Raw genomic sequence first — 71,821 nt, forward strand, 5'->3', positions numbered from 1 at the left:
TAGCTGTCTCTGGTTGGAGCTTGTTTCTCCTGTGATTGTGTTAGCCTCTGTCAGCACTCCTAGGAGTCCAACTCTCTCCTGAGTCCCAGTGGTCAGACCTCTTTGTGCAGGCAAACTCTCCTCTTGCAGGGAAGGTCCACAGAAGTCTGGAGCACAGATCCACCTCCTGTGTCCTGGGGTCAGAGCCCTCCTTGGAGGCCTACTCTCCTCTGTCAAAGAAGGTACCCAAGGGTCTGGGTGTTAGCTCTTCCTCCTGGCTGAAGATGAAGGCCTGAAGGGACCCTATCCAAGAAGCTATGTTGCTTCTGTCGCCCAAGTGCTCTCCTGAGTAGACTGATCTCAGTGATCCCAAGATCCTGGGTGTGCTAGGGCGCCTGCAGCATGGACAGTCCTCTGGGGACCTTGGGACCCTCCAGTGGGTTCGTGCCGAAGACATCGCTGGGCTGGCCCCAACCGAAATGAATCCCAGCCTCTGGTCAGGCATGGTTCCTTTGTCCCTGTTTCCACTGGCACAAGAACCTCCTGGATTTTTTGAAACTGATGTTGCATTCCACTCACCAGTGATCCCAAGATCCTGAGTGTGCTAGAGGCCTGCGGTGTGGAGAGTCCTCTGGGGACCTTGGGACCCTCTGCCAGGGTCCCACCAACGATTGACTTATACATTTCCAAATCACTCATGAAAATCAATGAGAAGACAACACAGCCAGCATCTAGTCACAGGCTGACCATACACCTTACATGAGCTCCCTGGAAACTTTGTACCAACACAGATCATCTCTGACACCTTCTGCTCTGTTGAATATTAAGGGAAACATGAAATAGTTTCTGAGAAGTTCATGGGCTGAAATATGGTCCAGAGGCTCAGCCTAACCACCATCTTCTTTACATCCATAGCTAGCCACAAAGTCCCTCTAACAGACTGCCTGGGTTAGAATCTAGGCTGTACCTCTAGCCAGTGAGGTGATCCTGTTAAAACAAATAATTTATTATATGTAGTATTTTGCAAGGAAGTATGTGAAACTTTTTATTCAGTATTTGATCCTGTAATTTACTTATTCAATAAATGCTCAGTCTGACCACATCATGGGATTAACTGGAAGTTGTTTTTTAATTTTCTTTTTATCATCTTTTTGATAATTTTATACATGAGTACTGTACTTATATCATTTCCATACCTCCTGCTCTCTATTCAAATCCTCCCATTTCTACTCTCCCAGGCTCTGTCAAATTCAAGATATTCTTTCATTATATATTTGATATGTAGATTCATTTAGGGCTGATGACTTGACCTACCAAGGGTATCATCTTTGGATAAAACTAATTTTCCCCTTCCCATTTGTTGCCTAAGGCTCTTTACCAAGGGATGAAGTCTTGTGACATTTTCTCCATCATTGTTTGCATAGTAACTGATTAAGCAGGTCTTATTTAGGTAACTACATTGTTGAGATTTCATAGCTACAACTCCCCTGCCATGTCTAAAAGACTTTCTGGCCACAGGATTCATGGTCTTCTGACTCTTACAATCTTTTCACCACCACATCTATGACGGTCCCTAAGCCTCAGGTAAACTTGTGTTGCAGATGCACTAACTGTCACTGAGCACCCTGAGCTCACTTATTCTCTGCACTTTGACCAGAGCATCTGCCTGCTGTGAGGAGCTAGAGGTGGAGGAAGAAGAGGAGGAGGAAGAGAAAGAAGTTGTTTCTTTAATGGGGGATGGGAGTGACATTTGTCAGTGGGTATAAGATTAACTATTTAGAATACAGTTAGAAATTATATGGGTTTAGGAAAATGGAAGTAATAAGTTCTCTCCAAAGATGCCACCAAATGGCTTGCTAACATGGAAGGAGGAAAACTCATAAGGACATGCATAGGCATACAGGAAGCTAAGGAATACTGAGAGCAGGGGAAATGGTTTCTCCAGGGAAGAATACATTTGATTATCCAATAACAGATAGTAAACTCCCCAAAAATACAAGTAACATTATATAAATTGAAAATGTTGTATTTCTGTATTAGGCACACACATACACACACAACACACACACACAGTTAAAAAGCACAGATTAAAAAAAAGAAACCATGAGCTTGAAAGAAAGTAAGAGAACTTTTGGGAAGGAGGAAAGGAAAGGGGGAAAGTGTAAATTATAATTTCAAAAAATAAAAATAGACTCTGTATATTAGCAAAAAGTTCTAAAAAGAACAAATAAAAAGAACAAGAAAATACTGTCAAAGTGTTCAACATTGCTAATTTTGAGACATCCTCTTACGCCAGACAGAATAACTAAAATCAAGGAAACAACTGTCAACAAATTCTAGTAAGTAAAGAAAAGGGTCAACCCCTGGCAAGTTGACTATGTTCCAGTGAATGGCCACACACACAGGAGTACATGTATTGCACAAACTGGACTTGATTGGTTTAGGGTCACAAGAAGAAGACAATGAATTCAGTCTATAGGGAAATGGAGTAGAGATCAAGGAGGTATGGTGAGGGCATGAATATAACCAAAACATGCTGTATAACATTTTCAAAGATTCTTAACAGTAACTGACAAACAGATTTAAATTCCAAAATTCTTTACAATATGTTCCTTCATTTTAGGGGTGAAAAAATGAGTTCTTGGGTAAAGAAGGAAAAGGCCACAGACTAAAAATCCTAGGTCAGAGGAGAAGAGTACAATGTGCATTAAAAAAGTAGTCATGAAACTACGGTAAAGTTCAGTGAGATGGAGTGGAAGTTATTCCATTCCCCTTTGCTCTAGTTTTTGACAGAGCATATGATTTGGGAGAAAAAGAAAAGACCTTTGGCCCTAGGAGTTGAGAAATAAATCCCTTGTTATTAGAAAAACATAGGAGAAACCTTTGAGGGCATGTCAGCAGATTCTGGGGGAGGCAGCCTTCTAGTCCAATAGGGAAGGTTACCAATACCGCCATGGACTCTCAATGATTGTTTTCCTTTGAACAATATCACTTGCACTCTCTGTTATCAGTTTCTTATCACTGAAATAAGGGCAAGGCTACACACAATCATAGTGTTTGAAGGTAGTAACAATATTTACACAGAACCCAGAGACCAGAATGTTTTTGTAAAGGGGGAAATGGAGGACATAACATCTACTGTTAAAGTTCCCCAAATGAGATCAAGCTGTAGGAAATGCTTATGTCTTGGTTTTCCAGCAGTTCCTGTTTGAACCACAAGCACCTAAAATATTTGACCTTAGAGAAGCACAGGCCCAGTTTGCCAGGTAATCTTATCCCTGCAGCATTAACTCAGGCCACCACTCAAGCTTCTCCTGCACAACACTGTCTTGAGGTCCACCCTTACCCCAGCATCCCATGATGTATCCTGCCAGCACCAATAAACCTCCTAAGTTTTCACAAAGCATAAATGCAGCTCTGAGCATCTCAGCTTGCCAAGGCCCTAGGAAACAGCTGAGAGACCATTCCCCCAATCAGAAGCTCTCAGGGTAATTGGGAAGCCTACCCTGATCAATTTAGTGAGTGAAGTCCCCATGAAGATTGTGTGCAGCCAATGAACAGTATCCAGTCGCCTACCTGAGACTACTATGTATACCTCAGTCCAGGCATGATGCTGAGACTATGATGAGGAGTAGCGAAACCCTGGGACTCTTGAGTGAATGTGTGCTGTTGACACGGATGTGACCTTATCAAGGACCCTACATTCAAACCCATGGGAAAATGGTGCAGCTTTACTACCTGGTGTGATGGCGATAGGGATAGCAAAGCTTTATGCAGATGTTGATAGTGTGTGCAGAAAGTGTCCACCATAGCCTTCTCCACCTGGAGAGCCTGAAGAACTCTCCCCTATAGAAACTGCACCTACAGTGGTTAACTAACCCTACCCCCTTGATTCATGTGTGCAAAAACCCCTCCTCTCTGTGAGCCTGGGGAGAAGAGTTTCAGCATCTCCATCAAAGACCTCAGTCCACTCAATCCCAGCTCTTTCTGTATGTCTGTTTCTTTGTATGTATGTGTTTGTTGTTTCCTCATTCCCTTGCCACTCCAGTCAGGTCTGTAATGTACAAAGACTGAGTAGAAACTAAGGTTACCAAATTCCTGGGGCCAGGCTGATCAGAACTTCCAGAGGCCCGGCAGTGGTGGCACATGCCTTTACTCCCAGCTTTCATGGGACAGAGGCAGGAAAGTCTATATGAGTTTGAGCTGAGCCTGGTATAGAAAGCATTTCAAAGAGGAGGAGAAGGAAATGAGGAGGAGAAGGAGAAGAAGAAAAGGAAAGAAGAGGAGGAGGAGGTCCTTCCTCTGCAGCTTCCTCCCTGGTGGGCCTCCGAAACTGACTAGCACCCTTTCCTGCTTGGATTGTGTAAGGCATGCATTGCTTTCCTGGGTCCCTCAGATCAGCCCTACGTAGTGAAAGCAATAGAGACTAAAATTTGGCCTCCTTATCCTCATACAGAACAGCATGCATTGTGCTCAGTGGTACAAAAAGACTAGCTTCCTGAGGAGAGTCTCAGCAATAGCCCATAAATACCTGAGGACCAGGCCACTGAAACACACACACAGGTAACTGATGCTGCATAGGAACCACAAAACTGGAATTAAGATCACTGTAACCACACTACCAACACCCTGCCACAACCCCAGGACAAGGTACCTTGCTGGGGAAAAAGCTATCCTATAAAAGCAGCAAAGGCAAGTGACATGGATCCGAATAAAGGCACAGCTAACATAATAAAAATGTATTTCTAGTAAGTGCACGGAAGAAAAAATATCAAGAGGTTGCCATCAAGAAAAGCAAAGCTCAACATAATGATTTTAAGGAAACCTGACAAGATGCGGAAGAATACACACTTTGTTAAAAACAAAACAAACGAAAAGTATCACTTGAACGAGAAACTCAGAAAAAGAAATACAGATCATAAAAGAGAAACCACAGAGGATTTAATAAATCAACTAAAGACACAGTTGAGTGGCACTAACAGATTATAGAACACACAGAAGGAAGAATCCTGAGTTTGAAGACAGGCTTTTGAGATAACCCAGATACACAAAAAAGAAAAAAAAAGAAAAAAGAAAAGAAAGAAATAGGGAAAAGGCAAAAACTAAAGTCTATAAGACCAACAAGATATGATTAAGTGAAAAATGATGACATTATAGGAGTTACCAAATGAAAAGAAACCTGTTTCATGAGGGTTGATGGCTGGGTGGTTAGAGGCGCTTGCTACCGAGTTTCATCTGGACCAAGACCTGATTTCCTTCTCTGGAACTTACATATTAGGAAAAAACTGAGTCCTGTAAGTTGTCCTCTGACCACCACACATATGCCATTCATGTGGCACATTCATACATAGGTATGCCATTCATGTGGCACATTCATACATAGGTAAAAACATAATCAAATAAAGCTGTAGTCGTTTGAATATGCTTGGCCCAGGGAATGGCACTATTTGGAGGTGTGGCCTTGTTGCAAGAACTGTGCCACTGTGGGCATGGTCTTTATGACCCTCATCCTACCTTCCTAGAAGCCAGTGTTCTCCTATTTGCCTTCAGAACAAGATGTTGAACTCTCAGCTCCTCCTGTACCATGCCTGCCCAGATGCTGCCATGTTCCCTCCTTGATGATAATGGACTGAACCTATTAAATTTTGTTCTTTTACAAGTTGCCTTGGTCATGGTATTTGTTCACAGCAGTAAAACCCTAAATAAGAAAAGCTATTTAGCTGAATAATAGCTGAAAGCTTTCTAGTAGTTATTGAGAAATACATGGGCACCCAAGTACAGTAAATTAAAGGGCCCCATTTAGATTCAATTGATTTGGTCCTGTTGAAGACACACTATATAAAAGCTCTCACAAGTCCAAGACAATAATTCTAAAACCAAGAGAAGTATGCCAAGTCCTATATAAGCAAGGCCTTGGTAGACTAACAGTAGATTCTACAGCAGAAACTTTTCAAACATGGATTAAACTCTCCAAGTAAAAGAGTTAAATTGGCTGAATAGATTTTTTTAATGAAATTCAACTGTAGGCTTCTACAGAAAAAAAAAAACCCACAAGAAGGTGCCGAGGAATGGAAAGAAACCCATTAGCTCCCCCAAAGCAAAACAAGCACAAGAACCTTTGGCACCCCCAGGCATGGACTGCCCATGAGACTGGCCTACCTAGATGGATAAGAGCAGCAGTGCCTAGATGTTCTCCAGTCTGAATCGGCAACCACTCACCATCCATTTGGCATGGACAATTCAAAAAAAACTATTAGATACTGGATCTGCCATGGAAACCCAAGTAACTCACAAAAACAACAAATAAAGCTATGGGGCTTGAGAAAGAGCCAGTTTGTGAGGATCCCCATATCACACAGGACTTCAACAAGATATTTATTTTTATATGACAACCTTGTTTGATGTTTAATAATTTAATAAAACTTTGCAAGAAAAGATTAAAAATAAGTGGATGAATATTTAAGGAGATTATAATTGTTCTGCTTAATTTATGCGTGCAGTACCCAGGTGTTGAAATATCACACTACATCGATAAGTGTAGACAGCGAATACAATGAAAAGGAAAATAAAAGGGAAACAACTCAATGTTCTTGACTCGCACAACGAAAGGAAAGTGGGCAGAGGTAGGCACTGGCAGCTGGAAAAAAAAATGTTGTCACTGATTTTCAAGGTTAATGATTCCTGTTATTTATATTTAACCAACTGAACTATGAGATCAAGATTGGTCAGCCTCACCCTTCTCCCTCCCACAGGTAGGCGGGCAATCCTTACAGGATTTAGGCAGGAGGTAGAAAGGATTAGTGAGAGTGAGGACAGCAACAGAAGAGTGGATGAACTATGAGTGTCTCTGCTCTAAGCCCGACCCGATTTGCAGACAGCCTCTCTGGCTTCCTCCAAGTGGCCTCTGTGCTCGGTCTGCTCCTGCTGCTGGTGAAAGCTGTCCAGTTCTACCTGCACAGGAAATGGCTACTCAAGGCTCTCCAGCAGTTCCCATCACCTCCTTTTCACTGGTTCTTTGGGCATGAGGTATGAAGGAAAGGGAAGGATGGGTGGGAGAGCAGGGAAGTTGGGTGTCTCAGACCAGCCATCAAATTCACAGGGCAAAGCCTGATATATAAAGAGTCCAAGTGCCTCATAAGATGCCCAGCTCAGGCTGAGACATGTCATCCTAACAATAGCGTTACTGTCTGGCTGTTGCTCAACTCTATACTGATAGTCTTGCACTTTGAAAGCTTTGGTTGGTCCTACCTAGTCTCCTCCTCCTCTTCTGGTTGAGTACCTTTAATATCTCTACTGTTCTCAAACAACTTTTATGTAGTTCCTTGACAAGTTACTTATGGCTATTCTCTCCCAAGCTCTGGGCTTGCCTGGGAAAGCAGGCATCAGAGAAATGGAAACCTTGCCTCCAGGAGTGCTTGGTGTAACAATGGTGCACATCTTAGTAATTATCAGGCACAGGAAGTATTCACACTGCTGGGAGGATTGAGAGCCTACCCAGACTAGAAATTTTAGGATGGGTGAATTACAAATTGAAATCCCACAGTCATGGCACATTAAAGGGAAAGGGTGGGTTTGGACCCTCATACGAAAACACTAATATTAGCATTTCCACAGGGCCATTTAGCTCTTCTTCCTCTTTCCACACACCCTGCAATATAAGCTACTTGGATTTAAGCACAGCATCACTTTCTTGCCCACATGGTTCAGCTGGCACAGGTATATGAAATTACCCAGAAAGGCAACTGGGAAGGGACAGTACTGACCCATTGCACTATCCCAGGAAATAAAGTACAGAGCCAAATATGAGGATACATGGAAATGTCCACAACAAAGGATTGTGCAATAGAAAGACATAGGTATGCCGTGTTCTGTGCAGATCTGAGGATCTGAAACTGTGATTCATCTGAGGAACACAGCTCCATCCAATAGGACTCTCAAATCCAGCTCAGGACCCGTACCCATATAGCAAAGCTATGAGTGATAGCACACATACTTCATCGAACTGCCCCACCTTCCTGGCAACTTCAGAGAAAAACAGAGCTATGTTCCTGTTCTTGCTCTAATCTTGTCTCCAGTCCAAAAAATAAACAAGAGTCCTACTACATTACCATTCCTTCAACAGCAGTTCAAAGGCGAACAAGAACTAAAGGAAGTTGTGTCATGTATAGAGCACTTCCCAAGTGCTTTTCCTTGCTGGTTCTGGGGGAGCAACGCCTACTTAACTGTCTATGACCCTGACTACATGAAAGTGATTCTGGGGCGATCAGGTGAGCATAACTTGCTGTTGTGACGAGATAAGCACCTTCTTCTTTGGTACTTACCCTGTCAAATTCTGGAAGAGTGTAACCCTACACATTCTACCATTCTCTCAGGCTACAACCTAGGATGTGGCCAACAACACTCAGTACTGAAAACCAAATCCCTTAGCCTAATGTCTTTAACTTTCTTTGTTATTTAATCAAATTAAGATGTTAAGTCTTGTTAATTGTTCCAGGTTTGAAATCTCTAATTGTTTCCTGCCAGGACTCATAGGATAACTAAGCCACCACACACACACACACACACACACACACACACACACACACACACACACACACACAAATCCTACCTTCCTAAGCCTGACTGTTAGGACAGAGCTTGAGGGGGTTATGAGAAAATGGACAGTGACATTAGACAGTTTACCAATGGACAGTTTCTATGGGTATCATAGAAGCCCATGGCTTCAACCACAGTTACCTTGAGGCTGCCTTATTTATCCCTTTTCTTGTTAAGTCATTGTTTCCCTTTCAGATCCAAAGGCTAATGGTATCTACAGATTGCTAGCTCCTTGGATTGGTATGTATGTCTAAATTTGGAATGCGGTCTACTTCTAATTAGATTTTCCAAGTGTTGTGTCTCTGGTTCATGGAGAATGAAATGTGACAGACTACCACTGTCATGGTCTACCCCCAAAGATCTACTTCTGACCCTTTACTTCTCTAAACAGTCCTATGTGAACATCAGTTTGATCAACCTTCCTCTTTGGCAATTTTTATGCCACAGCTGTCATAATCACAGCATGTGACACTAGCTGGGAAATTCACCTTCTGGGCTGTACTGTTCTTCAGAGTTGTCTCTAACAGTTCCACTTCGTAGCTCCTTGACCCTCTTGCGCGAGCCCAACTCGCCAGCAAGAACGACGCTGCAACAGGATCCTTCTGCAAACGTTTATTCAGTCCTGTTTCTTCTTTCTCTATATATCTCCCTTGTTTTTATATCTCCCTTGTTTTTATATCTCCCTTGTTTTTATATCTCCCTTGTTTTTATATCTCCCTCGTTTATATCTCCCCCGAACCCTGGGCCTCTCACTCTTTTATACTCTCAGTTCCCATCCACGCACAGCAGGCCACGCCACCTCACCAGGCAAGCAGCTTCAGCTAATCAGGGCAGCAGGGGCAAATCTCCACCAAATTGGATTCACCTGTATCCTGGTACACCTGCGCAGCACTCAAGATGTTTGTGTCTTATATGAGGAAGTCAGGTGCAAGTCATATGACTTAGCTGCAGTCCCTGGCGCCTTTGGGACTGCCGCCACACCCGCTCCCCACAATTCCCCCTTTTTTCTTTTTTGGCAGAGAGAATGTCTGTAGATAGCCCCTCGCAACCATGCCCCTTACCTGTCTTTGGGAGACAAACAGCATTGGTTTGATCCCTGTCTTAGGTTGGTGACATGCCCAGGGAGTCTTATCACTGACTACCTCTCAATCATGCCAAGCCACTCCTGGGGAGATTGTGTTTTGCTTGCGGCAGGTGCATCAAAAGGCCAGGATGTTAATTAACCTATGGCCAGATCTTAATTGCTGCAAGCAAGCCTCATGGGTGAAGGTAGAGGTCTGATCCCCAGTGTGCAAGCATAGGGGCCCTACACAAAACCATCCCTTAGGCTCATCACCCAGAGAGGTCTTGGCCAGCTCCCGTGTCGTTTTTCCTGGGGGAAGGGAACTAGGACACTGAACCTTCATGCAATCAGACGTGCCTTCCACAGGATGCCAACAGCAAGCTATCCTCTGTGCAGTGCTTAGCCTCGCACCCCACGGCATAACGCAGCATAATTTCTTTTAGAGCGGCAAACCGAATCTGAGGAGATTGTCCTGCCTCCACTGCAGCAAAAGCCTACGCTACCATGGCGAAAGTGCGGGCCGCACACTCTGCACCTAACACATGTGCCAAACACAAAACACACACACACACTATAACAAGCATACATCCCAGGGCTCTCATCCCCGCTCATCTTCCCTGAAGCAAGGGATAGATGGCCAGCGGGGCTATCTCTTTAAGGGGAATTCAGGGATCAAAAAGCGTGGAAAAATTTGAATGTCATGTCGAGCTGGTATCGGCTTCTGGAACACTGAAAGGATCTCCCATCTTGGCTCCATCGTTTGTGCTTGTGGGATCATCCACCACATCCACAGGGGCAACTGGATCAGGAGCCTCATTCTTGCAGCGTCTCACCAATCTCTCCAGCACCCAAAGAGGTTCCGTCTGGTCCTGTGGAAACACACAAACAGACCCTCTCGCCCACGTCAACACCTGATCCTGTCGATCCCCAGGGGAGATGGACACAATACCTCGTGGTAATGAGACCATAACCTCAATCACCTGTGTGTTCATCTGGGGAGTCAATATGAGAGTCAAGTTTTCACTAGCTTCCCCTCTGTTAGGCAATGATTTCCACGCCCTTATAGCAATCTGATTCACCTGCTCAAACACCTGCACTGGATATCCTGTCTGTTGTTGTGCAAATCTACCTTGATCAAGCAGCATATCTCTATCCCATGCAAATTCAGCTTGATCAGTGAAAATAGGACATCCCAGCAAAGAGAATCTATCCTCTTTCCAGACCTCCGGACAGAAGGTCTGCCCATAGATGGCTGACGAGGAGGCATAGGGAGGGGGAGCAAAAGCTAATTCGCCTTCCTCCTCTGCCTCAACTCTTTTATTTTGTCCTTTCTGTTCACCTGATAACACTGTGTCTCCTTTCTTTTTCCTTTTTCTTTTTAAGCCCTTTTCCTCTTCTGACATACTTTCTTGTTGCTCTATAAGGATTTTCTGACCTGTCTTGACTGCCTCTACACACAGTTTCAAACAGTAACAGAGTCCATATATCAGAACAAACAAGACCAAAACTATCAGACCTACCCACAAAGGGTCAATGGGAGAAAAAAGCATAACTACTCAGCGAGGATCTATTGATCACTACACCGAGGTTATCATAGTTCCTTAACTTGTCCCCAAACCGGGAACCTTAACTTGTCCCAAAACCAGGAACCTTAACTTGTCCCAAAGCCTGCTTCCTGGCAACTTTATATTCGCCTCTATTTTATCCGAGGTCCTTCCCAAACTCCTGGGGTCGCAAGTTTCACTCACCGTGAACTTACCCTGCCAGCAACCACTGACTGCTGAAAGTTCTGAACTCGGTGGGGGAGTCGGTTCCCCGTACGGGCCACCAATTGTCGTGCCTGCTCTCGACCAGCAAGAACGATGCGACCACCAGTCCTTCTAACAGCAGTTTATTCAGTCTTCATCTTTCTTCTTTCTCTTCATCAGTACCGTTCCCCAGCTGAAGAGTTCTGAATCCACGCCGGATCCTTCTCAACAGTCTGTTTTACGGGAACACTTTATTAACCCCTTCTTCCCCGTTATGCAGTTCTGAATCCTCCCTGTAGCAGGGGGTCTTCGCTTGTGCCTGAAGATGTTTCTTGTCCCGGGTTTCGGCACCAATTCTTAATCGCGTTCTCACGCCCGGCCAGGAAGAACACAACAGACCAGAATCTTCTGCGGCAAAACTTTATTGCTTACATCTTCAGGAGCAGGAGTGCAAAAACCCCAAACCCCAAAAACGAAAGCCCCCTTCTTACATCTTTAGGAGCCAGAGCTCCGGCGCGCCGGGGCGCAGAGCGCGCTCTATTGTTTACATCTTTAGGCAGCGAGCGAGCGCAGGGCGCGCAGAGCCAGAGAGATGCCAGCGAGAGAGAATGGCGGAAACCCCGTCCCCTTTTTTAGGAGCGTTATATTTCGCCTAGGACGCATCACTCCCTGATTGGCTGCAGCCCATGGCCGAGCTGACGTTCATGGGAAAGGCAGAGTACAAGTAGTCGTAAAATACCCTTGGCACATGCGCAGATTATTTGTTTACCACTTAGAACACAGGATGTCAGCGCCATCTTGTGACGGCGAATGTGGGGACGGCTCCCAACATGACCCGAATTATCTAATTGTCTCTCTGATTTGTTTTTTGGTTTTTTTGTTTTTGGTTTTATGGATTTTTAGGTTTTTTTGGTTTTTCGGGACAGGGTTTCTCTGTAGAGCCCTGGGTATCCTAGAACTCACTCTGTAGACCAGGATCGCCCTGAAATCAGAAATCCACGTGCCTCTGCCTCCCAAGTGCTGGGATAAAGGCATGTGCCACCACTGCCCAACTGGTCTCTGGCTTGATCCCACATATACACACACCTCTCTCTGGCCCAGGGTATGGTTTGCTCTTGTTGAATGGACAGCCATGGTTCCAGCACCGGAGGATGCTAACCCCAGCCTTCCACTATGACATTCTGAAACCCTATGTGAAAAACATGGCTGACTCCATTCGATTGATGCTAGTGAGTTCATTTCACTTAATTCTCCTCTACTCCCCTCAGCTCTGCTGTCCTTTCTACATCAGCTGCTTCTTCTGCTACTACTACTGCCACAGGTGCCAGAGCTGCTGCTGCTTCTCCTCCTACTCCTCCTACTCTTCCTCCTTCTTTCTTTTCTTCTTACTGCTTAAATTCTCCTCTCTTTCTCTCTCAATCTCTCTCTTCACCTACTCAGTGTATACATCAACAAGCTTCAAATATGTATATATATTCTACTGTGAATACAGGTTATTCAAATATAGTTGGAACAGAAAATTTCCAGGTAATAGGATATGGTCATACTTGCTCATTGCCCAAGGCTAAGAGCATCAGGGTACTCTTCTGCCTCTTCAAATCTTGAACTTCAGAGAGAGTTCTCAGGATAATGCTTAGTTGGGGTTTCCCTTGGGTCTCAGTGCTTCTGCACATACTTGAGTGACTCATCAGGGAGATATACTCCAGATCCACATTGTCATAACCAAACCTACCATACCACAAACTTTTAACAGCACTCTGGATTATGATTGTTTTAGTTAATTGAAGCTAGCTTACAGTTCAAAAGTTTAGTCCATTACCATCATAGTAGAAAGCAAGATAGAACATAAGCATACATGATATGCTGGAGAGGTAGCTGAAATTCTACATCCTGTTCCAAAGGCAGCAGAAAGAGAGTGAGACATTAGGCGTGCCTTGAGCATCTGAGTTCTCAAAGCCTACCTCCAATGACCACTTCCTCCAACAAAACCACACATACTTTAACAAGGCCACACCTGCTAATGGACCTTTAATCCCCTGTAAAATCAAAATGAAAAGGCATATCACATACTCCTTACATGAATAGGATATATTTTACAATTCCAAACAGGAGAAAAGGGAACATGGTAAAGAAATACTGAACCAGAGGAAGACTGAAAACAAGTTGGCAAAATCCAATATCTGCTTTTCAATGTCTTATGTCAAAGTGATCTTGAAATCTCCAACTTCATTCAGTGTTGTTGGCTTGTTCAACTCCCTGATACCAGCCCTGCTCAGCAGATAGCCCACAGCTCTAACATCTCCAACATCTTGGGGTTCTAAGGCAGTTGAGGCTTCACCTTCACAGATTCACACAATAGCATCTTTAATTCTCTATATAAGGACACACACGACATATGCCTGGCCTCAGCAGCTTTCGTTAGTTGTAGAGGGAAATTCCATAATCCCTTGCTTCTTTCCTTGACTCTAAAGACAGAACCATGTGGCCATACTGCTAAGTTCTGATGCTTGCTAGGCCTGGACATGGACCCCTCATTAAATTACATTTTCACCAGCTGGTTTTGACGGTTTCTTTACTGCCTAAGCTTGGCTGTCCTAAAACTCAATCTGTATACCAGGCTGGTCTCAAACTTAGAGATTCATCAACCTCTGCATCCTGAATGTTTGGATCAAAGGTATGGACCTCCAGGCCTGGCCCTAGGCTTTTATTTAATTCTTTTCACCTTTCTTTAATGTCTTTTTACAAAATGGAAGTTTATCTGGCTGGGGTTCTGGTGTGAGGTTGCCACTTCTTTTTCCACTTAGCATGAAGCTTTCTTTAATCTGTTTATCCCCTTCAACACAGGCTTTAGCTACATTTCGACTTTCTGGTGCCTCCTTTCTCCTCAAAGTATATATTTTGTATTTTTTTTCTTGCTCAGTTTGCTCCTTTTCATTATAGATCTGCATAAGAGTGAATACTAATAACCATATGACAGAATTCATAGTAAGCTATTTTAAGATATCCTTTACCAATGCAATTAATCCAAAACTCTTCACTTTAGCCTTAGGCAGACTTTTTGAACAAGGGAAAAAAGTAGCCATATTCTTTGCCAAAATATTACAATAACAGTTCCAAGGCCCTATACTAAAATTCTTCTCCTCTAAAACCTCTTGAACCACGACCCCACAATTCAAATACTTCTTTTACTAGAATATGGCCCATTAAACCCCACTTAAATCATTCAACTGCTTTCAAATTTCCAAAGAAAATATTACTCCAAACAAAGCATGGTCAAGTCTATCATAGCAATACCCTACTTCTGGTACCAACTTCTGTCTTAATTTGGGTCACATTGCTGTGAAGAGATACCAGAAAACATTTAATTGGGGCCAGCTTACAGTCTAGAGTTTTAGTCCATTGTCATCATGGGAAGCATGGTGGCACACAGGCATACATGATGCCAGAGTGGTAGCTGAGAGTTCTACATCAGATCCAAAAGCAGCAGGAAAAGAGTGAAACACTGGGCATAACTTGAGCATCTGAGAACACAAAGCCTGCCCCCTAGAGACCACCTCCTCCAACAAGACCACACCTACTCCAACAAGTCCACACCTCCTAATAGTGCCACTCCCTTTGGTCCTATGGAGGCTATTTTCATTCAAACAACCACAATTAGTCAATTGTTATCAGCAAGCTTTTGAAGAATACATAGTAACTGGAGATGCTATCCTGGTTACTTGGGATTTTTATGCTCTATACATAGAAGTCCTACCATTATCTCAGGCTGAGTTGTGCTTTCCATACACTGATGTATCAGCTATTTATCCCCTAAAAACAGCTTTGTTTATCAGATAAAACATCTTAAATAATTGTAAACATGTGAAACTTGCTTCCTTTCTTATGAGTTTCTATATTTAATTTTGAAGAAATTTACAAAAATATAAGTGTCCTTTCACAAAGAGATGTTTTGCAATCTGTAAAATATCTGTTATCTAAGTTGAAGGACTTAGAACACAGTATCTTAAAATATAGGGAAAGAATTCAGTCAACTGAACACATGTCTTCTGGAGAAATTAAGTCAATGTTTCTCTCCCACTGCAGGACAAATGGGAAAGGCTGGCTGGTCAGGACTCCTCAATAGAGATTTTTCAACACATCTCCTTAATGACCCTAGACACTGTCATGAAGTGTGCCTTCAGCCACAAGGGCAGTGTTCAGGTGGATGGGTGAGTGACAAGCCTTGAACTTCATGGCCTTTGTCTTACCAACTGATATGGACTTCTCTGTAATGCATGTGGGACATCTAGGATACTCAATAAAGAGTATTACCCCAAGCTCCATTCAATCTCTAACAAAATCCAATCTTAACTCAACCATAGATAGCTGATCCCTAGCTGGGGTGGATGCCTAGACACTCAAGCCACCTTTTACTGACTTGAAAATTACAAGGTTGGACACGCAAACTTTATATGCCCCAGAACAGGGGAACGCCAGGGCCAAAAAGGGGGAGTGGGCGGGTAGGGGAGTGGGGGTGGGTGGGTATGGGGGACTTTTGGTATAGCATTGGAAATGTAAATGAGTTAAATACCTAATAAAAAATGAAAAAAAAAAAGAAAGAAAATTACAAGGACCGCAAACTTTATATGCCCCAGTACAGGGGAACGCCAGGGACAAAACGTGGGAGTGGGTGGGTAGGGGAGTGGGGGGAGGGTATGGGGGACTTTTGGGATAGCATTGGAAATGTAAATGAGGAAAATACCTAATTAAAAAATGCATTCTAAAAAAAAAAAGAAAGAAAATTACAAGGGTTATAAGACACAGTGTGCTCCTCAATGTTGTCTGTTCCTAACATATTGATATCTCTCAGAGTCAATTCTATCTGTGCGCCATTCTCTCTACAGTTTAATATGTTCTTTATCTTCTTCAGAAATTACAAGACCTACCTCCAGGCCATTGGGGACTTGAATAACCTATTTCACTCCCGTGTGAGAAATATCTTTCATCAGAATGATACCATCTACAGACTTTCTTCCAATGGCCGCTTGGCCAAACAAGCTTGTCAACTTGCCCATGATCACACAGGTTCTGTTTGCACATTCTGTACCCTCATTTCCTAGGATCAGCTCTAAGGGATTATTGATGATTTCTGAGTCACATCCAGACCCTTCAGTGCACTCCCCTTTAGGACCTGGATCACATACATGCTTGATACTTTAACACTGACAGTGTTGGGAGTTGGAACATCAGAATGCTAGGTACTACATGAGTCTCATCATATTGATAATGTGTAGTGAGACTTGACCAAGCAAGTCAAGCAGAGCTTCCATTGCCCATGGTGCTAAAAGAGGTCTGACCTACATCAGATGTCACCAGTCTTATAACACTCCTTACTTGCTGACCTATATAGAGCACATAGCTTCAGACAAGGAGACACATGAAGCTACATGGGGCTACTATAGCTCTCAGGTCTATGTGATAATTGATGTTCTGGAATAGATGGAGTGATCAAGATGAGAAAGGATCAGCTGCAGGATGAGGGAGAGCTGGAAAATATCAAGAAGAAGAGACGTTTGGATTTTCTGGATATCCTTTTATTTGCCAGAGTGAGTATGTTCAGCAAAGTCCTGAGAGTCTTCCTGGGAACACACAAGGAACAAGCATGGCTCTGACTATGCCTGTTGCTCCCCTGAGATGGAGAATGGGGACAGCATGTCTGACAAGGACCTACGTGCTGAGGTGGACACATTCATGTTCGAGGGCCATGACACCACAGCCAGTGGAGTCTCCTGGATCTTCTATGCTCTGGCCACACACCCTGAGCACCAACAGAGATGCAGAGAGGAAGTTCAGAGCCTCCTGGGGGATGGATCCTCTATCACCTGGTAAGAGTTCAAGAAGTAGAAATGCCCTTATTCTTTGGGTTTGGAGGAGCCCCTGGTCTCCAGTCTACCTGACCTTAAGGATGGACTTTATTTCAGGGATCACCTAGACCAGATTCCCTATACCACAATGTGCATCAAGGAGGCCCTAAGGCTCTACCCACCTGTCCCAGGCATTGTCAGAGAACTCAGTACATCTGTCACTTTCCCTGATGGACGCTCTTTACCCAAAGGTATGAATTTCCCAAGCCCTTCATTCCAGAAATAATGGATGGTCAGTAGTCTATGTCCTTCACCAGTTCTGAATCTCTGAGTGCCTGTTTCCTTTTCAGTAAATAAATGCTTCTTACTTATAAAGTACAATAATATCCTTAAATTACCTACTATCCAGTTAAATGATCTCCCTTTCGGCTGCTTTGCATGAATAACATTGCAAGCATCTCTTCTTTTATCCGCAAATATTTGAATCTATGGTCTCACCATGGTTCATCCTTTCTAATTTGGGAACAGTGACATTCTTCAATTTTTATACTCCAGACTCAATTCCAGATGCCAACACCATATAATTCAAAGCTACACTTATTCTTCAGATGTCCTCACTGTCACATGTGGGTTTTCATGTTGGGGCTGGAAACACAGGCATATTTTTGTACATACAAGTGGGAACCAGAGGTTCAACATTAGTTTTCATTCCACAAGCACTGTCCAGGAATCTTGCACTGGCCTGCAAATCACCTATTAGGATAGGCTGGCCAGTGAGTTGAAGGAATCTGCCTGTCCCCACATACCATCATTGGGATAACAAGCATGTGCCACCACACAAAGCTTTTTTTAAATTAGATATTTTCTTTATTTACATTTCAAATGTTATTCCCTTTCCTAGTTTACACTCCAAAAATCCCCTCTCCATTTCCCCCTCCCCCTGCTCCCCAACCCACCCACTCCCATTCCTGGTACTGACATTCCTCTATACTGGGGCACAGAGCCTTCATAGGACCTAGAGCCTCTCCTTTCATTGATGACCTACTAAGCCATCATCTGCTACATATATAGCTAGAGATAAGTTGCACCATGTGTTTTCTTTGATTGGTGGTATAGTTCCAAGGAGCTCTGGGGTACTGGTTAGTTCATATTGATGTTCCTCCTATGGGGCTTCAGTCCCTTTCAGCTCCCTGGGTATTTCTCTGGCTCCTTTATTGGGGACTTTGCTCTCTATTCAATGGATGACTGTGAGCATCCATTTCTGTATTTGCCTGGCACTGACAGAGCCTCGCAGGAGACAGCTATATCAGGTTCCTCTCAGCAGGCTCTTGTTGGCATCTGCCTAGGGACCTGGTTTGGTGGTTGTTTATGTGGTAGAACCCCAAGTGGGGAAGTCCCTGGATGGTGAATCCTTCAGGATCTACTCTGAACTTTGTCTCTGTAACTCCTTCCATGGGTATTTTGTTCCCCATTCTAAGAAGGAACCAAGTATCCACACTTTGGTCTTCCTTCTTCTTGAGTTTCATGCACACACAGCTTTTTTATATGGGTTCTGCAGATCGATCTTAGGTCTTTCTCTCAATCCCCAATAGTCACATATTTTTATCATCCTCAACATTTGATATAATATGTAGACTTTTTTATAAAGAACTGCTATTTATATATAGACGAGTAAATACAATGTGACTCTAGACTCTTGCTGAATTCAAATTATTGGTTACTCTCCATAACCTGATGGTTTGATGTCATCAAACACAGAAAATGACCTGATGCCCAACTAGCAGCCCTAATTCTTTATCCAAATAGTGAATACAGGTTTTTGTAAAAGCTTATTTCACTAATAGTTTTACATTATACATGCATAGAACACGCACACAAACACACACAGAGCAGGAGGGACTTTTTCAAATAAAAAGAGCAAATAAGAGGAATTTAAACAAAATAGAATGAGTTTTTTTTCTTGCAGAACTCCTTGGAATCTTCAATTTGTCTATCTGGATGTCTGTGAAGGAAAGAATGAAAGAGATTCCTCACTCCCTGATGACTGACTTCTTTGTCTCTAGCATATGTTAGAAATGGAACCCTACAGCTATTTTCTGCTGACCTTTTGCAGTGGTGTAGTATTTGTTCCCTGACAAACACATACAGCTATTTAATTTCCAGAGTCACGAGTTAATGGAGTTGGGAGGGTGAAAGCTTTTGTTAATTTATGTTGATCTTAGTGGTGCTATAAATTTTACAGAAGGATTCCTGTTTGCTAAGCATGTGCCCTAGGACTGACCTACTTATCCAACCTGAGATGGATAAACTTGCCTTGACTATGTTTAGAGGTAGATCCACAAGGTAGTGGATCAATTAGATTAGTGGCTTTAGAAAGAGAAAGAAAGAGACCACGAAGAGATATATACCTTTCCTCACCATGATAGGATGAAACCAAGGGGAGGGAGCTGTTTGAAATTTCAACTCCAAATCTGTGAGCTAAATAAGCTTCTTTTCTTTACAAAGTTGTGTGTGTGTGTGTGTGTGTGTGTGTGTGTGTGTGTGTGTGTGTGTGTGTGTGTGTAAATTCTTCTCAAAGAAACCTTTGAATATGTTATTTTTACTTTATCTCTCAAATACAATTCACTAGGGTGTACAAGATAAAGAATCAGATAGGGGCTAGGAAGATGTGTTTCTTTTATGAGACAAAGTAAGTGAAAGAGATCAATGAATCCCATGTGAGTCATATGTGATTCCTTCTCTGAGAAGCACTAGGGTTGACAGCAAAGATAAACTGATCAGAATATACAAGACTCCTGCAATGTCAGGAAAGTAACCCTTGTCTCAGCTCATTATGTCAAAACCCTAGGACTGCCACATCCTGTTTTGGTGATATGTAACCCCTCCCTGAAACTTTAGTAACTTACATGAAAAACCACAATAAATCAACTCAAGGTCAGGATTTAATATACATCTTTAGTGGAAATTCTTCATAAAATTTAAGTTCTAATGTTATTTATTCCCAAAACTCAGGTTCATCTTTCTTGCCTCTCTCTCTTACACTCCATTTTTTTATATTACACACTTGTGCCTCAAGTTCTTTACCAACTCATGCACATGTGCAGAAAGTGATGTTCTATAGCACCCAAGTATCTTGTGCAGGCATATCATCCATTGCTGTCTCAGGAACCAAAGAGTTACCCCTGGGTGTAACCCATCTTCTTTCATATGCCTATCTATCACACAGGTGTCCAGGTCACACTCTCCATTTATGGTCTCCACCACAACCCGAAGGTGTGGCCAAACCCAGAGGTAGGAGACCCCCAAAGAGGGCAGAAGAGTTGGTCTCAAGACCAATAAATACCTCCTATTGTTCCCACCTCTGGGCATATTGTCCCCTTGTGGGTTGCAATTGACCTCTACCTGTCCTGACTGACATGCTGTCTCCCTGCAGGTGTTTGACCCTTCCAGGTTTGCACCAGACTCTCCCCGACACAGCCACTCATTCCTGCCCTTCTCAGGAGGAGCCAGGTGAGATCCTGTGTATGATGATGGAATATACTGTGGAGAATATTTGCAGCATACCTTGTTTTTGGTCTCCTGCATATATGACATCTCCAAGTATATCCTGATTTGGTGGCTATGGGAGGGGGAGGAGCTTCTTGAGGATGTGTCTGTGCCCTAAAGGAGGGTAGCACTTCAGCACACACTATGAAGACATCAATCCATTGGTCAAACAAATTTATGTCAGTGGATGCCACGCACTTGCATGTGTTCTGATATTATCCCCACTTTAAAGGCAGGACTTTACATTGTTTGTTTGTTTATTTGTTTGTTTTTTAAGTGACTTTAACTTTAGGTGTCTAGCTTGTCAAATTTTAGGGCTCTTAAAAAGCTTGTCTTTTCCACACCTAGACCTGACCCATCACCATTCCTGGGTAATTATTTATTCTGGAATCACTGTACAAGTAATTCATTTGCTTGCATGTCTGCTAGCCAATGACATGCAAGCAACTGTCCAATGAGATACGTGAAGTGTTACAGTGGGTCATTTGAGGTAAGGTACATACCAGGATATGGTGATTCCACCTCTGCACTCTTTCCTAACAGAATTCTTTTTTTTTATTTCGTATTTTCCTCAATTACATTTCCAATGCTATCCCCAAAGTCCCCCACACCCTCCCCCACACACTCACCTACCCACCCATTCCCATTTTTTGGCCCTGGCGTTCCCCTGTACTGGGGCATATAAAGTTTGCCTGTCCAACGGGCCTCTCTCTCCAGTGATGGCCAACTAGGCCATCTTTTGATACATATGCAACTAGAGTCAAGAGCTCTGGGGTACTGGTTAGTTCATAATGTTGCACCTACAGGGTTGCAGATCTCTTTAGCTCCTTGGATACTTTCTCTAGCTCCTCCATTGGGGCCCGGTGATCCATTCAATAGTTGACTGTGAGCATCCACTTCTGTGTTTGCTAGGCCCTGGCATAGTCTCACAAGAGACAGCTATATCATGGTCCTTGCAACAAACACTTGCTAGTATATGCAATGGTGTCATCGTTTGGAGGCTAATTATGGGATGGCTCCCTGGATATGGCAGTCTCTAGATGGTCCATCCTTTTGTCACAGCTCCAAACTTTGTCTCTGTAACTCCTTCCATGGGTGATTGTTTCCAATTCTAAGAAGGGGCAAAGTGTCCACACTTTGGTCTTCATTCTTCTTCAGTTTCATGTGTTTTACATATTGTACCTTATATATCACTATACTAAGTTTCTGGGCTAATATCTACTTATCATAGAGTATATATTATATGAGTTCTTTTGTGATTGTGTTACCTCACTCAGGATGATGCCCTCCAGGTCCAACCATTTGCCTAGGAATTTCATAAATTCATTCTTTTTAGTAGCTGAGTAGTACTCCATTGTGTAAATGTACCACATTTTCTGTATCCATTCCACTGTTGAGGGGCATCTGGGTTCTTTCCAGCTTCTGGCTATTATAAATAAGGTTGCTATGAACATAGTGGAGCATGTGTCCTTCATACCGGTTGGTACATCCTCTGGATATATGCCCAGAAGAGGTATTGCTGGATCCTCCGGTAGTACTATGTCCAATTTTCTAATGAACTGCCAGACTGATTTCCAGAGTGGTTGTACAAGCTTGCAATCCCACCAACAATGGAGGAGTGTTCCTCTTTCTCAACATCCTCGCCAGCATCTGCTGTCACCTGAATTTTTGATCCTAGCCATTCTGACTGGTGTGAAGTGGAATCTCAGGGTTGTTTTGATTTGGATTTCCCTGATAATTAAGGATGTTGAACATTTTTTCAGGTGCTTCTCAGCCATTCGGTATTCCTCAGGTGAGAATTCTTTCTTCAATTCTGAGCCCCATTTTTTAATGGGGTTATTTGATTTTCTGGAGTCCACCCTCTTCAGTTCTTTATATATATTGGATATTAATCCCCTATCTGATTTAGGATAGGGTAAAGATCCTTTCCCAATCTGTTGGTGGTCTTTTTGTCTTATTGGCAGTATCTTTAGCCTTGCAGAAGCTTTGCAGTTTCATGAGGTCACATTTGTCAATTCTCAATCTTACAGCACAAGCCATTGCTGTTCTATTCAAGAATATTTTCCCCTATACCCATATCTTTGAGGCTTTTCCCCACTTTCTCCTCTATAAGTTTCAGTGTCTCTGGTTTTATGTGAAGTTCCTTGATCCACTTAGAGTTTACCTTAGTACAAGGAGATAGGAATGGATCGATTCGTATTCTTCTACATGATAACAACCAGTTGTGCCAGCACCATTTGTTGAAAATGCTGTCTTTCTTCCACTGGATGGTTTTAGCTCCCTTGTCGAAGATCAAGTGGCCATAGGTGTGTGGGTTCATTTCTGGGTCTTCAATTCTATTCCATTGGTCCACTTGTCTGTCACTATACCAGCACCATGCAGTTTTTATCACAATTGCTCTGTAGTAAAGCTTTAGGTCAGGTATCGTGATTCCACCAGAGGTTCTTTTATCCTTGAGAAGAGTTTTTGCTATCCTAGGTTTTTTGTTATTCCAGATGAATTTGCAGATTGCTCTTTCTAATTCATTGAAGAATTGAGTTGGAATTTTGGTGGGGATTGCATTGAATCTGTAGATTGCTTTTGGCAAGATAGCCATTTTTACAATGTTGATCCTGCCAATCCATGAGCATGGGAGATCTTTCCATCTTCTGAGATCTTCTTTAATTTCTTTCTTCAGAGACTTAAAGTTCTTATCATACAGATCTTTCACTTCCTTAGTTAGAGTCACACCAAGATATTTTATGTTATTTGTGACTATTGAGAAGGGTGTTGTTTCCCTAATTTCTTTCTCAGCCTGTTTATTCTTTTATAGAGAAAGGCCATTGACTTGTTTGAGTTAATTTTATATCCAGCTACTTCACCGAAGCTGTTTATCAGGTTTAGGAGTTCTCTGGTGGAATTTTTAGGGTCACTTATATATACTATCATATCATCTGCAAAAAGTGATATTTTGACTTCATCTTTTCCAATTTGTATCCCCTTGATCTCCTTTTGTTGTCTAATTGCTCTGGCTAGGACTTCAAGTACTATGTTGAATAGGTAGGGAGAAAGTGGGCAGCCTTGTCTAGTCCCTGATTTTAGTGGGATTGCCTCAAGCTTCTCACCATTTACTTTGATGTTGGCTACTGGTTTGCTGTAGATTGCTTTTATCATGTTTACGTATGGGCCTTGAATTCTTGATCTTTCTAAGACTTTTATCATGAATGGGTTTTGGGTCTTGTTAAATGCTTTTTCTGCATCTAACGAGATGATCATGTGGTTTTTGTCTTTGAGTTTGTTTATATAATGGATTACATTGATGGATTTTTGTATGTTAAACCATCCCTGCATCCTTGGAATAAAACCTACTTGATCAGGATGGATGATTGCTTTAATGTGTTCTTGGATTCGGTTAGCAAGAATTTTATTGAGTATTTTTGCATCGATATTCATAAGGGAAATTGGTCTGAAGTTCTCTATCTTTGTTGGATCTTTCTGTGGTTTAGGTATCAGAATAATTGTGTCTTCGTAGAATGAGTTGGGTAGAGTACCTTCTGTTTCTATTTTGTGGAATAGTTTGTGTAGAACTGGAATTAGATCTTCTTTGAAGGTCTGATAGAACTCTGCATTAAACCCATCTGGTCCTGGGCTTTTTTTGGCTGGGAGACTATTAATGACTGCTTCTATTTCTTTAGGGGATATGGGACTGTTTAGATCGTTAACTTGATCCTGATTTAACTTTGGTACCTGGTATCTGTCTAGAAATTTGTCCATTTCGTCCAGGTTTTCCAGTTTTGTTGAGTATAGCCTTTTGTAGAAGGATCTGATGGTGTTTTGGATTTCTTCAGGATCTGTTGTTGTCTCCCTTTTCATTTCTGATTTTGTTAATTAGGATGTTGTCCCTGTGCCCTCTAGTGAGTCTAGCTAAGGGTTTATCTATCTTGTTGATTTTCTCAAAGAAACAACTCCTCATTTGGTTAATTCTTTGAATAGTTCTTCTTGTTTCCACTTGGTTGATTTCATCCCTGAGTTTGATTATTTCCTGCCTTCTACTCCTCTTGGGTGAATTTTCTTCTTTTTTTTTCTAGAGCTTTTAGATGTGTCCCAACACAATTCTTGAATCAAAGTTAATGCTCACATCTCTCTTGCTGTTGCACATAGGCCAAAACTTGGTAGAAAATGTATAGTCTTTAATTTACACTTAGAGGATATATAGTCTAACTTCAGACAAAAGGCATTAAAAAGGAGGAAAGTAGTCTGCTTTTAAGTAAATCCTCTGTTTCACTTAGAATATTTGAAGTTTCTAGTGCGTAAAATAAAAGACACTCTTGAAATAGCTACTGAACTGGACAAAGACTTTCTGATGGCTTCCAGGGAAATTGTCCCTTGGGACCCGACTCACTGTAAACTTTCAAAGGTGGTACAGAAGAAGGGTCTCATGAATTCATAAAATGGCAAATCAGCTTTCACAGAACAGGCTATAAGTAAATTGTTCTTCAAGCACGGGCTATGCACACACACTTGATGTACTTCAGGATTGAATGATCTGCTTGCCACTCACTGCAAGCCATGTCTCTGCCACTAGAAGCCAGGAGAGTATTGGCCAACTCAGATTAAGTTGGAATGAACCATGCTGCTGCTGGTGCTTTCTAATACAGAGTCTCAGGCTTGTCTGGAGCTCATGGTCTCTCTCCCTCTACTTCCCAACTACTGGAATTCAGTCACAGGCTCCCCCAGCTTGCTTTGGTCAGAAGTTTTAAATTTTTTATTGTATTTCACTCTATTTTTTTTCATTCCTTAAATTTAAATAAATTAAATATTAAGAACCAAGGAAAATAATTATTTTTAAATGTAAAATAAAGTTTAAACCACTCCTATGTGTCGGGTGCTTTGCTACATAAAAACATAGGAATAGTGATACTATCCCTTCCTGCCTCTAAGAGTTCAAAACTGTCATCTACAAAGACAAATATATCTGTAATTAAAATATATTCATCCTCCATTCTTCCACTTGCCCACTTAGCAGTTTGCAGAACATTCCATGTTCCTGCCATCATCCCATGCCCTGATTGTGGCATGTCCTTGTATATGGCACGGATGGTACCATAGGTACTTAGAAGAACAGGGACAGTCATCAAAAAAGTAAGAGCCAGCTGCTCATTGACCTGAGCTTCAGAAATATGAAGCCTAGGGGTGGGGTGGGGGAGTGGAGGTGGGGGAGACATGTTCAAACACCTCAACAGCTTGATCTTAAGTAGGAAGTGGGATAGGCAGGAAAGAGATGAGAGCAGCAGCCAGAAGAGGATAGAGCTGCAGTTAGGCATTTGTTGTTTTGCTTTGGATTGTTTAATTTTCTTTTTACTTATTCACTTTATATTCCACTCACTGACTCCCTTCCAGTGACCCCTCATATAATCTTCCCCTTTCCAACTCACCCCTTCCCCTCACCTCTGTGCAGGTAGGGGTCCCCCTGAGTATCCCCCCTCAACTCTGGCACTTCAAGTCTCTGTGAAACTAGGCACTTCCTCTCTCATTGAGGCCAGACAATACAGCCCAGCTAGAAGAACACATCTCACATAGAGGCAACAGGGAAGCTCAACAAGAAGGAAGGCCCAAATGACAGGGCTCAAATTTTACTTAGAAGAGGGAATAAAATAGTCATAAGAAGCAAATGGAGGGAGAGAACTGGGAGGGAGTATGGGGAAGGGAAAAGTGGTTCATGATCAGGTGTGGGGAAGGACTAGCCATCAGGAAAGATCGCTAGTTGGACATGAAAATGAATGGATATTTGCAACTGACTTGGGTGGGGAGGTAGGGGCATCTCCGGGATGAGACAGAGACCTGGGATATGGGAAGACCCTAAGAATCAATGGGAATGACCTTATCTGTGACTCACTACACTGGGGATATATAACCTGAAGAGGCAACTAGGCACTGAACATACCTTACATGGTGGAGGTATCAAGGGTCAGCATGGAAGGAGTATCAGGGAGACCAAAGAAGTCCAGGAAATAAAACTGAAGAAGGAATGGTGAACATTTCTGAAGCAGAATTAGAAGGCTATAGATGCTGATGGATTAAGGAGGTGGGATACCCTAAGTAGGAGGCAGATGGGGTAGCCACTTGAAGATCCTCAACACAGTCTTCCTGTAGCAACTTTTCTACTGATAATCTGATTCCACTCTGTGGAAGCTATGTGCTAGATCTCCCTGAATGGCGTAAACTAAGCAATGATTAACATATTAATTATCTATAAGTTTGACCTATAGTCCTTAAAATACTGGCCTAACAGATTTCATACCACTTAAAGAAATAGGGTCAAAGTGGCCTTGAAAAATGTTGAGGCTATGTCAAAAATTTAGGAGAGACAAGACCTAGGGTAAAAGAAGGTATGACCTGTAGTCACAGCTGTTAGACTGAACCTGTGACAATAGGCCCTGAATGTTGTTCTGTGCTGTTTCAAGGATCAGCCCTTAAAACAGGTAAGAGGCTAATGAGTTGTATTGTCCCTTTCTGACCCAGGAACTGCATTGGGAAACAATTTGCTATGAGTGAGCTGAAGGTGATTGTGGCCCTGACACTGCTCCACTTCGAGCTACTGCCAGATCCTACCAGGGTTCCCGAGCCCTTAGCACGAATTGTGCTGAAGTCCAAAAATGGGATCTACCTACATCTCAAGAAGCTCCACTGATTCTGGTAAGGACAAGGACAGACTCTATAAACATGCTGCCTGACATCTTGTCCTGCCACCATCTTCCTCTCTGTATATCTTTCTTCACACCTATTTGTTCCCTGCCTCCTGCACAATCTCTCTCTCTCTCTCTCTCTCTCTCTCTCTCTCTCTCTCTCTCTCTCTCTCACACACACACACACACACACACACACACACACACCTTGCTCTAGATTCCCCATGATTCCCCATTTGTCTTTCTGTCTCCAGATACCCATATCTGACCGTGCACCTGATCATGAACCTCCTCTCTCCTCCAGCCTTCTCTTCTTGCCTCTTCACTTCCCACCATCTTATTTTTCCCTACATGACTTCTCCATTCTACCAATAATAAATTGTCACAATTTAGTGATCTGAAATAATTGAAAGTTATTATCTTACAGTTGTGGAGCTCCAATGTCTGAGAAGAGTTTCACTGGAGAAAGCTAAGTTGTTGGTGTGACCTACCTTTTTCAGAAGAATACTCCAGAGAGTCCTCTCAACCTCTGTTCAGTATAGATCAACATTCCTCGGCACTGGAATATTCCCCTGCTTCAAAGCCAGCACCCTCCTCATCCCCTCTCTTCTAATGTCCTTCCCTTTTACAAACGCTTATGACATCATCAAGACCCCTAAAAACTCCAAGATAGTTTTCCCATCTAAATGTATCTTATTTGAGGTAACCTACTAAGTCCCTTTTGAATTATGAGGAATTATTCAATTTGTACCATGGGCTCCAAAACTCAACACCTGAACATCATTGTGAAGCCATTATTCAGCCTAGTATCTAAATCTCCCCTGCATAATCTCTCTCTACCTGATTGTTCCTCACACAAGTTTCTCCATCTTCCCTCCTTTCTGCAATAAAGTTCCCAGTGTCATGCACAGCATTTGTCTTCTCTTGATGAATCTGAACACAGGTTCCCATGTTGCTTGAAACTGTTCCTGGATCAGGCTCCATGATGAGTTCTCTGTTTCCCTGATATGCCATGTTCTGCTTCCTGGGGAGGGCTTCTTGTGCAGCCACTGATGCAACCAGGACTCCTTCCTATTCTCCTTACCTACCAGCATGCTGAGCTAGTGCAGGCTGATTCTTAGAAAGTCAGGAGAGGACAGACTGGATACTCAGCACCTGACCAAGAGACACATGATGGTTATGACTGGACAATCACCACCCACTTGATAAATGTTGAAATATTACTACATTGGTTAGAGAACTGTGGGTTAAAATGGGGTCCTGCATACAGCACACTACAGGGCTTGGACTGCTCATGGAGGCAGACATGGGGAGTTTGACTTCACACACCCAACACAACCACTGGGTGGGCGTTGGGCTGTGAGAAGCTGCAGGATGCCACTCCAGGGGTGGGGAAGCACTGCCATTAGCTTGCTCATAGGTCCTCAGGCCACACAGAGGCCAGGGACAGCAGGCTCTAGCTCTTGGACATGGCGAACACTTCTGGATGCTCAGAAAGAGCTGAGAACAGAGTGTGGGCCTGTGGGGCTGACCCTGGCCTGAAAGGGAAAAGGGCAAGGGGAAGCACTCCAGCTGGGTCACAGGAACGAGAGTCCTTGGTTTGTCCAGCGATGTCTTGGTTGGTGGAAGCCATGTCTGAGAGCACAGGGAGGCCTCCTCGGGAAGATTAGATGGATGCTCTTTAGAGGAAGACCTGCTCTGTTGCTCCAGCACAACAGATCCCTATGAGAAGAGGCAGGTCATAGTTTTAAAGCATTTACTATCATGAAGGCAGGGGAGCTAAGAGGGTAGTAGAGGCAGAGAAAGGCAGAGGGAGAAAGTAGAGAAGCCATGGCCATGTGAAGGGGGAGGGAGGGAATGTGGAGAGAGGGAGAGCAAGAGGGAAGAGAGAGAGGCAAGAGTAAGAGAATAAGAGAGGAAGAGAGGAAGAATGGAGCAAGCAGCCCCTTTTATAGCAGACCAGGCCTACCTGGCTATTGCCAGGTAACTATGGAGGTGGAGTCCAGACAAACAACAGGGGCTTGGGGCATTGCCCTACATGACTGATGGCCACAGAATTATGGAGAGCTGGAGCCTCAAGTCAGGAGCCTGGTGTCTGGGGGCGTGGGCAACTTTCTTCCATCCCTTGCAGACTTATCTGCTGGGGCTCTGGGGTTTAAACCTAGCTCAATCATGAAACAGGCTGCCTTTCATGGTCCCACAGAGAACCGTTTATCTGTGTGCTAGGACAAAAGGGCAAGTTAGTTACATTAAGGCTTATAGCTAATAGGCATAATATAATGGGACCTTTACAACCCAGCTTCTAGTGAACAGGGATGGCTTTAGAGGAGCTAGAAAGTATCTTAGGGCAGAAATTATAAGCTATGGCCTTCTTCCAATCTGAAAAGAATTGGTATTAGGAAAGGTATATGGCACATTTCCCAAGATGCACTAGAGCAGTAGTTCTCAACCTTCCTAGTGCTTTGACCTTTTAATACAGTTCCTCATGTTGTGGGGACCCCTCCCCAGCCATAAAATTAATTCATTGCTACTTCATAAATGTAATTTTGCTACTGTAATGAATCATAATATTAAAACTGTGTTTTCTGATTAGTGTTGGTGGACCCTGTAAAAGGGTCATTCCTATCAAAGGGGATGTGGCCTTTCAATGGTGAAGAACCATTGCCCTAAAAACTTTACCAAGTCTCAGGGATAAAATTCCTGGCTCCTATTTCTGATCCTAGCTTCTGGTGCCCTCTTTCCATGTGGGGCTAATTCCAAGATTTGATCCTCCTAGTGTAGTGACCTTAGACATTGACCCCTAGTGACATAGGTACCCATAGCCATCAAGAAGCCGCTGCAGAGACTGCTAAGGCAGGACCTCTAAATCATATGTAGGCCCCAACCTGAACTTCACCTCAGAAGTACTTTGCATCTTCATTCCCTGCCTTATAGAAACGAGTTTCCTCTTTCCTGGGAAGCCCCCCTTTAATGTTATTGTACCACCTTCCCAAGAGTTACTGTGACTGCCCAAAGCCCTATATAACTGTGAAACACCAACACCTAGAAGTACCACAGAGACACATCCCAAGAAAGACATCCTGCCAGTAAAAACATATTTCATATTCTTTGAATTCAGTGGTGAGTATTTGCTTTTTAAAGTATTATTTATTTTGTACAGATTTAGTTTAAGCAATTTTCCTTATGTCTATTATATCCAAAATGCACACTGAGATGGCTAAATAAATGCAGTTATGAGAAATAAATGAAGTTTCTCAAGACAGGGAAACATTCAGCAAATATTTGTGGAGTGAAGGAATGAGTTTGAAAGCCCAGGCATTGAATCATTCCACACACATGTTTACAAGAGAATGTCTTCCAGGATACTCTCAATGTGCATGCTTTTATCTCACAAACCCCCCACAGGCAGGGATCCACAATGACTCCATATCCTTGCTCTCCTAAGACCTACTTTCCAGACCCAGGGCCCAGTGGCTTCAGGTAGAGGTGGATGCCATTTTTGGAGCGCAAGATCAGCTGGGGGACCTTAATGGGGATCTTTGAGGGATCTGGAGAGAATTCAAAGCGCAGCAAACAGAGGGCTGTGACCACCTTCATCTCGTTCATAGCAAACTGCTGCCCAATGCAATTCCTGCAACAAACAACACAGAGAAGCATCAAGCTGTTGGCTAACCAGAGTGATGGAGGTTAGTGTTCTTAGAGGCCCACAAAAAACAATAACGAGTTTTGGACACACAATGGCTGGTTGATTTGTTGATGTGGGCTTTAAAAACACAAATCTTAGGAGCATGGTAAAAAGTCCCAGTGGGTAGCTTCACATTGGGAGCTCTGGCTTTCAGTCTCTCACAGAATGAAAACAGCTGTCCCACCTATTTCCTAGGAACAGGAAAAAATAGCAAAAGGGCCCCCTTGTTACAGAGCACTGCAAGATGATCACACAGACACACACACACACACACACACACACACACACACACACACACACACACATGGCCTTCACTTTTCCTCCCCAGTCATGAGGGCCTGTTAATGTTGTGTCTCTACCTACCTGGGCCCTGCAGAAAAAGGCATGAAGGCAAAGGGATGCCGTCCTGTCATATTCTCAGGAGAAAAGCGCAGTGGGTCAAAGACCTAAGGAGATAGATAGGGCTTTATTAAGTACTCACCAAATCCTGGCAGAGGGTAACCCATACCCTGTCTAACCTCCAGGCCCAGAGACACTGTACCTCTGGGTCAGGCCACACAGCACTGTTCCGATGGAGGGCATAGATGTGCAGAGAGATCAGGCTGCCTGTAAGCAAAATGAGGTCTAATAACAAGGGATCATGAAGCAGCCAGGCCACCTCCACATTAGGCCTGTGTCCCCTAATGTCCCCTTATCTTGGACACCAGCCTCTGCCTGTTTGTTCACTGCCAGTGACACTGTGCTCTTGGTCACAATCAAAGTACTTTAATAATAATAATCAGCAGCAGCAGCTCCAATATCCCAGGAAGTTATTGTGCTATTAGTAATAAGAGATAATATCCATTTGATGCTTACTATGTCAGGCTCAGAGATGAACACTTATGAAGCCATTACACAGAATTGGACATGTACGTGCATTGTGTCATAGTGTATGCAAATCATCTCCCTGATCTTGTCAAGGCCACAATAGTACGACAGTAGAATAATTTAATATAGTTTTAAACAGAAGAAAATAGAGAAAGAGACAATTTTCAAGCTACAAGAACTCCTGCCAGGGCCTGACACTATTACTGAAGCTATGGAATGCTCACTAATATATATGTATAGGCATACGTATACCTATTCCTATATATATACATTTACATATGTATATGTATGTATGTGTGTGTATAATATACATATATGTGTATATATATATATACATATATATGTATATATATATATATATATATATATATCCTTGTTATTTCAATCCACAGAAAAATAAATCCATATAACTACCGTGAAACCTAAAAGGAAAATAAACTTTATATTCTTTTTATAGAAGAGGGAGTTGGAAAGTTGGATGTTTGGGGGCAGAGGCAAGTTTACCCATACACTGTGAGCCTGGTGCTTGGGGCCCAGGGCTCTGCACACAAAGCCTAAGCTCTCTCCACATGGTGTAAAGATGGTCCAGTGATACAGACAATACTAAACAGCGTCCAGAGGACTTTCATTCCACCCTCACTGTTTCCAGCAACCTACCTGCAGGTAGAGAGCGGCCATCCACAAAGGTTACTGGCTTGCTGAGCTGGCGGTACACTTGGGGTACAGGTGGGTAGAGGCGGAAGCACTCCTTCATGCACATGGTCAGGTAGGTCATCTGGGCCAGATCATCCCTGCCAGCAACACAGGACACTTAAGAACTAGGAGCAGTGTGGTCCCAGGAGAGGGTAGGCCCCATCACCAACTTCACCACCATATTGTTTTCATTTCCTATCACTACCATACTTCCAACAGAGGAGTCATAGAGGCTCCAAGTGCCTAAGTGTAATGTAACACTGGGTGGTCATGTAGACCTAGCAATATGGAAGGAGAAGGCAAGGATTCTAGAGACATTTGTGCACCCAACCCTCAAAGGCAAGGCACTTTTGTGACTTCTGTGTCATACAGGGCCTTAATAAGTAGCACAAGAACATTTCTTTAATTTCTGCTTGGCTTCCCTGTGGGCCTGGAATGGAAAAAGGTAGCCTGATTATTTTTAGTTGAATGATCCAACTAATTTCCATGAGTGAATAAAGATAAAGTCATATAAATATTCCTTTGGCTACCAGGAAGCTCAAACCCAAATGTGAGACGCAACCATCAGAACTATATATAATATCTTCTTAGAGAGCCTCAAACTCCAAATCACTCAACTCATAATTGTGACTTTTCATTTCTTGTCCTATTTTATTAAATAAGTGTCCTTGATGTTGCTTGGGATTCTGGATAAAACTAAGTGAAAATAAAATATGCATTTAATCTTTGCCTCAGACTATCTACATAATTATTTAGCCAAGAATGTACAGCTCTCTTCACCTGAGGTTTAACCTTCCTTAAAGTCAATTCAAGCCCCTCTCCTTCTCACCCCTCTACCCTCAACATCCAGACAACTTGAAGTTACTCTCCTACAGCCTTCTCTGGACTTCAAGCATGTGAGTCTGACTGTCTGAAAGCTCCCACAAGAGGAACAAACTGGCTCCTCCTCTCCTCTTCTCCCTTGCAATGTGCTCCAGATAGTACTTTGTTCATTGCTGGACCCCTTGGAAGGTTTCCAACATTCACTAAATAAACTTCAATTATGGAGACTCCGTCCTTCACATCTCTGACGCTGGAATTACAGATCAGTCCTCCTTAGGAGAACAGAAACTCCTGATGCCGATAGGCCAATTTCTGTATTCCTTCTATGTGTCCTGTACAGTGCTGGAGCCACATCAGGAACTCAGTGGGAGAAGGTGACTGTCAGGCTACAAAGGTCTACAAAGAGGAAGCAGCAAGAGAGGTCTGGGTGCGACTCCCAGACCACTCTGAAAGAAAAGTTTTCTGCTGGTGTCACATTTAGGACTTCAGGCTTGAGCTGAGGAACAAAGAAGGGGGAATCACATAGAAGTTTTTAAGTATTGGTATTTGGAAATTAGTCTCCTTTTCCATTAAAAGAAATGTGGCATCTGGGGGCTATGTGCTGGCATCCAGAGGCAGGAGGCAGGTAGCAGGCAGCAAGGGATTATTAGCTTTCTCAGCTGTCTTCTCACCTTCATCTCCTGCTTCCCCCTCTTTCTCAGTTGTCTCTGCTCTATCCAGAAACCCAGTGTGGATTCATATTCTGTCATTACGAAATTCAGCTTCTGTTGACAACTTGATGTGACACTGAAAAACCCCCATTTGGGGAGAATGAACTGGGGCAGGAGAGTACATCTATAGTTAGCCCGCAAGAAAGCTATACAACAACAATAAGAAACAAATGCTGCCAACATCACCTCCCCTCTGGAACAGCTGTGTGTTATCTTTTGTAGGCACTGGCAGAGCGGGTACAAGCTGTGCCTGGACTGAGCAAGATGGGTCAAGCTCATGCTCAGATCACTCACCACTGGAAGGAGTCCCGGTCCCCTAGGATCTCACGGACCTCCTCCCTACATCGCTGCTGGTGCATAGGATAAAGGGCCATGCAGTAGAGAAACCAAGAGATACCACTAGTGGTGGTGTCGTGGCCTTCGAACATGAATGTGTCCACTTCAGCCCGGAGGTCTGCATCTGACAACTTGATCCCACTTTCATCCTGAAAGAAGATACGATGAGAGTTAGGGATGAGAAGAATGCCCAACAGTAGCTGTTGGATACAAATCTGAGGAAGGATAAGAAAGCTATCCCAAAAGTCCCCCACACGCTCCCCCACCCACTCCCCAACCCAACCACTCCTACTTCTTGGCCCTGTCATTCCCCTGCACTGAGACATACAAAGTTTACACGAACAATGGGCCTCTCTTTCCACTGATGAATGACTAGGCCATCTTCTGATTCATATGCAGCTAGAGACACGAGCTCCAGGGGGTACTGGTTAGTTCATATTGTTGTTCCACCTATAGGGTTGCAGATCCCTTTAGCTCCTTGGGTACTTTCTCTAGCTCCTCCATTGGGGGCACTGTGATCCATCCAATAGCTGATGGTGAGCATCCACTTCTGTGTTTGCTAGACCCCGGCATAGTCTCACAAGAGAGAGCTCTATCTGGGACCTTTCAGCAAAATCTTGCTAGTGTATACAATGGTGTCAGCGTTAGGAAGCTGATTATGAGATGGATCCCCGGATGTGGAAGTCTCTAGATGGTCCATCCTTTCATCACAGCTCCAAACATTGTCTCTGCAACTCCTTCCATGGGTGTTTTGATCCCAATTTAATAAGGGCCACAGTGTCCACACTTTGGTCTTCATTCTTCTTCAGTTTCATGCATTTAGCAAATTGTATCTTATATCTTGGGTATCCTAAGTTTCTGGGCTAATATGCACTTATCATTGAGCACAGATTGTGTGAGTTCCTTTGTGATTGTGTTACCTCACTCAGGATGATATCCTCCAGGTCCATCCATTTGCCTAAAAATTTCATAAATTCATTCTTTTTAATAGCTGAGTAGTACTCCGTTGGGTAGATGTACCACATTTTTTGTATCCATTCCTCTGTTGAGGGGCATCTGAGTTCTTTCCAGCTTCTGGCTATTATAAATAAGGCTGCTATGAACATAGTGGAGCATGTGTCCTTCTTACCGGTTGGATATCTTCTGGATATATGCCCAGGAGAGGTATTGCAGGATCCTCCAGTAGTACTATGTCCAATTTTCTGAGGAACCGCCAGACTGATTTCCAGAGTGGTTGTACAAGCTTGCAATCCCACCAGCAATGAAGGAGTGTTCCTCTTTCTCCACAACCTTGACAGCATCTGCTGTCACCTGAATTTTTGATCTTAGCCATTCTGACTGGTGTGAGGTGGAATATTTTGATTTGGATTTCCCTTATGATTAAGGATGTTGAACATTATTTTCAGGTGCTTCTCAGCCATTCGGTATTCCTCAGGTGAGAATTCTTTGGTCAGTTATGAGCCGCATTTTTTAATGGGGTTATTTGGTTTTCTAGCGACCACCTTCTTGAGTTCTTTATATATATTGGATATTAGTCCCCTATCTGATTTAGGATAGGTAAAGATCCTTTCCCGATCTGTTGGTGGTCTTTTTCTCTTATTTACAGTGTCGTTTGCCTTGCAGAAGCTTTGCAATTTTATGAGGTCCCATTTATCGATTCTCGATCTTACAGCACAAGCCATTGCTGTTCTATTCAGGAATTTTTCCCCTGTGCCCATATCTCCAAGGCTTTTTCCTACTTTCTCCTCTGTAAGTTTCAGTGTCTCTGATTTTATGTGAAGTTCCTTGATCCACTTAGATTTGACTTTAGTACAAGGAGATAGGAATGGATCAATTCACATTCTTCTACATGATAACCACCAGTTGTGCCAGCACCATTTGTTGAAAATGTTGTCTTTTTTCCACTGGATGGTTTTAGCTCCCTTGTCAAAGATCAAGTGACCATAGGTGTGTGGGTTCATCTCTAGGTCTTCAATTCTATTCCATTGGTCTACTTGTCTGTCGCTATACCAGTACCATGCAGTTTTTATCACAATTGCTCTGTAGTAAAGCTTTAGGTCAGGCATGGTGATTCCACCAGAGGTTCTTTTATCCTTGAGAAGAGTTTTTGCTATCCTAGGTTTTTTGTTATTCCAGATGAATTTGCAAATTGCTCCTTCTAATTCGTTGAAGAATTGAGTTGGAATTTTGATGGGGATTGCATTGAATCTGTAGATTGCTTTTGGCAAGATAGCCATTTTTACAATGTTGATCCTGCCAATCCATGAGCATGGGAGATCTTTCTATCTTCTGAGATATTCTTTAATTTCTTTCTTCAGAGACTTGAAGTTCTTATCATACAGATCTTTTACTTCCTTAGTTAGAATCACGCCAAGGTATTTTATGTTATTTGTGACTATTGAGAAGGGTGTTGTTTCCCTAATTTCTTTCTCAGCCTGTTTATCCTTTGTGTAGAGAAAGGCCATTGACTTGTTTGAGTTAATTTTATATCCAGCTACTTCATTGAAGCTGTTTATCAGGTTTAGGAGTTCTCTGGGAGAATTTTTAGGGTCTCATATATACTATCATATCATCTGCAAAAAGTGATATTTTGACTTCATCATTTCCAAATTGTATTCCCTTGATCTCCTTTTGTTATCTAATTGCTCTGGCTAGGACTTCAAGTACTATGTTGAAGAGATAGGGAGAAAGTGGGCAGCCTTGTCTAGTCCCTGATTTTAGTGGGATTGCTTCCAGCTTCTCACCATTTACTTTGATGTTGGCTACTATTTGCTGTAGATTGCTTTTATCATGGTTAGGTATGGGCCTTGAATTCCTGATCTTTCCAAGATTTTTATCATGAATGGGTGTTGGATTTTGTCAAATGCTTTCTCTGCATCTAACGAGATGATCATTTGGTTTTTGTCTTTGAGTTTGTTTATATACTGGATTACATTGAAGGATTTTCATATATTGAACCATCCCTGCATCCCTGGGATGAAACCTACTGGTCAGGATGGATGATTGTTTTGATGTGTTCTTGGATTCGGTTTGTGAGAACTTTATTGAGTATTTTTGCATCGATATTCATAAGGGAAATTGGTCTGGAGTTCTCTATCTTTGTTGGGTCTTTTTGTGGTTTGGGTATCAGAGTAATTGTGGCTTCATAGAATGAGTTGGGTAGAGTACCTTCTACTTCTATTTTGTGGAATAGTTTGTGCAGAACTGGAATTAGATCTTCTTTGAAGGTCTGATAGAACTCTGCACTAAACCCATCTGGTCCTGGGCTTTTTTTGGCTGGGAGACTATTAATGACTGCTTCTGTTTCTTTAGGGGATACAGGACTGTTTAGATCATTAGCCAGATCTTGATTTAACTTTAGTAGCTGGTATCTGTGTAGAATCTTGTCCATTTCATCCAGGTTCTCCAGTTTTGTTGAGAATAGCTTTTGTAGAAGAATCTAATGGTGTTGTGGATTTCTTCAGGATCTGTTGCTATGTCTCCCTTTTCATTTCTGTTTTTGTTCATTAGGATGCTTTCCCTGTGCCCTCTAGTGAGTCTGGCTAAGGGTTTATCTATCTTGTTGATTTTCTCAAAGAACCAGCTCCTCCTTTGGTTGATTCTTTGAATATTTCTTCTTGTTTCCACTTGGTTGATTTCACCCCTGAGTTTGATTATTTCCTGCCATCTACTCCTCTTAGGTGAATTTGCTTCCTTTTGTTCCTGAGCTTTTAAGTGTGTTGTCAAGCTGCTAATGTGTGCTCTCTCTTGTTTCTTTTTGGGGGCACCCAGAGATATAAGTTTTCCTCTTAGAAATGCTTTCATTGTGTCCCATAAGTTTGGGTATGTTTTGGCTTCATTTTCATTAAACTCCAAAAAGTCCTTAATTCTTTCTTTATTCCTTCCTTGACCAAGGTATCATTGAGAAGAGTGTTGTTCAGTTTCCACGTGAAGGTCGGCTTTCTATTATTTATTTTGTAATTGAAGATCAGCATTAGTCCATGTGATTTGACAGGGTGCATGGGACAATTTTAATATTTTTGTATATGTTGAGGTTTTTTTGTGACCAATTATGTGGTCAGTTTTGGAGAAGGTACCATGAGGTGCTGAGAAGAGGGTATATCCTTTTGTTTTAGAATAAAATGTTCTGTGGATATCTGTTAGATCCATTTCTTTCATAACTTCTGTTAGTTTCAATGTGTCGCTGTTTAGTTTCTGTTTCCATGATCTGTCCATTGGTCAAAGTGGTGAGCTGAAGACCCCCACTATTATTGTGTCAGGTGCAATGTGTGCTTTGAGCTTTATTAAAGTTTCTTTAATGAATATGGCTGCCCTTGTATTTGGAGCATAGATATTCATAATTGAGAGTTCCTTTTGGAAGATTTTACCTTTGATGCATATGAAGTGCCCCTCCTTGTCTTTTTTGATGACTTTGGTTTGGAAGTCGATTTTATTAGATATTAGAATGGCTACTCAAGCTTGTTTTTTCAGACCATTTGCTTGGAAAATTGTTTTCCAGCCTTTCATTCTGAGGTAGTGTCTATCTTTTTCCCTAAGATGAGTTTCCTGTAAGCACCAAAATGTTGGGTCCGTTTGTGTAGCCAGTCTGTAAGTCTATGTCTTTTTATTGGGGAGTTGAGTCCATTCATATTAAGAGATAGTAAGGAAAAGTAATTGTTGCTTCCTATTATTTTTGTTGTTAAAGTTGGCATTCTGTTCTTGTGGCTGTCTTCTTTTAGGTTTGTTGAGGAATTACTTTCTTGCTTTTTCTAGGACATGGTTCCCTCCTTGAATTGGTTTTTTTCTGCTATTATCCTTTGAAGGGCGTGATTCGTGGAAAGATAATGTGTGAATTTGGTTCTGTCATGGAATACTTTCGTTTCTCCATCTAAGGTAATTGAAAGTTTGGCTGGGTATAGTAGCCTGGGCTGGCATTTGTGTTCTCTTAGTGTCTGTATTACATCCATCCAGGCTCTTCTGGCTTTCATAGTCTCTGGTGAAAAATCTGGTGTAATTCTGATAGGCTTGCCTTTATATGTTACTTGACCTTTCTCCCTTACTGCTTTTAATATTCTCTCTTTATTTAGTGCATTTGTTGTTCTGATTATTATGTGTCGGGAGGAATTTCTTTTCTGGTCCAGTCTATTTGGAGTTCTGTAGGCTTCTTGTATGTTCATTGGCATCTCTTTCTTTAGGTATGGGAAGTTTTCTTCTATAATTTTGTTGAAGATATTTGCTGGACATTTGAGCTGAAAATTTTCATTCTCATCTACTCCTATTATCTGTAGGTTTGGTCTTCTCATTGTGTCCTGGATTTCCTGGATGTTTTGAGTTAGGATCTTTTTGCATTTTCCATTTTCTTTGATTGTTGTGCCAATGTTCTCTATGGAATCTTCTGCACCTGAGATTCTCTCTTCCATCTCTTGTATTCTGTTGCTGATGCTTGCATCTATGGTTCCAGATTTCTTTCCTAGGGTTTCTATCTCCAGTGTTGCCTCACTTTGGGTTTTCTTTATTGTGTCTACTTTCCTTTTTAGGTCTTGGATGGTTTTATTCAATTCCATCACCTGTTTTGTTGTGTTTTCCTGCAATTCTTTAAGGAATTTTTGTGTTTCCTCTTTAATGTCCTCTACCTGTTAACTGTGTTCTCCTGTATTTCTTTAAGTGAGTTATTAAAGTCCTTCTTGATGTCCTCTACCATCATCATGAGATATGCTTTTAAATCCAGGTCTAGCTTTCCAGGTGTGTTGGGGTGCCCTGGACTGGGTGAAGTGGGAGTGCTGGGTTCTGATGATTGTGAGTGGTCTTGGTTTCTATTAGTAAGATTCTTACGTTTACCTTTTGCCATCTGGTAATCTCTGAAGTTAATTGTTATAGTTGTCTCTGGTTAGTGATTGTTCCTCTGGTGATTCTGTTAGCCTCTATGAGCAGACCTGGGAGACTTTCTCTCTCCTCTGAGTTTCAGTGGTCAGAGCACTCTCTGCAGGCAAGCTCTCCTCTTACAGGGAAAGTGCACAGATATCTGCTTTCGGACCTCCCTCCTAGCCCAAGATTAGGCCCAAAACAGAACCTGTCCCAGAAGCTGTGTTGCTTTGGCCTGTCACAGAAGCTGTTTGCTTCTATAGTCCACACTCTCACTTGTGCAGACTACTTTCATCAGAGTCCCGGAACCAAGATGGCTCCTGCTGATGCTGAGGCAAAGCCCTCCCAGGCCAGGCGGACACATATCCTCTGGCCGGGAAGGTGCCCAGGTGTGGTGCCCAGATGTCTGGAGCCTGAAAAGTGGCTGCCTCAAAAGCTCTGTGGCTCCCGCCTGTCCCAGAAGCTGTTAGCATTGGGAGTGCACACTCTCACCTGTGCAGACTACTTTTGGCGGACTCATGGAACCAAGATGGCTCCTACCGATGCTGAGGCCATACCAGGTCTTTCTTAACTCTGCACAGGAATTAACTTGGGTTCGGCACAAAGTTTTGTGGAATCAAAGAAGGAGGTGAGGGAGGACATAAAAGAGAGAGGAACTGGGGAGAAAGAAAAGATAGGAGGAAGGAGAGAGGGTGGAAGGGAAAGAAAAAGGAAGGGAAAAAGGAAGGAAGGGAGGGAGGGAGGGAGGAAGGAAGGAAAAAAGGAAGGAAGGAAGGAAGGAAGTAAGGAAGGAAGGAAGGAAGGAAGGAAAAGAGGGAATTGTTAAGTCTTGCCTCTGAGGTTCTGCAATGCCAAGATTGTTAGGGACCTTAGAAAACTCTGTAAGATGCTTCCATGTGATCCAGACTGCCAGTTCCCTAATGTCACAGCCCAGCCACACACATGCTGCACATTTTACCGTTGTTGATCTGTGCCTTGGGTAATACATTATACTTGCTGGGCAGGGACACTGCTTCAGGAAGAGAGCCTAAAGACTTCCCTGGCAGCAGCTGTCAGACAGGGTGGACTATGTTCACTCACCCGGGCACCCAGGAGAATGTCGAGGAAGTCCAGGTGTCTCCGCTCCTGAAGCTTTTTCTGCTCCTTCTCATCCTGCAGAGCTGCCTTCCGCTGCCTGATGACATGATCTGGACCAAGAGCATAAGTGCCGTCACTGCCTATACTGGCCCTGCATCAAGAAGGGTTCAGAGGATCCCAGAGGAATAACAAAGGCTTCCTACCTGGAGTGGAGGAATGAAGGAAGGCTTCAGGGAAAGGCCTACCTGTATGGTCATGGGCTATCTGGCAGGCCCGCAAGAAACGGCGGCCATGTGGTGTGAGCCAGTAAATGAAGTCATTATGGTACTGGAAGGAGTCGATGCGCTGCTGCATCAGCAGTGTGAGGTCACTAACTGCCAGGTAGTAGCTGTTGTCACTATACAGAAGAGAGTGGAGGGAGGGGCAGAGGCCTGAGCAGCTTTCTTTTAGGAATCCCTATCAACAGTACTTCCTGTTCCTCTTCTTGCCTCCTTAAGCCTCCTCACTAACAAAAGTGTCTCCCACCATGAGTAGGCTCTGGACATATCAAGGCAGGACCCATCTCCTCTCCAAGCAGAGACCAGGAGCCCTTCCACCTTTCTTATCTGTGAGCCTTAGGTAGAGGTGCTCCTGACCTGTGGCTTAGGCCGCTGTCTCCTTTGCCAAAGGTGCACTTCATGAGGGTGTCCAGTGCCATGTGGCCCACGTCACAGAAGATGTCAAAGCTCTTATTCTCACTAGCCTTTTTCTCCCACTTGTCCTGGAATACAGAAAGAGAGAAGAGTAATGTGGGAAAGAGTTAGGCTGCCTGGCCAGAGAAGCAGTGAGGTTAAGTACAAATCTTTCCTGCTCCGTCCTCTCCTCCAAATCCAGTCCCCAAATCTTATTCCCAGATGTGTAGCAGACTCCCTGCTGTGATCTCTCCTCACTCTCCCCAGTTCCCAAGGGACTAAGCATATCCTGATGGAATACCCTGACAAGACTATAAGGCCTCCTGTAGACCCTCTCACTTCTCCTAGCCCACCTTTTTTCCTAAGTGTCGTCTCCCAATACCTAGAAACAAGTTTTACTTTGAATCTGTCCTCGATGGAAATATCTATCAAGATTGAGAAAAAGTCCCTACTAGGTAACACACATCTACCACACCATCTTAATTACCAGAAAGAGCAAAAGAAACCAAGGACCAAAAAACCCATACAACAAAGAGAAGACCAAGTATCAGCGCCTAGAATTTCAATCTTCACAAAATAAGATACCCAGATGCCAGCATAAAAACAAAATGAATAACAGCCAGGACATGTCCTGACTAGGCCAGCTACCTTACCACAGAGAATTGCAACCTACCTGAAGCACAAGATAAAGACCTTAAAATAGCCTTAAAGAGATAACGAATAATTCCCTTAAAGAATTTTATGAAAGCACAAACAAACAATGGGAGTAAACAAACAGAACAGCCCATGTTCTGTAAGTAAAAATAGAATAAATAAAGAAACCTCAACCATGGAAAATCTGGAAATCCAACAGGAACCTCAGAGGCAACACTCACCAACAGAACACAAGAATGGAAGAAGAGATCTTAGTCATTTGAGATAAAATTGAAGAAATGGATACCTCAGACCAAAAAAAAAAAAAAAAAAAAAGTTACATCTAAAAGACTCCTGGCACAAAACATCTATGAAACCTGGGGCACTATGAAAAGACCAAATCTAATAGTAATAGGAATAGAGAAAGGAGAAGAAATGCAGGGCAAAGGCACAGAAAATATTTTAGAAGAAAATTTCTCTAACCTTATAAAGAAGACTCTTATAAAGATACAAAAAAGATATAGAGACCAAATGGATTAACCAGAAAAGAAATTCCCTTGGCACATAATCAAAATGCTGTATTACAGAACAAAAAAATACTAATAGCTGCAAGTGGAAAAGACTAAGTAATTTATAAAGGCAGACCTGTTAAAATAACACTAGATATCTTAGTGAAGACTCTAAAAGCCAAATGGCCTTGGCTAGATGTTTTATATACTCTAAGGGACCACAAATGCCATCCCAGACTACTGAACCCAGCAAATCTTTCAATCATGCTAGATAAAGAAAATAGGATTCCGTGATAAAAAACAACAACAACAACAAATTTAAGCAACATATATTTACAAATCCAGCCCCATGGAAAGGAAACTCCAATCTAAAGATGCTAATTACACCAAATAAACACAAGGAATAAAGAATCCCAGACCAGAAAAATCGAAAAGATGGAGGGTGAGAAGTACATACACACATACACTCACAACAACAACAACAAAAATAGCAGGTATCAACAAACACTGTTCATTCATATCTCCAAAAGTCACTGGACTTCATTGCCCAATAAAAAACACAAAGACTATTATAATGGATCTGAAAACAGGAGTCATCCTTCTATTATATCCATAAAAAACACACCTCAATATTAAGGATAGATATCACCTCAAGGTAAGATGGAAAAAGATATTCTAAGAAAATGGACCCAAGAAACAAGCCAGTTTTTAATATCTGGCAAAACAGACTTTGGTGCAAAACTAAACAGAAGAGATAGCAAAGTACACTACATACTTATCAAAGAAAAAATCCACTATGAGGACATTTCAAAAACCAGGGCACATAAGCTTGTAAACACAAAAATACACCTTAATTCATATAGTTGGAGACTTCAATACCACACTCTCACTAATAGACAGATCATCCAGACAAAAACTAAACCTACAAATGCTGGGGTTGACTGGAGTTGCAAGTCAAATGGATCTAGCACTTGTTTCCAGAACATTTCAACCAAACACAAAAATATATTTCTTTGCAGAACCTCATGAAACATTCTCCAAAATTGGTCATAGACTCAGACACAAAGCAAGTCTCAATGGATACAGGAGAATTGAAATAACACCCTGCATATTCTCTGACCACCACAGACTAAAACTGGATATCAACAACAGAAAGCTTACAAACTCATAGAAACTGGACAACACACTGCTGAATGAAAAGTGGGCCATGATAGAAAGTAGAGACTTGAATGAATTATAGAATTGAATATAAAATTCTAGACTAGAAGGAAAATGAATTCAGAATATACCTGAAATATGGGACACAATGAAGGCTGTTCAAAGAGGCAAGTTCATAGCACTAAGTGCAGACATTTTTTAAAAATGAATAGATTTCAGACTATAACTTAACAGCATACATGAAAGTTCTAGGATGAAACAAAGAATTACACTCAAAAGGAGTAAAAGGGATCCGGGCATGGTGGCGCACACCTTAATCCTAGTACTTGGGAGGCAGAGGCAGGCAGATTTCTGAGTTCAAGGCCAGCCTGGTGTACAGAGTAAGTTCCAGGACAGCCAGGGCTATACAGAGAAACCATGTCTCAAAAACAAAACAAAACAAAACAAAACAAAACAAAACAACAACAACAAAAAAAAACAGTAAAAGGCAGGAAATAGTCAAATTCATGGCTGAAATCAACAAAATAGAAATAAATAAACAAAAAACAGCAAGAATTAATGAAACAGAGTTGGCTCTTTGAGAAAATCAGTAAGATTTGACAAGCCTTACAACAGTGGTTCTCAACCTTCGTAATGTTTTGACCCTTTAATACGGTTCTTCATGTTTTGTTGACCCCAACCATAAAATTATTTCATTGATACTTCATAACTCTAATTTTTTACCGTTATGATTTGTAATGTAAATGTCTGATACACAACCTCTGTGAACAGGTTGTTTGATTCCCAAAAGTGTGGAAGCCCACAGGTTGAAAAGTTGCCTTATCCAAATTAACTAAAGGCAAAGAGAGAACATCTAAACGAACAGTATTAGAGATGAAGGGGGCATAACAACAGACACCAAGGAAATTCAGGGAATCATGAGGACATACTATAAAAACGTATAATCCACCAGACTGGAAAATCTAAGAGACACAGATAATTTTCTCAGTACATACCATTTGCCAAAGATAAAAATCAAGATCAAATAAGAAATTTAAACAGACCTATAACCCCTGGTAATAGAAGCAGTCACTACAAGTCTACCAACCAAAACAAAACAAAACAAAACAAAACAAAACAAAAAAAAAAAAAGCCCAGAGCTTGATTTTTTTTAGTGCAGAATTCTACCAGACTTTTGAAGAAAAGTTAATAAACACCAATACTCCTCAAGTTATTGCACAAAATAGAAACAGAAGGAATATTGCCCCATTCTTCCAGCTGCAAGCACCTAAGTGAGACCTGACATTGCTCTCAGTGATGAGGGTCTAAACAGGTGTGAAAATGTAAATGAATTTGGAAGTGGAAAGTATTTTATGATACTCTGAAACATAGGCTACCTTCAAACTCTCCAGTAGGGCACTTATGGTGGCTTCCCAGAACCACATTCTATAATCAAAAAGAACCAGGTCTCCTGACAGAGACAAGCCCCAAGCTACCTCAATGCTTGGATGCCTCCACAGCATACAACAGAGAGAGGGAGGCAAAGCAGGCCTTAGGCACCATTGCTACAGGTATAGGGATGACAGGGCCTCGGGGACTCTCTCTCCAAGAGAGCACCACTTGCCTTCACCCAGGGCAAATGGGGATAGGGATGGGGATGGGGCTGGGGCTGGGGCTGGTCTGGCAGCCCACAGTGCTAGGAGCCTGCCACTGGGAGGGAACTCACCAGCATCACCCGTGTGGACTCAGCAAATATGGCCACATAGGGCTTCAGCACATCATAATGGAAGCCAGGTGTGAGCAGCTTGCGGTGCTGGAACCATTTTGGCCCTTCCAGAACCAGTAGGCCTTTTCCTGAGAAAGGAGGAGAGATGGAGGCTGTGGAGTCCAGACAATCCTACTCTACCCCTGAGAGCTGAGATCAATCACAGCCTCTGACACTCCCAAGCCTGGAACACTACATGGATGGGGGACAGGAACTACAAGACCCAGCAGAGACTCTGGTCCCCACCCCAGTCTGCTAGTATCCAACATGGAGAAGGTAGCAAATCTTAACTAAGTCAATAGTCTAGGATTGTTGCCTCCCTATTAACCAGCCCTTTCATAGCTCCCAGGAAATTGCCATGTGTTTTGGTTTTGGTTTTGTTGTTTTGTTTTTTAAAGGAAGTTGGGAGACATATATGACCTTGGGTTAAGAAGGCACAGTGAACTCGAGAGAGATGTGTCAAGAGTCCTTAATGCTCTTACACAAGACCTGGCTCAGTTCCCAGCACATACACAATACCTCCCAACCACATTTTAGTCCATTTCTCGGGCATTCAACCTGCCTCCACAGCTACCTATCCATAAGTGCCCTACATCCACAGAAACATACACACAAATAAATAGAAGTTTAAAAAGAATAAGGCCAAGTATGGTATTACACACCATTAATCCCAGCACTCAGGAGTCAGAATCAGGTGGATCTTTGTGAGTTCAAAGCCAGTCTGTTCTACATAGGCCAACTAAGGCAACATAGTAAGACCCTGTCTCAAAATTAAGTAATTAATCAATCAGTTAAAAGAAGATGACTCAATGGCACACAATATCATCAACATCAGTCCACATACTAACAGCTAAACTTGACCCATCTTCCCTGCCTAGCCTAATCTACTAATAGAAATCTGCATTCTACTCAAGTCTCTCAGATACCTTGCAGCCTCCATGGCCCTACTATTATTAGACCTTTTCTCAGACCCTTCTTCTGGAAAGCACTGCCAATATAATATCCTACAGGATCAACTCTAGGGTTTCCCCCTCTAGGAAGCCACTCTTCAAGCACACATTGCCTTGCCTCTGCTTGGGAGGAAAGTGGAATGTCCAGCAAGAATATCCACTGACAGGTAGAAGCTCTTTTATTGCTCCCCCACCTCCCCACAGAGACACTAAGCTTAGGACAGGCAGGCCAATGGAAGGGTGACCACTGTGGCAGGGCAGGATTCTGGTCACTTAGCTCAAGGGAGGGAGGAGAAGACACAGAAAGATAGACGCTTACTTACCGATCCACTGGAGGAAGAAGTCATACACATATGCAGCCTTCGGGTCTGCAGGACAAGGGGACATCAATCAAGGAGAAATAGGACATTCTCAAATGAGGCATAGTGATAAATTAGGTAGGGATGTGGTCATTCTTTTCCCAGAGTCTAGACACAAGTCCGGACCTCTCCCAACTTCATCCCTGGGGCCATTTTTCCCAGGAAACCCCACACTCTCTCCAGGGCACCTTACCCCCTCGGCTGTATACAGCTTTAGCATAGTCAGGCTCATAGATGTTCAGGAAAACAATAAATTGTCCAAGCCAGAGTGGGTGGGCATAGGGGAACTGTTCGGTCCAAGTTACCACCTTGTCCAGGCCTCCTGTCTTCTGGATCTGAAACAATAACAGAAGACAAAGACCACACATGAGCCCAGAACTCCCTACAGACTCCAGGTTTCTGGGCAGAGAAGGAAGGATATTGTCCAGACCCCCGGAACCTACTTCCATCCTCCTGTTTCATGTACATTTCTAATACCCTCTCCAGTCCCAGAGCTGCTGCTCTAAATCCAGGAATCTTTGTCTCACCCAAACCACTCCCCTCCAAGAGCCAGGAGATTATCCTACCACCAGCTGTGCCTTCTCTATAGTTCTGGCCCCAGTGTTCTACAGACTTTGCTGTAATCTCCCTGAAGAATCATCTTTCTGAATCCTGAATTCCACCCAAAAGGTTGCATTATGTGTGCAATGGCAAGGAGCAAAAATGATAAAAAATCATCTTTACCTATAGATAAAAGGAACACTCGTGGCACCTTCCTTCTTTCTGGCTGGCATCCCTGAACTTCTCCCTCCTGCCCTGTCTCTCTTCTTTTCTGCATGCACTTGAAGTGACCAAGGTAACACCATCTTGTTCTGACTTCATTTTGTATCTACTTAGATAATTCTCAACACTCTTCCCTCCCAATAGCCATGTGTGTCTTGGCAACACATTTCTGTGACTCCAAACATGACCCAGATGTATTAACCAAAATAATTGTCACGTTATGTCTAAATAACTAAATAATATTACAAGCTTACTCTGACCCTTAGCTAGCATTGACGTAATTTTGGGTTTTGTCTTTAGAAGTGCTGTACCCCTGAATTTTGGCACCAAGAAGCTCTGAAGCATTAACCTAATATTGGTTGCCACTCAAAGTAAAGAACTCTGATACTCTTAATTGGATTAATTACTCTTAATTAATTACTTAATTTGATTAAATCTTCTTAGTTGGATACTCTTGAATGGGTTGTTCCGCAGCTTGGGGTTCCTTACATTCTGCTCCTGTCTTTCCCAGCTCCAGGCAGCATTCCTGTGCCCTTCTGTAGCATCCCAACCATAGACATGAGAACTTGGCCTCAGTCACAGACTGCCATGGCCTCCCTAGAGACAGCCTTCTTCTATGAGCCCTGATTGTCCCCAGGAGCCCATTAGAGTGAAGACAGCTCTCAGCATCTGGACCCGTTTTGCAGCTGCAATCCCTCAAAATGACTGCTGACAACATTGTTCTTGTATGGGTCATGTGATTGCTGGCAAACTTCTCTGAGTTATACAACAAATGCCTCAGATTTATCCTCTAGTGCCCTAAACAAGGCTACCACTATCAGATCTGGGACAGATTGCTTTCTCACAAAGGAAGGAAACAGGAAAACAGGGCATAAAGATAAGTCACTGCACCCAGCTCCTGAGCAACCTGCCCCAACCCTTCATTTGCACCAGTGTTAAACCCAGCAGCAATGAGCAATGGGAAGGACTGCTCTCCAATAGTCTGAGTAAGTTACACTTCGGGAATCAGATCAGAATGGGACATCAATGAAGCTTAATTGAACCATGACCTTTCATAAGTGGGAACAGTGCATTCAAAGGCCAACGGAACTATCTCACATGATTGAGCCAACCAGAAATCGTGACTGAGCTTCCTTCCTGTCAACAAATCCACTCAGGCCATTCCCTAATGGATCTAAAGATCAGTTGGACAGTGTCCAAGGAGCAAATTCCCAGCTTCTCCAGTGTGAGGCAGCTACAGTGCTCTTGGGGACTGCTTGAGGATAAAATGTATCTGCGTGGGGAGAAGGCTCAGTAGGGAGAAGGACTTGCTCCCCAGGCATGAAGACCTGAGTTTGAACTCCAGCCCTCTATTTAAAAGACAGACATGGTGGTTAGCATCTGTAAGCCAAGGGTGAGATAGAAAGATGAAGGAAGGGGCTTGCTGACCTGCCTAGAATCTGTAAGCCAAGGGTGAGATAGAAAGATGGAGGGAGGGGCTTGCTGACCTGCCAGTGTTTCCAAAATGGAGAGCTCCAGGTTTAGTAAGAGATCTTCTCTAAAAAAGTGAGATATTCATAGGAGTGAACATGGGAACCCCAATGGAGGAGTTAGGGGAAGGAGTGAAGGAACCAAAGGGGTTTGCAACCCCATGGGAGGAACAAGAATATCAACCAACCAGACCCTTCCCCCCCCCCCCCCCGAACTCCCAGGAACTAAACCACCAAAGAATACCCATGGCTCCAGCTGTATATGTGGCAGAGGATGGCCTTGTCTGGCATCAAAAGGAGGGGAAGCCCTGGGTCCTGAGAAGGCTTGATGCCACTGTGTAGGGCACAGGGACAGGAGTGGGGTGGGAAGCACCCTCATGGAGGCAGGAGGAGGGAGTGGAGTGGAGGGTTTTCAGGGGCGAAAACTGGGAGGGGGGACAACATTAGAAATGTAAATAAACAAAATAACCAATAAATATTGAAACACTGATCAGCGGTTAAGAGCTATACCGCTCTTGTGAAAGACACAGCTCCCAGCACCCACAGGGGTCTGCCTATAACCTCCTGCAATCTAACTCCTGGGAATTTGACACCCTTTTCTAAACTCTGACAGCACTTACACTCACATGTGCACATCCCCACACTACACCCACATACACACCAACACACACTTAGGCAGTTTAATTCTTAAAAATCTTTCTAAGAGACTGGATTGTTGGCTCTGCAGTTAAAAGTACTGCCTGCTCTTGCAGAGGATCTAGGTTCTGTTCCCATCACCCACATAGTGGCTCACAACCATTTGCAAGGTCCAGGGTCCCTGAGACCCTCTTCTGGCCTCTGTGAGCACCAGACTCACATGTGATACACAGGTGTATATGAAGAAAAAAACCCATATAAATAAAATTAAGTGAGTTTTCTAATCTTCTCAAAAATGAATATGTAAGGTAGAGAGCCATAGAAGACACCCAATATCTGGTTTACACACACACACACACACACACACACACACACACACACACACACACACACGATCATCTACAGATGAGACAGAGGTGAATGGTTAGAAACACCAACAACTGGGGGTAGAAGACAGGGACTCCTCTTCCACAACATGCTAGGTCCCAAAACAAGAGCTCAGGTATCTCCAGTATGATACCTAAACTCCTTCTCAGTTCAGTTATTTTTGGACTGTCCAGATTCTTAACAAGATCTCTCGGTCCCTGAACTGAATGGCACCTGCCAGGAACCCTTCCTATGGGTCTGTGTAGTGCCCTCTGAGGCCACTCAGGGAAGTCTTGTGGGGATCACCTTAGTAGCTCTCCTTCTGCGCGGGCTATCCCTTGGTGTTCTTGTGTGTCTAGTGTCAGTCATCCTGACCCTTTAAAGTACTCTTCCTACCACTTACAAGACAATTAGGGCCCAGAATGCATGAGGAGTCCCTAGTTCAGCTTTGACTTGAATCCTGAACCAATATGTGTCCTTAAGTGGACACCTTAACCCCTTTGAATCTCAACTTCCCCATCTTTTCTCACACTAGGGAAACAAATCCACATCCTGCCCTTCACATTCTCAGGTTGAGGTGTGAATCCAACCATGCAGAGGTACCAAGTCCTGGAGGAATGCAATGGCACTGTGCCTGTGGTTGGTTCCCTAGGAAACTTTTATAGCCCTCAAGATCAGCTTCCCACTCCAATCTTGGCATGGCCTCCTGGTATCAAGCCAATGCCCTTCAGATAGTTATACTGGCATGAAGAAGCTGAAGCTAGGCTGTGTTCCAGGCTCTCTGTGTACTTTCAAGATAGAATAGAACACCTGGGAAGAAGAGAGCAGACAGCTCTGGCATGGAGTTGTGAGAGAATGGACTATATGCTATTAAAGCCCATTGCTTGAGGACTAACTTCCCCAATCCTGAGAAAGGCAGGTAAGCACAAAGGGGGCACAGAGAAAGGGGAATTAAAAGTCCTCCCAAATGCCTCTCATGCTCTTTTAGAATGTGACCTCACCCTTCCACACTTGGCAGAGACCCTCCCAAGTCATCCTGATCCCTCACCCCCCCTTCCCCACCATTCTCCATCTTCTGTGGACCTCTCTCCCTACAATCTAGCCTTTTGCGTTCATTCATTCAGGCATGCCTGTACTAACCCAAGTTTTGTGCTGTATCCTGAGGGCATGAGAATAAATCAGACCAAGTCCGCCACTCTCCAAAAGTCTCAAACTAGTAGAAAAGCTGTAAGATGCTAAAATTAAAAGAATGGAGCAGAAGTGGACCCCTGGGGAAGCACCTTCATCCTCCTGGGAGCAGAGAATGCTCTAGTGTCACCCAAGACATCCTCCTCCCACCCATAGTGTTCAATGGTACAGGTAAGTTCATAGGTTATCCCCAACAAGTTATCTGTAAGGAGCAAAAATCAGATTAGAGACCAAGTTCATTTCCAGTGTCAATTCCCCAGATGGAAGAAGAAAAAGGTAGAAAGAATGACACCCGCTTTTGAGACTTCATCCATGACATCCATGCCTGGGCTCCCAAACCTGCCTGTAGCTCAAAGCACACCAGAAGACTTAGTCTCGGGGTCCTAGTTCCAATCTAAAATGTTAGTCTCCAGATGTTTGGGGAGGTGTGTGGAGGATCTGTTTCTCCTGCCTGACTCTAAACCCTTATCTTGTGTTTAGAAGGTCTGGATCCCCAAGACAAGAGGAGTTCCTGAGACTGGATGCTAAGGTGAACCCCTCCTGAGCTGCCTTAACAGGAGACCCAACCAGGACCTGAACCTGGGGAACCGCCAGAGTTCCTCAGCCAGACAAAGGAAAGAGAAAAGGTACCTCCCAGCTTTGGGGGTACCAACCTCTCAGACACGCTGGGATGCATCAGAAGACAGCACTTTCCTCTGTTTTTACTTTGAACGTCCTCTTGGTCACCAGCAATCTTTACACTGCATAGAGCAGGACACTTCGTGACTGCCTAGTTGTCGGGTCAAACTTTGAGGATGTAATTTCTCCCGGGTGTGATCTATCAACAAGCCTCCACACCGACTTGCATTCTGTTCCTCAAAATAATGGGCCTGACGTGGTGGCGCGCATGCCTTTAATCCCAGCACTCGGGAGGCAGAGGCAGGCGGATTTCTGAGTTCGAGGCCAGCCTGGTCTACAAAGTGAGTTCCAGGACAGCCAGGGCTACACAGAGAAACCCTGTCTCAAAAAAACCGAAAAACCAAATAAATAAATAAATAAATAAATAAATAAATAAATAAATAAATAAATGAATGAATGAATGAATGGAACGCATCTCAGGCTTTCTTAAGCTGCCACTTTGAAATGTTGTGTTGCTTCTGAAGCCAGCTTGAAAGTCAGGGGTGGGAAAGCTGACTAGGAGCCGTGGTTCCAGGCCTCAGCCTCTTGTCTAAATTGATGACCTCCCTTCCCCAACTCCCCCATATCCCCACATACCTCAAGGGCATCTCCCATATCCCCACATACCTCAAGGGCATCTCCCATATCCCCACATACCTCAAGGGCATCTCCCATATCCCCACATACCTCAAGGGCATCTCCCATATCCCCACATACCTCAAGGGCATCTCCCATATCCCCACATACCTCAAGGGCATCTCCCATATCCCCACATACCTCAAGGGCATGACCAAAAAGCCAGTGCTTGGGGGGCCCTGGGAAGCTGTCCAAAGCCCTGGCCAGCTTCTGCCTCCGAAACAGCAGGCTGAGGAGCTTCAGGACGGTTACCATCAGGATCACTACAGAAGCCCACAGGCCGAGGCGGGAAAGGCTTGGAGAGAGAAAGCTGAGCGCCATGGCTAAACTCGCAGGACCCAGGCTCCAACTGCCTCCAGATGCCCCCCTCTGGATTGTCTTATACTCTGGATACGGGCACTGAGCCAGTCCCCACCTCCTTTGCCACACCCAACAGCTAGCAGCAGCTTAAACTGGGCCGAGTGCCATAGGGCGGAGATAGCTGCCTCAAAGCTCATAGGCACCAAAGGACAGAGTATGATTCAAAATGTAGCTTCATAGAAACCAGACCTAACAGAAACCAGATCATGAACATCCCACCTTGGTCTCTTGGAGCAGAGAACAGGGAGCAGTTCTCTGTGTGATCATTAGAATAACAACTGCCTTTCTGTTTTATCGTGTATGTTCAAGGGACTTTATACACACTATCTCACTTAAACTCCCCAAAGAGGTCATAGGTCCTCATCCTTTATCTGTGTTCCAGATAAGATCATCTGTGCTTTCTCATTAGACAGCTTCCACTGTCCCCTTGATGTGGACCCATGACAGAAATGGTACTTTTGCCTGTTTTATAATGTTCCATGTCCCCTTTTTGAGAGATTCCCCAGAAGGATAGGAGGAAAATGAACTATACCCAAAAGCATAGAACAATCTGGACAGGAATGTAGAATATACTTTCAAGATGATAAGGATTAATCATCAGATCCCTTTGGAATCGATAGAACCACTCAGGCCCAGTGATGAGTAGAGAAATACTCAGTTTCCCAGAAAGGCTGTGATTGCTCTGAAATGCCACAGCCAAGGGTTTTCTGTTGAAGGACCCACCTTGCCAGGAAATGCCTGCTGTTTCTCCCTCCAAAAGAGAATTTTACCATTCATGGCAACCACAGAGCACATTTACCACCAATGTTTGGGTAAAGGTCTTTGATTTAAGCCTCCTTTCAGAAAGGTAGATGGGGTCGCAAAGCATGAAACATGATCTGGCATGGCATGCGTAAATTAACAACAAGAATCCCGTCAATACTCTTTCGTGAAGGGACAAGAACACTGTTCCCACAAACTGGTTGGACCTGCATTTGCTAGATATAACATTGGCAAAGGGAACTGTGCCCCAAGCTCTTTCTTTTTCCACTTTCCAGCCTCCTACTGGTGTGCCCCATAGTCATCCAAATCAGAAAGGAGGTAGTGAGGACCTAAAGGAGGGTCAATCTGTGGGAGTTAGATTTTCAGCAGTGACAGAAAAACAAAGACTGAGTATTGTACAGAGGTGACAGGGCCAAACCAGCACACAGATGGGCTTGGAACTCCAGCAGCAGGTCCTGACTCAGAAAATGGTGAGTTGCCAACCTGGCTTTGTAGTCCCTTCTGGCAGAGGAGACCTGGAGGATAGCATAACAGACCCACCCACAGGCCGAGAAACAAGAGATAATATGATGAAAGGAACTCTGAAAGCTCCTTCTTCGTTGGTTTAGCCCACTTCTGAAAATCCATATCCATCCCAATGAAAATGCAGTTCACCCAGGTCAGAGAATTAGGGAACATGATAAGCTCTCTGCTGAGTTTTCACATTTTTAGAGTGAATTTGTATATCAGCATGCTGACCCCCAGGAAGTGTGATAAAGGATGTGTTTGAGGGAGGAACTAAGGGAGCTTCTCTGAAGCTTCCATCCACTGGGATTAACCTAGCTCTCCAGGCTACCATAGAAAACAGTTGCTGTGGAAAGAAGTTTGGAGATAAGCCACCATCCAGTAGTATGCTGTAATGGTATGCAACTGGGACTCAATGGCAGATTACACATCTTCTCTCAACTTTCAGTTCAATGACATCACACTAGCAGCTAGGAACTGACCATTGTAGGAACATTAACATCACAGAAATTGCAAATATTGCCATGGCTTTCTCCCCTAGGAAACCAGCTATTAAATGTTTCCCAACATGCCATTGGCCCAAATCCCAGGTTTAAAGTATTCCTTATCCAGTGGCACTTGACTAAGAAACTATTATGACTCAGGCCTGCAGGAACACTGGAGGCCCCTTTATAGAGCCTCAAAAAGGACATTTGCAAATCTAGAATTGTCACTTGTCAGAGAAAGACTAAGGCTATAAACTCAGGGAAAGCCACTGCCTTTATCCAGTAGCTCTTCTTCTCAAGGAAGCCCCCCTCCAGTGCCTTTCTCTCCTAAAAATATCGATTCTAGCCTTGATTGACACTCTTCTTGACTGTGTGCACTTTTTTCTTTCAAATGCTTTCAATCTGTCACATTCCAGAGACCAAGTGTGCCTTTCCCTTGCTTTGCACAGAACAGAAAGGCACACAGTGGGGTGACAACCATATTCATGAAACAACCTCAAAAAGCTGCACTGTGATGTAGAAGTGGAGACAACAGGGTCAACGGCCACTCACAACATGATCATGTTTTGTGTGGTGTGGTGTGGTGTGGTATGTGTGTGGTGTGTGTGGTGTGGTGTGTGTGTGGTGTGGTGTGTGTGTGGTGTGTGTGTGGTGTGGTGTGTGTGTGGTGTGTGTGTGGTGTGGTGTATGTGGTGTGTGTGTGTGTGTGTGGTGTGTGTGTGGTGTGGTGTGTGTGGTGTGGTGTGTGTGGTGTGTGTGGTGTGTGTGTGTGTGTGTGTGTGTGTGTGGTGTGGTGTGTGTGGTGTGGTGTGTGTGGTGTGTGTGGTGTGTGTGTGTGTGTGTGTGTGTGTGTGTGTGTGTGTGTGTGTGGTGTGGTGTGTGTGGTATGTGGTGTGGTGTGGTGTGTGTGTGTGTGTGTGTGTGTGTGTGTGTGTGTGTAGCTAGCAGAGGTTAATGTTCAATGTTTTCCACCATTGCTTTCCATCCTTTTTTTTTAGACAAAGTCTCTCCTGAACCTGGAGCTCACTTGTTTTGCTAGACTACCTAGGCAGCAAATCCAGGGTTATTCTGTTTCTGCCTCCCCAGAGCTAGGACAGGTGTGCACCGTCAAGCCTGGATTATTTCATAAGAGATCTGGGAATATAAAAAAAAATTAAGAAAACTAATTTTACAGATGCAGATTCTTAGGCTTCAAATCCAATCTATTTTTCATGATTGCTACTTTTCATAAATTTGCCATACTTAACTTCAGTATTGAGAATTTTTGCCCGTTGTATCATAACTACTTTAGATTCCACCTGTATTTATATTTTCAGTAACACCACTGATTTCAAATATAGGCTCAAATTTAAAAAAAAAAAAAAAAGATGGCAGAATAGAGCGGGCTACATTGGTAGAGAGAAACGGAACTAAAGATTTCAGTGGCCACTTGGTCTGCAGCCTGTGGTGTGGAGCTGCCTACGCTGCTGCTGCCTTTAGTGATGCTTGCACACGCCCTGTCCCCAGACACCCTGCCCAACCACTCTAGCACCCTGAGTCTGAGTAACAAGATATCAGAGATGAAAAATGGCTCCTATTCTGGGTTAAGTTTCCTAAAATGACTTCCATAATCCCTGCTGCCTCTAGAAATCATATTGCCACCCACGAGCTGCTGCCAGCTGCTAGTGCAGAGAAGCTTCGTCTGAGGTGATAGCAATGACTACAGACTCATAACTGAGAAAGAGACATTGAGAGAGTCTGGGCAACATCCTACCACCACCACCATTAAAAAAAAAAAAAAACAGTCCAGACATGAAGCTATGGAAGAAAGTCCTTAATTTTTTTTTAATAATGATGCCAAAGTCTAGCTCTTCACTGCTGATAGTTTCTGGTGGGGGTTGGGAGAGGCGGCTCGGTTATCTTTAAAGGGGACTGGCCACTGGGAGTTTGAGCATGCTCCAATGAGTTTATATAGGTAGCACAGATTGGACTTGGTGGAGTCTGGGGAAGAGGGGCACAACGGTGGGAGGGTGGACCTGGGAGAAATGGAAAGCAAGTGCAACCACAGTACATTGAATGAAATTGCCAAATAATAAAAATAGTGTGTTGGGGAACAACATCAACAACAGCAAACCTTTCAATAAAATCAGCATAGTTTATTGTTTTGTCAGATAGGTTGTTGTTTTAGGGTTTTTGTTTTGTTTTGTTTGTTGTTTTAACAATGGGATTGATTTGCTGTTTACATTAGTTTACAAAAAAATACATTATAAAAATGGGGGGGCTGGCGAGATGGCTCAGTGGGTAAGAGCACCCGACTGCTCTTCCGAAGGTCCAGAGTTCAAATCCCAGCAACCACATGGTGGCTCACAACCATCCGTAACGAGATCTGACTCCCTCTTCTGGAGTGTCTGAAGACAGCTACAGTGTACTTACATATAATCAATAAATTAATCTTTAAAAAAAAAATGGGGACAAAAAATAGGCTCAGGTCTGGAAAGGTGACTCAGCAGTTAAAAGCACTTGTTGCTATTCCAGAGGACTCAGATTTGGTTCTTAGCACCCACATGTTGGCTCACAACCATTTATAACTCCATTTTGGGGGAACTGACACTCTCTTCTGACCTCCACAGGAACCAGGCACACTTGCAAACATTCAAACCACAAAAATAAAATAAATATAAAATAAACAAATAAAAAATGTAGATTCTTAAAGGGAAATCAACTATTCTACAAGATCTATCTATCTCTGAGTGAGTGTGTGTGTGTGTGTGTGTGTGTGTGTGTGTGTGTGTGTGTACTCCTCCTGACCAGGTAGACTTAGGCAGTATGAAAAAGGTAGCTGAGAGCTGCGCTGTTGCCCTCCCTCTCCTTTGCAGTCCTGAGCTCGCAGTCCCAAGTTTTGGTTGCTGCGTCCTTGGCTGGCATCAGAAAAATGGCTACAAACTTTCTTTTTGTTTTAAATATTTTTTATTAGGTATTTTCCTCAATTACATTTCCAATTCTATCCCAAAAGTCCCCTATACCCTCCCCCCACCACTCCCCTACACACCCATTCCCACTTTTTGGCCCTGGCGTTCCCCTGTACTGGGGCATATAAAGTTTGCATGTCCAATGGGCCTCTCTTTCCAATGATGGCCAACTAGGCCATCTTTTGATACATATGCAGCTAGAGTCAAGAGCTCCGGGCTACAAACTTTCTAGTGCGTGAGAAGATCTGGCTTGACAAGTTTAAATATGACAATGCAGAAAGGAGATTCTTCGAGCAGATGAATGGGCCTGTGATCTCTGGCTCTCGCCAGGAGAATGGTCCCAGCGTGATCCTCTGAGACGTTGCAAGAGCCAGAGAGAACATCCAGAAATCCTTGGCTGGAAGCTCAGGCCCTGGATCCTCCAGGGGATCTAGTGGAGACCACAGTGAGCTCATTGTGAGGATTGCCAGTCTGGAAGTGGAGAACCAGAACCTTCATGGCGTGGTACAAGATTTGCAGCAGGCCATTTCCAAGTTGGAGACCGGGCTGAGCTCTCTGGAGAAGAGTTCACCTACTCCCGAGCCACAGACCCACAGACCCAGCATGTCTCTCCTATGTATCAAGTGGAGCCCCCAACCAATAAAGGAGCCACACCAGCAGAGGATGATTAGGACAATGTCATTTACCTGTTCGGCAGTGATGAGGAAGAAGAAAAGGAGGTTGCCCGAATACGGTAGGAGAGGCTAAGCCAGTACACGGAGAAAAGGGCCAAGAAGCCCACACCTGTGGCCAAATCCTCCATCCTTTTGGATGTTAAACCTTGGGATGACGAGACTGACAGGGCCCAGCTAGAGACTTGTGTGCATTCCATCCAATTGGACGGGCTGGTTTGGGGGGCCTCCAAGCTCCTGCCCGTTGGCTATGGTATCCGGAAGCTACAAATCCAGTGTGTGGTGGAGGATGACAAAGTGGGCAACAACTTGCTCGAAGAGGAGATCACCAAGTTTGAGGAGCATGTGCAGAGTGTCGACATCGCAACTTTCAACAAGATCTAAAAGTCCGAGGGTGTGTGCTTTCATGTGTGTGAGGACCGGCTGAGATTAAAGACTGATACTCCAAAAAAAGAAAGAATGAATGAAAGAGAGAGAGGGAGAGAGAGAGAGAGAAAGAGAGAGAGAGAGAGAGAGAGAAAAGAGGGAGTCGAGGGGAGGGGGAGGGGAGGGGAGGGGAGGGGAGGGGAGGGGAGAAGGAGAAGGAGAAGGAGAAGGAGAAGGAGAAGGAGAAGGAGAAGGAGAAGGAGAAGGAGAAGGAGAAGGAGAAGGAGAAGGAGAAGGAGAAGGAGAAGGAGAAGGAGAAGGAGAAGAGAAGAGAAGAGAAGAGAAGAGAAGAGAAGAGAAGAGAAGAGAAGAGAAGAGAAGAGAAGATAGCTGAAAGTTTCCATTGCTGAAGACAATACTTACATAACTCATCCAACATGACAAATTAGAGCTGGTGCCTACATAGAGCCTGCACCCCTACTTTCCAGAATCATGGATACATGAAGATACTCTGTACTCTTATCAAGGGAGAAAGGTAAACACCAAGCCAACCACAAACCCTTTATCTACAGTAATGTAATGCCTATACAATATGCTTGTGCAGTGATGGCACAAAGCCTATGGGAATAACCCACCAACAACTGATTTGACTTAAGACCCACTCCATAAGATGGAACCCATACTTGACACTGCTTGGGTGACCAAACACCTGAGACTAGATACCCCAAGGACCTAGGGTAAAACCAAATAATATTGGTCTAAAACAAAACAAAAAAAAGTAAAACTATGTAGTAATAAAATGACTCCTGATTATATTCTGCTATACTCATAGCTCAGCACCTTGCTCAGCCATGATCAGAGAAGCTTCCTCCTGCAGCAGATGGGAACAAATACAGAGACCGACAGCCAGACATTATGTAGAGAGTGAGAGACCTTGGAACACTCAGCCTTACATGGGTGTTTGCATCAGATCCCTCCCCTCAGAACTCAGGGAACTATGGAAGAAGAGGCAGACAGTTTAAGAGCCAGAGGAGATGGAGGGTACCAAGAAAGCAAGGCCCTCTAAATCAACAAGAGTTCATATGAACTCACAGAGACTGAAGCAGCAGGTGCAGGCCTCCACAGATCTACATCAGCTCCTCTGCCTATATTTCTGCTTCCAGTTGAGTGTTTCTATGGGATTCCTGAATGTGTAAACAGGTAGTTCTCTGACTCTTATGCCTTATCTTGTGACTCTTTTTCTTCTGTTGGTTTGTTTTGTCCACACTCTATATGATAATTTTTGTTTTATCTTATTGTAAGACCCCCTTTCGGGGACCCCCACTCTAGTCTCAGGAGTGTGAGAGCACCCAAAGAAACACGAGGACCCATCTTGCTGTAATTACATGAGGTTGTTTAATGACGGAGCTCTGGACCGACATGCATCTCACACAGGAGATAACGGATGTCCAACCGTTTGCCTAGGAATTTCATAAATTCATTCTTTTTAATAGCTGAGTAGTACTCCATTGTGTAGATGTACCACATTTTTTGTATCCATTCCTCTGTTGAGGGGCATCTGGGTTCTTTCCAGCTTCTGGCTATTATAAATAAGGCTGCTATGAACATAGTGGAGCATGTTTCTTTCTTACTAGTTGGAACATCTTCTGGATATATGCCCAGGAGAGGTATTGCGGGATCCTCCGGTAGTACCATGTCCAATTTTCTGAGAAAAAGCCAGACTGATTTCCAGATCCACAAGGTGTTTTAACCCTGGTACATGGTACTTAGGCTTGGAAAATGTCTGGATGAGCTTGCTTACCTCTAAGTGAGTCCACTGATTCATCTGTTTGATCACAGCTTCTGCTTGTCTTTGTGGCAGGATTTTCTTTCCCTGGAGGTGTATCAGTCTCTTATTTTTGTTGAACTGGTGACTGGAATCTTTGGAAATAAGGGATAAGTCTTCTGTTGTGTAGGCAAACTCGTGCTCCGTTGCCAGGAGCACCAGCAGGGCCATGGCTGTAACCGCTCGTGCCTCTCAGTCTGTCATGTTGTTGCCCCTTGCTAACATGGTATCTCTCTTTTGGTGACTAGGACAGTGGATGATGTTTACCTTGGCAGGGTCGTGGAGGGCCTCAGTAGAACCAGCTTTCTTCTTTGTTCTTATTTTCTTTTTCTTCCCGGTGTCAGTAGACTCCTCTGTTGATATATAGTCCCATAGACATGGGCTGTGGCAAAAGCATACCTGCTATCTGTGTAGATGTTGAGTCTTTTGAGCTGATGTGTCCTCTGGCAGGGCCTGTCCAGCTACCACAGCTGCTCCAGTATGTTTTCTTCTTCTTCTTCTTCTTCTTCTTCTTCTTCTTCTTCTTCTTCTTCTTCTTCTTCTTCTTCTTCTTCTTCTTCTTCTTCTTCTTCTTCTTCTTCTTCTAGATAGCTGTTCCAGTCTGTGAACCAGGTTACATCTGCACCCTCCAGTAACTGGTCCATCAGATCTCCATGTCACCTATGTCCCTCAGCAAGAACCTGCTGAAAGTCTGGGTCTGGAAGCAGGATAGCTGAGTTCAGACTTGGGGGGCAAAGTGACTTTATCAGAATTGAACAACAGAGTCTGGTAATGAGTCATGTGAGCGTTAGCCAGCCATCAGTCAGGGGGGCTGAACCACACTTTCTAGGGCATGTGCCAAGTTTTGTCTCAGAGTCAATTTATCTGCGTCCTTGACCAGAAGCCACTATGTGCAGACAAGCAGGCCATCTTATAGCCACCAGGTCTAATTTCTTACAAATACGCCACAGGTCTTTTCCAGGGCCCCAATCTCTGAGACTATACGAAGGGCTGTTTATCTCTTTAATTTAGCAAAACCTGGAATCCACAGTCTGCAAAAGCCCGCAGTGCCTAGGAGCTTTTCTAGCTTGTTTTGCACTGGTCGGTGGGGGAATATGAAACACAGTCTAGCTGCTTTGACAGGTAGGCCACCGGCCTCTTCCAAGGACTCAGCTTCTGTGTTAGCACCCCTTTTATTATTTCTTTACTTTTAGCCACAAACAGGTGGAAGGGTTTGGTCATGAGGGGGGGCTCCTCTTCTTTTTGTTGGGGCAGTCTCTCACCCAGTGCCCATTTTCTTTACGGTAAACACATTGATCTTTAGCCAAAAGCTTTCTTTTGTTGCCAGGTACTTATCTAAGTTTTCTAGTTTTCCTGACTTTTGTGGCCAGCATTTCATTTTTCTTATCTCTTTTTAATTCCCTGGCTTCCTGTTTCTTACAGATAATTTCTAAGTGCTAGCATTATTAGCATGTGCCATCTTGCTAGGTTCTAGTCTCTGTTATTTACCTCTCTTTGCTCCTGTTTCTTAACTGTAATGGAGATCTCATATAATGTTCTATATATATAATATATGTCTTTTGTTCCTCCTCCTTGTCTTTGCTTCCTTTGGATGCTATTTAATTATCATATTTATATCCTGTCACTCATCTTCTCTCATAGTTTGCCTCTATCCTGGTTTATCTTTTTTTCTCACTGCACATCTCTGATTCTGACTCTGGTCTCTGTCTTTGTCAGCCTCATGTTTGGTCAGATTGTTGGGGCACTTTCAAGTCCCACAAAAAACGAGACCCCCCCCCATCAGAGCCTGACAGTTAGACTCACAGGTGCTCCTTACCTTGGACAGAAGCCCCAAGTGGGCGGATGCCTCCCTCACTGGAGCTGGGAACAGACTTACTGCCAGCAGCTCAGGGTGGGGTCGCCTGAGAATAGAAAACTCGTGGGGCAGAGAAGGGAGCACAGCTCTCACAGCTGGCTGTACCAGACCACTGATATCTTAAAATGAAAGCACTTTTTCTGTTAACAAGAGACGCGATGCAGGGGACAGGGGAATGAGAAGCTGCCAGGGAACCTGCGGTGCAGGCTACTGGGAGCGACAAACACTGGCAGGGAGGGGGAAAGGCGGCAGAGGCGTCGAATCAACCACTTGACAGATGCCCGGTGCTCGCTGCACTGCCCGCCCGCCTGGCTCACGCCCCCGGAGGCAGTGGAGGCAGCGGCGAGGGAGCGAGCAGCCAGGTGGGTGCAGGGGACGCGGGCCTGCAGCGGTGCGCAGACTCTGAGAGGAGCCAAATGAGGGGCGGCGGCTGTAGTCGGCCCCTCCCCAGCTGTGGCAGGCATTGTGGCCGCTCTAGGGAGCCAGGTGGCGGCCCCCGCGCTCCTCGCCCCTCTTCTTCTTTCTTTTTTCGCATCAGGACTTTGTTCCTGTGGGCTGGGGGCTTATCTTGTTCACATAGCAACCAGTTGATGTATGACTTTACCCGGCACCAAGGGGCAATAGACAGAGGGGAAGTTCCGGCCAGATGGTGTTGACTCAAACAAGATAGCCTTGCCTGCATCCTTTCATTCTTTTTCATCTTTACAATCAAGAGCCCTGCCCTGGCACCCAGGCTCATGGACAACTCTTTTACATGAATCACAAGTTACAAAATCTCATTTTCCTTCATTATCATATTCTATTTTGTTATATTTTTTAAGCAAATGAATGAAGAAATGTAAACCTAGCCACTGGGGTAAAGGTTAACAACTGAACTGTCACTCATACATCCTGGGAGAGGGAGAAAGGTTTCCTCCAGGTCAGACCTCATGTTCAGGGGTAGGTGACCAACATATAATAGACTCCACAGTTTTGTATGTATATGTGTGCTTTTATATGATTACATTATGGTGTTTTGAGTTTGGGGGGGTTGTTTTATTATTTTTTCTTGGTTTTGGTGAGTTTGTAGTTGTATTGAGTTTTTATTTACTATTTGAGAAAGAACTTAAAGTTAGGTGGGTAGGGGGAAGGGAAGGAGGATCGGAAAGGACTTGGTGGCAGAAGAGAATAACATTAAAATATATTTACATCTTAAAATGTTTTAAATAATCAAACTATAATAAAGAAAAATCTAAAAAGAAACTTTTGCTGTAACAGAACTGAAGCCTCACAACTCTCCTATACAGTCCTATTTTTAATTAGGACTCAGAATTAATGTTATAAATTTATCATTTTCAAGCACTATAAATTAAGATATTTTCTATACAAATCTTCTACAAAACATTGTAAGGACTGCAAAACTTTATACTCCCATTCTCTTGTCTCACTCAGAAAATCAAAGCATACTTTTCTGCCGGGTCATTTATACCAAGACAAACACCAAGCTAAAACTCACCAGTTTCTCTTTGTTTTTGTTATATGCCCCAGAGCAAAGCATAGCATCATCGGGTAAGTGAGATACCACTGTTAAAGACTCAGGTCAATATCAGGTCTAGCAGGAGCGCTCCACACAGGAAGAGACTGAGGAAATACTTAGAGCCTTAAAAGGCTAATGGTTTAGACCTCTGATTGCTATGGTTTATTCTAACTCACAACAAGAATAAGACTTTGAGTGTATTATGCTACACATTCTTATCTACACGTGAAACAGCTTTTTAGGATATTATGAACAAGTATCTCAAGATAACTTACTATTTCCAGAGAGGGCCTCAAGAGATGGCTCAGCAGTTAAGAGCACTGACTACTCTTCCAGAGGTCCTGAGTTCGATTCCCAGCAGCCACATGGTGGCTCACAACCATCTGTAATGGGATCCCATGCCCTCTTCTGGTGTGTCTGAAGACAGCAACAGTGTACATATATACATAACATAACATAAATAAATCTTTAATATTCCCAGAGAAATGTTTACATGAATTAGCAGAGTACAGAGGAAAAGCACGTGAGAGGTTGGAGAGCCTGTTCAGCCCTTTACCAGCAGGAGACATGTGGTACCACACCCATAACCACTGAGCTAGCTCTCCAATCCTACTTTTGAGATTTTAGTTCAATAGGATAACAGCTACCATAGGGACACAACAATAAGGGCACAGCAAATTACATAATGTATTTGTACTTTGTTTCATAAGAAGGAATCTAAGTGTACACTCTGCTAATGGTTTATTTGCTCTGCCTTAACCTTTGGTCTAGATGCCATCCAAATGACTGTGTCAAGAGGAATTCAAGATTCAATGGTCTTGGTGTTTGTTAACCTTCCCCTGTTCCAGAGGAAGAAAAACATCCACACCACAGAGTCTCAGTAACAAGACTGACCACCTGACCACAGAGATGATCAAACATTAACCCATTACCTTCTCAGATTCTTGGCTCTCTGGATAAAATACTGCTTAAAGATTCCATTTCTGGTTTGTATGTGTGATGGTCAGAATGGGCTGCCCCTGATAGGTCTATATCACTGACAATCATGAGATTAGACTTCTTACAAGTTCAAGGAATAGAACATGTAACCACAGGCAGACTCATTTTCTGATATACAAGCACATTGCACATGTACAACAACAAAATATTTTGTTAGGGGAAAATTATATAGATCACAGTCTTAAAGAGCACGGCTGCATAGATGGCAGGTTTTCAGCTGAGTGGTATGGATTAAAAAATAGAAGAAATATCAAAAGAATTTCAAGGTCATTTTAGATGATAACAGACAAGATACAATAAGTAAAACAGCATTTGTTGACCATTGTACATGAATTTATTACATGTCTTTTACTGTAAGCTTTTGATAATACATAAAATACAGGCAGATAACTACACATCTTCCTAGTCATGAGTACATAGGATATTAATTTTACTAAAATCACTTTGAATCCCTTCTCATAAAGTCATCTAAAAGACCAACATAAACTTAATTGAACTTTGACATTGCTGAGATAGAGTTGTAGTCAAAAATCCCAGAAAAACACCTAAAAACATAAGTAATTATCTTAATAAGATATAAGATCTAGAAATTTTTAAGTGTACATAAGCACCAAAGTAGATAGTAAAATATTTAATCTCATCATTTATAACAAGATATATTTTCCATTAGAAGTAAATTATTGTTCGGTGAAATTTTTAATTTTTCCACTAGTGGCTAAGCCAGCTCAGTCAGTCAACCGTGTCTCATGAGAGGGAGCGAGGATTGAAAAGACAAAGACAATTAAACAAGCATTATAACATGACTCAAGCCAGTGCTGAGGCTGAAGCAGGTTTATTTTTCTCCAGCCTGCTTTTATATCATTCTAAGTACATCCAAAAAACGTAATTCTTAGGTCAAAGACAAAGTAATCAAGCAAAGTAGTAAACAAGGAGATCACACAAGATAGTAATTAAGTAGTAAGCAAAAGGATCACACAAGGTAGCAATTCAGCAAAGTAGTAAACAAAGCCCCATGCTCACCGTTTCTAATAATCTTATCTGAGCCTACTTCCTTGTCCAAGCCCAGTGACAAATGCCAAATTCTTAGAAGTGACACCAAAAGCTCTCAACATCTCTCCCTTTTTTATTTCATAAACAAGACTGTGCCTATCTTAGGTTATTCTGACAAAAATGCCTTCCTTACATGTCTTAGAATATACATTAAAAAAAAAAAGTACTTCTGTCTTAGGTAGGTAAGGCACTGTGCAGAAAATTAGCTTTCTTTGGCCGCCAGGCTGTTATATTAATAACTCTCTGGGGATCCATTTTTAGTTTTGAGCCATGTATTTTGGCTGCCAACATGTTGATGTTGTTAAAGGCAAGTTTTATCACAATGGGCAGGAATAAAAGTATTCCCAGGACAAGGAAGACTAACATGATCAAGCTATATAAGCCACTCTTGAAGTTTGACCTTAAGTCATGAATCAGGATGACCAAGATAAAAGGAATGACATACATTCCTGGGCTATTTACTTTGAGATTTGTATTTCTTAAATTCATGATCTCCTTACACAAAGTTAAACTATTCAGAGAGGTGTTAGACTTATGCCAAATACCCTGCAAGTGTCTTTGAATTTTCAATTGTTATTTAGCCTGACACTCAAGACTTAAACTCTGAACTTCCTCTCCAAATAGTTTGAATAATATTAATAAGAGCATCATCAATTTGTTGTTCTAGATGTCTATCTGAATCTTCTTGAATACTCAAGAGCATTAGTAACATTTTTTGCTAAATGATTAACAAAAGTAGCTGTCTTAACTTCTTATGTCAAAGCAATTGCAGAAGCAGTGGTACTAGCTATTAATGTATTCAAAGCTGCTATGCCAGCAATAATCAAGTCCACTACCCTCTTGCTTCTACTTAAAGTCTGACTTACTTCTTCCAGTATTTGCAAGTCTTTTTCAAAATACCAAGGTCCTGTAATACTCACAAACAATAATACAAAAACTGGTTGATAGGCCACTATAACAAACATGGCAGATTTCAATACATTAACACAATTGAAAAGAGTACAATCAATACAACTTACATTAAATACCATAGAAGAAACAAAAGTAATTTTAACATGACCAATTAATAAAAGAGTTTAATAAAACACAGAAATGCACCCATACTATGCTTTACAAAGCAAACAGAAATCACATCACCAAATGCATTGAAAGTCATGGTCTTGTTATAAGTTGGATCCTCTGTTCAGGGAGATCCAAGCATGAGAATCTCCGGTCTGGACCACACTGCTGGATATATCAGAGGTAGATCAGGAACATAGGTCCAATACAGTTTCCCTGTCACCATTGTCAGGGCACTCAGCAAGCTTATGATCAGCATCAACATGTCTCACCAATCACTCTAGCAGCTACCATGCTCCTTCAGCATCCTGCAAGGGAAAAAAAAATTCCCTTTTCCCCATATTGATACCTGATCTGGATCATGCCATATTCCAATAAATGTATCCTTCCATTTTACCTAGCCATAAATAGTTGAGTTGTAGGGTGCCATAGACACTCAGCAGAGAGTTCCTTGGCATCCAAATTTTGTTTTTTTTGTTTTTTTTTTTTTTTTTTTTGGTTTTTCAAGACAGGGTTTCTCTGTGTAGCCCTGGCTGTCCTGGAACTCACTCTATAGACCAGGCTGGCCTCAAACTCAAAAATCCACCTGCCTCTGCCTCCCAAGTGCTGGGATTAAAGGTGTGTGCCACCACGCCCGGCTGACATCCAAATTTTTAAAGATTTAAATAAATTTGTGGTGCATGGGGACATAGTTCACCCTTTTTTATTTTATGAAGATATTGTTTTAAAATTCCATGGGCCCATTCCATAATACCTTGTCCTTGAGAATTATAAGGAATCCCAGTAATATGGGTAATAACACCCAGCATAGAAAAACAACATAGGCAATGAGTAATTACGTTTTTAGTTGCCTCTCCTATTAAGGCAGCTGCAACAAGAAAGCCTGAAAGGTATCAATAGTCACGTGTACATATTTTACTTTTCCAAAATCAGACATATGAGTAACATCCATTTGCCATAATTGATTAGGTACCAGTCATTACTTGTCTCTAGAATCACAGCCAAGTGTATTACTTTCATGTTACAAAGTTTGGCTGCCAGTTCTTCTATGTGAATGCACAATGGTGCAGCTTTTAATTAAAAATGTTTTATTGACTCCAGTACCGGGGTGCCTTGCACGCAAAGTCTCGGGACACCCACAAGGACCCACACAGGATCCCCCACGGGATCCTAAGACCTCTGGTGAGTGGAACACAACTTCTGCCAGGAGGAGCGTTCGAACACCAGATATCTGGGCACCTTCCCTGCAAGAAGAGAGTTTGCCTGCAGCCAATACTCTGACCACTGAAACTAAGGAGAGGGCTAGTCTCCGAGGTCTGCTGATAGAGGCTAACAGAGTCACCTGAGGAACAAGCTCTAACCAGAGACAACTATAACAACTAGCTTCAGAGATTACCAGATGGAGAAAGGTAAACATAAGAATCCTACTAACAGAAATCAAGACCACTCACCATCATCAGAACGAAGCACTCCCACCCCACCAAGTCCTGGGCACCCCAGCACACCTGAAAACCAAGAAACGGATTTAAAAGCATATCTCATGATGATGGTAGAGGACATCAAGAAGGACTTTAATAACTCACTTAAAGAAATACAGGAGAACATAGCTAAACAGGTAGAAGACCTTAAAGAGGAAACACGAAAATTCCTTAAAGAATTGCAGGAAAACATGACCAAACAGGTGATAGAATTGAATACAACCATCAAAGACATAAAAAGGGAAGTAGACACAATAAAGAAAACCCAAAGTGAGGCAACACTGAAGATAGAAACCCTAGAAAAGAAATCTGGAACCATAGATGCGAGCATCAGCAACAGAGTGAAAAGAGATGGAAGAAAGAATCTCAGGTACAGAAGATTCCAAAGAGAACATCGGCACAACAATCAAAGAAAATACAAAACGCAAAAAGATCCTAACTGAAAACATCCAGGAGATCAAGGACACAATGAGAAGACCAAACCTACGGATAATAGGAGTTAATGAGAATGAAGATTTTCAAATTAAAGGGCCAGGAAATATCTTCAACAAAATTATAGAAAAAAACTTCACAAACCTAAAGAATGACATGCCCATGAACATACAAGAAGCCTACAGAACTCCAAATAGACTGGACCAGAAAAGAAATTCCTCCCGACACATAATAATCAGAACAACAAATGCACCAAATAAAGATAGAATATTAAAAGCAGTGAGGGAGAAAGGTCAAGTAACATATAAAGGCAGGCCTAGCAGAATTACACAAGAATGTTTACCAGAGACTATGAAAGCCAGAAGAGCCTGGACAGATGTTACACAGACACTAAGAGAACACAAATGCCAGCCCAGGCTACTATAACCGGCCAAACTCTCAATTACCATAGATGCAGAAACCAAAGTATTCCACAACAAAACCAAATACACACATTATCTTTCCACCAATCTAGCCCTTCAAAGGATAATAACAGAAAAAAACCAATACAAGGATGGAAATCACGCCCTAGAAAAAGCAAGAAAGTAATCCCTCAACAAACCAAAAATAAGACAGCCAAAAGAACAGAATGCCAACTCTAACAACACAAATAACAGGAAACAACAATTACTTTTCCTTAATATCTCTTAATATCAATGGACTCAATTTCCCAATAAAAAGACATAGACTAAGAGACTGGCTACACAAACAGGACCCAACATTTTGCTGCTTACAGGAAACCCATCTCAGGGAAAAAGACAGACACTGCCTCAGAGTGAAAGGCTGGAAAAAAATTTTCCAAGCAAATGGTCTGAAGAAACAAGCTGGAGTAGCCAATCTAATATCGAATAAAATCGACTTTCAACCCAAAGTAAACAAAAAAGACAAAGAGGGACACTTCATACTCATCAAAGGTAAAATCCTCCAAGAGGAACTCGCAATTCTGAATATCTATGTTACAAATACAAGGGGAGCCACATTCACTAAAGACACTTTAGTAAAACTCAAAGCACACATTGCATCTCACACAATAATAGTGGGAGACTTCAACACACCACTTTCATCAATTGACAGATCGTGGAAACAGAAACTAAACAGGGACACAGTGAACCTAACAGAAGTTATGAAACAAATGGACTTAACAGATATCTACAGAACATTTTATCCTAAAACAAAAGGATATAACTTCTTCTCAGCACATCACAGGACCTTCTCCAAAATTAACCATATAATTGGTCAGAAAACAGGCCTCAACAGATACAAAAATATTGAAATTGTCCCATGTATCCTATCAGACCACCATGGCCTAAGACTGATCTTCAATAACAACATAAATAATGGAAATCCAACATTCACGTGGAAACTGAACAAGACTCTTCTCAATGATACCTTGGACAAGGAAGGAATAAAGAAAGAAATTAAAGACTTTTTAGAGTTAAATGAAAATGAAGCCACAACGTACCCAAACCTTTGGGACACAATGAAAGCATTTCTAAGAGGGAAACTCATAGCTCTGAGTGCCTCCAAGAAGAAACGGGAGAAAGCACATACTAGCACCTTGACAACACATCTAAAAGCTCTAGAAAAAAAGGAAGTAAATTCACCCAAGAGGAGTAGACCTCAGGAAATAAACAAACTCAGGGGTGAAATCAACCAAGTGGAAACAAGAAGAACTATTAAAAGAATTAACAAAACGAGGAGTTGGTTCTTTGAGAAAATCAACAAGATAGATAAACACTTAGCTAGACTCACTAGAGGGCACAGGGACAAAATCCTAATTAACAAAATCAGAAATGAAAAGGGAGACATAACAACAGATCCTGAAGAAATCCAACACACCATCAGATCCTTCTACAAAAGACTATACTCAACAAAACTGGAAAACCTGGACGAAATGGACAAATTTCTGGACAGATACCAGGTACCAAAGTTGAGTCAGGATCAAGTTGACCATCTAAACAGTCCCATATCACCTAAAGAAATAGAAGCAGTTATTAATAGTCTCCCAGCCAAAAAAAGCCCAGGACCAGACAGGTTTAGTGCAGAGTTCTATCAGACCTTCAAAGAAGATCTAATTCCAGTTCTGCACAAACTATTTCACAAAATAGAAGTAGGAGGTACTCTACCCAACTCATTTTATGAAGCCACTATTACTCTGATACCTAAACCACAGAAAGACCCAACAAAGATAGAGAACTTCAGACCACTTTCTGTTATGAATATCGATGGAAAAATCCTCAATAAAATTCTCACTAACCGAATCC

At 42.9% G+C, this 71,821-nt stretch overlaps 2 protein-coding genes and 1 pseudogene across 7 annotated transcripts; 2 read left to right on the top strand and 1 right to left on the bottom strand.

Annotated features, from left to right (window-relative positions):
- Positions 1-6,768: 6,768 nt before the first annotated feature.
- On the top strand, positions 6,769-28,349 carry Cyp4a32 (cytochrome P450, family 4, subfamily a, polypeptide 32). Of its 6 annotated transcripts, none has more exons than XR_003954855.1 (13): positions 6,769-7,005; positions 8,102-8,246; positions 8,770-8,814; positions 12,487-12,614; positions 15,469-15,593; positions 16,295-16,449; positions 16,864-16,970; positions 17,059-17,249; positions 17,346-17,479; positions 20,455-20,519; positions 20,679-20,738; positions 27,276-27,449; positions 27,867-28,349. XR_003954855.1 is itself a non-coding variant. In NM_001100181.1 (13 exons), exons 1-12 carry the CDS (start codon positions 6,817-6,819, stop codon positions 27,442-27,444), a joined length of 1,530 nt encoding a protein of 509 aa, NP_001093651.1. In that variant the 5' UTR covers positions 6,780-6,816; the 3' UTR covers positions 27,445-27,449; positions 27,867-28,208. The 6 variants fall into 6 exon arrangements, 5 of the variants coding, with proteins under 5 accessions (XP_017175367.1, XP_006502675.1, NP_001093651.1 ...); NM_001100181.1 differs by having other exon boundaries at positions 6,780-7,005; positions 20,662-20,738; positions 27,867-28,208; XM_030252999.1 differs by lacking the exon at positions 12,487-12,614 and having other exon boundaries at positions 6,788-7,005; positions 20,662-20,738.
- Positions 28,350-30,539: 2,190 nt separating this feature from the next.
- Positions 30,540-53,563, bottom strand: Cyp4b1 (cytochrome P450, family 4, subfamily b, polypeptide 1). The gene is made up of 12 exons (NM_007823.3): positions 53,350-53,563; positions 47,688-47,829; positions 47,459-47,503; positions 46,147-46,274; positions 42,106-42,230; positions 41,716-41,867; positions 41,474-41,580; positions 34,511-34,701; positions 32,649-32,782; positions 31,666-31,730; positions 31,488-31,570; positions 30,540-31,070 (listed from the first exon to the last, which is right to left on the bottom strand). The coding sequence occupies exons 1-12, from the start codon at positions 53,527-53,529 to the stop codon at positions 30,887-30,889; spliced, it is 1,536 nt and encodes a 511-aa protein (NP_031849.1). The 5' UTR covers positions 53,530-53,563; the 3' UTR covers positions 30,540-30,886.
- On the top strand, positions 58,483-59,383 carry Gm12848 (predicted gene 12848; annotated as a pseudogene).

Source organism: Mus musculus, chromosome 4, assembly GCF_000001635.26.
Source record: "Mus musculus strain C57BL/6J chromosome 4, GRCm38.p6 C57BL/6J".
In the NCBI taxonomy this organism is placed as follows: Eukaryota; Metazoa; Chordata; class Mammalia; order Rodentia; family Muridae; genus Mus; species Mus musculus.

What these genes read in the sequence shown, in the direction of transcription:
- Cyp4a32 (NM_001100181.1), top strand. Translation starts at nt 6,817, where the DNA reads ATGAGTGTCTCTGCTCTAAGCCCGACCCGATTTGCAGACAGCCTCTCT. An exon ending in AGTGATTCTGGGGCGATCAG is followed by an intron (nt 8,247 to 8,769) that starts GTGAGCATAACT and finishes TTTCCCTTTCAG; the next exon opens with ATCCAAAGGCTAATGGTATC. An exon ending in ACTCCATTCGATTGATGCTA is followed by an intron (nt 12,615 to 15,468) that starts GTGAGTTCATTT and finishes CTCCCACTGCAG; the next exon opens with GACAAATGGGAAAGGCTGGC.
- Cyp4b1 (NM_007823.3), bottom strand. Translation starts at nt 53,529, where the DNA reads ATGGCGCTCAGCTTTCTCTCTCCAAGCCTTTCCCGCCTCGGCCTGTGG. An exon ending in GATAGCCCATGACCATACAG is followed by an intron (nt 41,581 to 41,715) that starts GTAGGCCTTTCC and finishes CTCTTGGTCCAG; the next exon opens with ATCATGTCATCAGGCAGCGG. An exon ending in CCTTTTTCTGCAGGGCCCAG is followed by an intron (nt 31,071 to 31,487) that starts GTAGGTAGAGAC and finishes TGTTTGTTGCAG; the next exon opens with GAATTGCATTGGGCAGCAGT.